At 35.4% G+C, this 72,089-nt stretch overlaps 4 protein-coding genes and 1 pseudogene across 4 annotated transcripts in view; 2 read left to right on the top strand and 3 right to left on the bottom strand.

Annotated features, from left to right (window-relative positions):
* LOC131642610 (ABC transporter B family member 6) overlaps window positions 1–3,154 on the top strand; it is a 9,015-nt gene extending 5,861 nt beyond the window's left edge. The window contains exons 9-11 of the mRNA XM_058912837.1: window positions 1–286; window positions 693–934; window positions 1,239–3,154. The exon at window positions 1–286 is cut by the window's left edge and continues 502 nt beyond it. Of these exons, the coding sequence (XP_058768820.1) occupies window positions 1–286; window positions 693–934; window positions 1,239–2,468 (1,758 nt within the window). The 3' untranslated portion in view covers window positions 2,469–3,154. The remainder of the gene's footprint in view (window positions 287–692; window positions 935–1,238) is intronic.
* A 176-nt stretch (window positions 3,155–3,330) lies between these two features.
* LOC131642611 (photosynthetic NDH subunit of lumenal location 1, chloroplastic-like) lies at window positions 3,331–4,708 on the bottom strand. Its single transcript, XM_058912838.1, has 6 exons — window positions 4,374–4,708; window positions 4,230–4,303; window positions 4,035–4,157; window positions 3,877–3,948; window positions 3,672–3,768; window positions 3,331–3,591 (listed from the first exon to the last, which is right to left on the bottom strand). Exons 1-6 carry the CDS (start codon window positions 4,606–4,608, stop codon window positions 3,488–3,490), a joined length of 705 nt encoding a protein of 234 aa, XP_058768821.1. The 5' UTR covers window positions 4,609–4,708; the 3' UTR covers window positions 3,331–3,487.
* A 16,352-nt stretch (window positions 4,709–21,060) lies between these two features.
* Window positions 21,061–21,161, top strand: LOC131642618 (small nucleolar RNA R71; annotated as a pseudogene).
* Window positions 21,162–54,355: 33,194 nt separating this feature from the next.
* On the bottom strand, window positions 54,356–55,620 carry LOC131642617 (uncharacterized). Its single transcript, XM_058912845.1, has 3 exons — window positions 55,343–55,620; window positions 54,970–55,054; window positions 54,356–54,613 (listed from the first exon to the last, which is right to left on the bottom strand). The coding sequence occupies exons 1-3, from the start codon at window positions 55,409–55,411 to the stop codon at window positions 54,426–54,428; spliced, it is 342 nt and encodes a 113-aa protein (XP_058768828.1). The 5' UTR covers window positions 55,412–55,620; the 3' UTR covers window positions 54,356–54,425.
* Window positions 55,621–59,196: 3,576 nt separating this feature from the next.
* On the bottom strand, window positions 59,197–61,461 carry LOC131642612 (F-box protein At2g39490-like). Its single transcript, XM_058912839.1, has 3 exons — window positions 60,527–61,461; window positions 60,241–60,399; window positions 59,197–60,138 (listed from the first exon to the last, which is right to left on the bottom strand). Exons 1-3 carry the CDS (start codon window positions 61,328–61,330, stop codon window positions 59,968–59,970), a joined length of 1,134 nt encoding a protein of 377 aa, XP_058768822.1. The 5' UTR covers window positions 61,331–61,461; the 3' UTR covers window positions 59,197–59,967.
* Between the last annotated feature and the right edge of the window lie 10,628 nt (window positions 61,462–72,089).

Raw genomic sequence — 72,089 nt, 5'->3', positions numbered from 1 at the left:
CTGGCAGAACTTAGTTTTGCTGAGTGGCTTTATGCTGTGTTAGGAAGCATAGGTGCTGCAATTTTTGGTGCATTCAATCCCCTTCTTGCTTATGTTATTGGTCTAGTGGTGACAACCTACTACAGAATTGATGGAACTCATCACTTACGAGGCGAGATTGACAAGTGGTGCTTGATCATTGCCTGCATGGGTATTGTAACAGTTGTTGCCAACTTTTTACAGCATTTCTACTTTGGTATAATGGGGGAGAAAATGACCGAAAGAGTCAGGAGAATGATGTTCTCAGGTGCGCATGTTTAGAATATCCAGTAACCACCCTTATATATTAAATTTGAATTTTGATTCTCATGAAGTCAGTCACAATCTCATTTCTCTTGAGGTCATGAGTCAATTTAATATTCCGACACATATTGGACTTTCCATGAATCAAATCAAATTGGTTCTTAGAGGTTTTGATTGATTTATTTGATTAACATTTTTGGGGAACATTGAATATAATGGGGTCGTTGTAAATAAGTTTTAAAATATTCTAAAATAACTGTTATCAGTAAAGTTAAAATGTTACTATATATTTTAATTTGATTTGTTATATTTGGCAAAATTGTCTAACATTGCACAAGATACCTGTTAGTCTTTTTTAGAGCAATTTGCACTTGTGAGTCTTACCTAAATCTGTTTAAATAACATTGCAGCCATGCTACGTAATGAAATTGGATGGTACGATGAAGAGGAAAACAGTGCCGACAATTTATCCATGCGTTTGGCCAATGATGCTACTTTTGTGAGAGCTGCTTTCAGTAACCGGCTTTCCATATTTATACAGGACATTGCGGCAATTATTGTTGCTTTTCTCATTGGTGTTTTGCTGCACTGGAGAATAGCTCTCGTGGCTTTGGCAACACTTCCGGTTCTCTGCGTTTCTGCTATTGCCCAGGTATGCATCTGCTCTTTTGGTTTTGCCATCTATTATTCTCTAATGTTTGGTTTGAACTTTTATTTCTCTTTTTACATCAGCTCAGTTTGTGGAAATTATGCAAGTTATCTTGAAATTCGTTGTCATTTATGGAAATTCTCATTTATGTTGATTTGTGTTCGTTGTTTACTTTCAATTACTAAAAACTATTGGACACGTTGTTACTAAATATGTGTGCATGACTTAACAATGCCAGCTCAACGTACTAAACTTGTTAATTTGCTTTTATCATTTGCATCTGAGGCAGTTTCTTTGAAAATTGCAGAAATTGTGGCTTGCTGGTTTTTCAAGGGGCATACAGGAAATGCACCGAAAAGCATCTTTGGTTCTTGAAGATGCAGTTAGAAATATTTACACGGTTGTTGCCTTTTGTGCTGGTAATAAGGTAATGGAGCTCTACAGGCTGCAGTTAAATAAAATATTTAAGCAGAGCTTTCTCCATGGATTGGCTATTGGTTTTGCATTTGGCTTTTCACAGTTTCTACTTTTTGCTTGTAATGCCCTTCTACTCTGGTACACTGCAATATGTATAAAAAAAAGTTATGTAGATGCACCTACTGCCCTCAAGGAATACATTGTTTTTTCATTTGCTACATTTGCACTTGTGGAGCCTTTTGGATTGGCTCCATACATACTCAAGCGACGAAAATCTCTCATTTCAGTGTTTGAAATTATAGATCGGGTGCCTAAAATTGACCCTGATGAAAGCTCAGCCTTGAAGCCACCCAATGTATATGGAAGCATTGAGTTGAAAAATGTTGATTTTTGTTATCCTACTCGGCCAGAAGTGCTGGTGTTAAGCAATTTCAGTCTCAAAGTCAGTGGGGGTCAAACAATTGCTGTTGTGGGAGTTTCAGGGTCAGGAAAGAGCACTATAATATCATTGTTGGAGAGATATTATGATCCAGTTGCTGGCCAAGTTTTATTGGATGGGAGGGATTTGAAATCATATAATCTGAAATGGCTTAGGAGCCACCTTGGTTTGGTTCAGCAGGAACCTGTTATCTTCTCAACAACCATACGGGAAAACATCATATACGCCAGACATAATGCTAGTGAAGCTGAAATAAAAGAGGCCGCTAGAATAGCAAATGCTCATCATTTCATTAGTAGTTTGCCTCATGGTTATGACACCCATGTTGGAATGAGAGGTGTTGACTTAACTCCAGGACAGAAACAGAGAATTGCAATTGCTAGGGTAGTGTTGAAAAATGCTCCGATATTGTTGTTGGATGAAGCTAGCTCATCAATTGAATCAGAATCAAGCCGAGTAGTGCAAGAGGCTCTAGACACTCTAATAATGGGAAACAAGACCACTATTTTAATAGCTCACAGGGCTGCCATGATGAGGCATGTGGACAATATAGTTGTACTTAATGGAGGACGGATAGTGGAAGAGGGGACTCAGGATTCATTGATGGCTAAGAATGGTCTGTATGTCCGATTAATGCAACCTCATTTTGGTAAGGGTTTGCGTCAGCATCGGCTTCTTTAGAGTTGGAATATATGATGTGAGTAGTTGCAACCAATATTGGTTCATGAGAATTGTTGCATGCCCTGCTTGAGTTGAATCACTGATGATTGCTGTGCTTGCTGAAAATTTTAAATGTCCGGTGGAGATTTGTGTATGGCAAGAAAGGGAATGATGAAGCTTGGGCTAGCACTTCACATTGATAGGCATAGAAAGAGGATACTGTAGCAGGAAAGTGTAGATTTAGTGTTTGGTTTGAGGATTTTGGCTGTGGATGCTGAATTCTTTTGGAGACAAGCAGTTTAGACTTTAGACTAACACCATTGTCCCCATGGTATATTATTGATTTATTGTCCAATGACAGGAAGACGGTATCGACACAAGTTCTGCTGTTGTGACTCAGTTTTACTGGACTTCCTTTTCACTCAAAGTCTCTCAAGTGTGGATAATGAAATCATGAACCTATTCTTTAATGTATTTTTTGTTTGTATTTGTGAAAATTGTTGAAAATACAGTTCAAGAGTTGTAACCTCTGTACATAATTAGCTTTAGTTTATAGGCATTCCATCCAAAGCTGAAGTTGCAAGAGTCACAAGTTTTTTTGTTGTTGGTGGAGATGGGGCTTTTGTAATTGATGCAAATTTCCACGTGTATTTTGCCGAAAACAGACACTTATATTGTTTTTTTAAATTTCAATTTTGTTTTCAACTTGTCTACTTATATTAACATATTAAAGTAAGCTGAGAATCACACTGCATTATTATCCTTGACATCTATTATACAAAGCATTAATGATCTGCTTCACCTTGACATCTATTTTGTATCAGATATTAAAGTTTCTTTGGTGAGTGTTTAGCTCACGACATTCTACTTCAATTCTCTGGGATTTCTCAAGTTTATTATATACATATGCAATGTATTACCAACTGGAAGAAATTTTGTATTTGTAGACAGATGATATCATTCCCTTGCAAAAATTTACATACATTTCAATCTTGATATATAGCCAAATTGGCACATGTCTCGCATGGTTCTGTAACATATCAAATGTCTATGAGCCTAAAGGAGTCTGCCACCACTTTAAGCTGATTGCGTACTTTTTTCCATCGCCTTTCATTGGCTCCAACAACCAATGTGTAGGACCTTCCTGTATCGAGTGAATGTTATAAGTTTGCATTAGAACATTTACATGGATATATCTAACATTTGAGATGGTAGATTACTTACCATTTCCTATGGCAAGTACTGTAAAGCAGGCACTACCATAATTTCGGGACGCAAGTTCAAATTCAACTGTATAGTAATGTTTTCCATCTATAGTCCGCTGCATTCACACAGAATTCAGAAATGGGTGTCAATTTGCATCGGCCATCTAAGAAATTCTTTCGGAAAAAAAAAAACAAATCGTAGAAGAAATGAAGTAAGAAGAAACCTCCTCCATGTCATATATTGTTGGTATTTGGTTTGGTGCAGTATATCTATGTTTCACCAAATCAGTTACAACCTACTTAAAAAACAAAATGGTTATAATCAAGTATTAACTATAAGTTAAACTCAATTACATAAGGACATAATCTACATCATAATCACCTCTTCCATTGGACCCAAATCTCTGATATCTTTCTTCTCAGTTGGTATAAATCTCACCCTTACATTTTGTAACTGTAGATATCTATCTTTGAATGCAGAATCATGAGCCCTGAAGTCAAATTCCTAGAAAGAAAAGATCACTCAGACAAACTTGTAGAAAATTATACTAATTGTTGAGATCAATATGATTCTTACTTTCCAATCCGAAGGATAAACGTAAGAATATCCGTCTGAATAGTCGACAAAAGCTCTATATCTGTCCGGTATTTCTACAAAAATAAGACTAATTGTCACTCCTCTAAGTATCACATATATGAACAAAGAAGTGAGAATAAATACCATCAGCAAAGAGTAATTTTGTTGGCTGCAAATTTGCTGCTAATGCTCCTATGCCCAACAGTAGAGGTCTTCTCAGGCTCTTACTTTCTGAACTTGAAGATGTTTCCATTGCACAAGAGACATTGTTGGAAGATGAAATTGGAGTATTCCGAAGCAAACGATTTGAATGTGGCAAGTTTAGCTTATGGGATAAAGAGGGTGAAGTCCATGTTAAAGAGCAGGAAGAAAGTACCATATTGAAGAGTGGTTTAGAGGTTGAGTGTTGAGATGGAATGAAATGTTGGATAGATAGTAAGTAGAATTCAGACCATGCGATATATTTAGAAGCTTGTGGCCATGTGACAATAAAACATGTTTTTCTTTTTTCTTCTCATTTTCTTATGTTATTTGATATTGGATTGATTAATATCATATTATCCGTTGTGTTAGAGAATTTGACATGTCATTATAGTCACCGAAAATTTTTAGATAGACTCAGACATAAGAAATTATTTTGCAAACAACCAATCATAAAATTTTAATTAATTAAAAAATAAATTCAATATTTTTTCTCTCCTTCATAATGACAACTACATCATGAATCCAATTAAAAAAAATTAAAATTTAAATAAATTAAAAATTTCCTCTTTTCTTATTGGATGCGCCTAAAACTATGGATTTAAGGCCGTCTCCATACAAGAATTTCTCTAGTCCGACACCCCCACACTTTTTAAGTTTTCAATTATGACCAAAGTGCTCTTTTCAGGATTTATCCCACACAAAAGTTACACTTTGAGAAAAAAATCAGAATTAATAAAAAACAAAAATTTGATAGGCTATTTAAAAAACTCGGTAGAATTTTATTGATCCAGAAGCAAAAACTTATGTTTTTATTGAACTTTTTAAAAAGCAGTATACATTTTTACCAAGGATTTATTTTTAAAAATCTAGTAGGTGCCACAGTCTGACCGAACATTTATAAAAATCTAAATATCAAAATCTTAGTAAAATCCAATAGTTCAATTCAATATGCTCTTCTTATATGCGCATGAGGTGGAGGGTTCTTTTACAAATGTCTTCACCATTAATTTTATATGTTTTACTTGCCTATTTTATTTAAACTTTTGAATTTTTAATCTAGTTATGTTATATACGACTGATTCATTCATTATATGTCATGTTATGTTATGTTTATGTTATAATATTGTGACGTTATTAGTGTCAAAAACATAGTAAAAAAAATCCAAAGAAAAATAGAATAAAACACTTTACTGACTACCAAAATTTTTAAATATCCGATAAACACCTTGAACATATAGAATATTTTAATATATCCATAACCCAATTGAGAGGCTTACATATTTTTCTAAAAATCGCTACAACTCTACACGCACGCGGTCACACACAATTTTTAAAAGTGGGTTAGAAAGGTATATAAACAATGGGCTTATACCAAAATTTTCTAATAACACAGTAAAAACCCATAATTTAGGTATCGACATTTAAAAAAACTCTTGTGGAACTTCAAGGACTTTTAGAAAATTTTGATATTTTAGAAAAATATTCAATGTAAACTCAAATGCATCAGTATAAACATTGACTATTTGTAAAAAAAAACCCAGCTAAACAAACACTAAGTTTTTGAAAGGGGGGGGGGGGGGGGGGGGGGGGGAATTGTGCCTAGTAAAATTCTCATTGTGCTTTATATAGTTTAGAGAAATTGGGCCTGACTCAATTTAGTATTGAGGCTTGCATTTTTTTCGGGAATTGCTTCTCCCACCCTAAGTGGTGGAGAAGCACCATATGAAAATCTGATAAATGCCCATATGAATCCGGAAGTGCATTTATGGACGCACCATTTTCACACCAAAACATGTTTTAGGTGAGACACATCCCGTTTTTTTCTAAAATTTAGTCCGAAAATGTATCTCTAGACACACCCCATAAATGATTATTTAATAACTTAGTGACAAATTCAGAAGTTTTCACTTTCAGATCTGTTAAGCGGGAATTTGAAAAAAAAAGCCACCTTTACATGTCAGTGACAAATCCGAAAATGCATTTTCGGATTTATCAAGCAAGAAATTTAATAAGAACACCACCTTGCATGTTCTTCTTCTTCATGATCAAAGTTTCGCTTTCACTAGTCTTTTAGGGTATGGGATCAGAGGCTTGTAAGGAGGAGGGGGTACATATTGTTCGTCCTTATCTTTTTCAACCACCTTCTTAGCCTTTGATGTTTGCTCATTATATTTTGAAATTGTTATTGGTTCCTTCTCAACGTCTTGTTCTACATCTTGTTCTACGTACTTTGCTTAGTCTCTCATATCAACAGAGCCCTCTAACTTTGCTCCGCTTCGCAACGTTATAGCGTTAACATGTCCCTTTGGATTCAATTGCGGTTGGCTTGGAAATATTATGGCGGGAGCAATAACAACTACTTGTTGTTGGGCCACTAAAGGGATCCGTGTCTCTAGCGTCTTCTTCTGGGTGACCATAACATCTACTTTATTAGCCAACTGCTTAATCATCTCATTAGTATGGATGTTCTGATTCATGAACTCCTTGTTTTGCTGACTTTGAGATATGATGGAGTTCTCCATCATTAGTTCCAATTTCTATTTTTTTAGGAGCAGCAGCAGGAGCTCTTTTCTTTTCCCTCGGAAACTGGGGGAGTAACAAGTGTACAATTGGGTGGAAATAGGGCATTATTTTTTTGTAGGAGAAATTATGGTGATTATCCATCTAGGTTCTAAGTATTGGAATACGAGTTTCCTTGCGCATAATTGGCCTGGTCAGGGGTTGGTTCAGCTAATAGTTTACACTCAGTAGTGATGTGTCCCAAGACTCCACAGATCTCACAAGCGTGAGTCATGGCAGCTACGGTAGCTGGAGGAGCGATGCTTAGGTTGTCGATTTTCTGGGTAAGAGTAGCGACCTCGGCGTTCATGTGATTGAAGCTGCTAACTTTATACATCCCTTCTTTTGGTTGCATTTTCTCAACAGGAATGCGTTCACTCTCCCATTAGTAGTGGTTTTGAGCCATATTTTCGATGAGTGCATATGCATCATTGAAGGGTTTATTCACCAAGGCCCCACCTACAACAACATTAACAGCCATCCTTGTGTTATAAAGAAGATCGTTGTAAAATGTATGGATTATTTCCACTTCTCTAACCCGTGGTGAGGGCAGGACTCATCATCTCCTTGTATCTCTCTGTAATACGTCGGGAGAACTGACTTTTAAAATGTTACGGATAGCAAGAGTCGCCACCGACTTTTATTTTATCCAATTGGAAAGGCAAAAAGAACAGGAAAGACCTTTGAAAGATTTTGAGTTCGGGGGGGGGGGGGGGGTAGGTTATACAAAGGGAAGGTGTAAGCACCCTTTGTATCCATGGTTATCTATGGGCTCTTAATTGCTTAGCTCACTTTGTTTGTTTGAAAGAAAGTGTCGTGTGTGTTTAGAAAAATATTTTTGAATAAGGACTTTAACTTGTAAATAAGTGTAGCCTTTTGGAAATTATTTTGAAAAGAGGTGTGAAAAGTAATTTGAATTGAATGTTTGAGCAAGCATTTAAGAGCACCTACCCTAAGAGTGGATCTTTCTTGTTCTTTGAGTCTTTCATTTAAAGGGGCTATCCATACCAATTGTTAGGCAGGTAGTCCTTTCATTGGATGTGAAGGGTCATCGAGGGTCATCATTTTCCATAAGTCTATCCATACCATAAGAAAGGCAGGAAGTCTTTAGGAAAGGATGTGAATAGTTATTTGTAGGCAACCAGTAAGGACACCTTAGCATTCGAAGGGACAATCATCATTTAATCAAAGGCAACATCGAGGGACGAGATCATTTTATCATAGGCAACTCGAGGGGACTATGATCTTTATTTCGAAGGGACTATGATGATTTGAATTGAAGGCAGCATTCGCTAAGGTATCCCTACGCTCGAGGGACTTAACTATTATAATCGAAGGCAGCGAAGAGGAGTTACCCTAAAGGTGGGTGTGTGCAACAATCACGTGGGTTAGATTCAGATATTTATCTTTGATTTAGATGAACTAGATTCAATTAATTGTTTTATCACTCCCTATTTTACTAATCACGCAATTAATAGCAGTTATAATATGCGAAAATTAAAATGCGGAAAGTAAAGTCCTACGCTATTACAAGGCTTCGGGATTAGGGGGATACATAGCTAAAAACCCGGGGAAAAGCGGAAAAGTAAAGGCAGAAATATAAACCCTAATTACTATTACAAGAAAACTTTTTGCGACCTATACATATTTTCTAGAATTGAAATGGCAGAAAATAAATAAATAAATAAAATTTAAAAAAAAGTTAAAGGCATGCGACAATCACAGAATAGGAGGTGAGAAGAGAAGATCACAAAGAAATTCAATGTTTAAAGACAAAAGTGGTAAACCTAAACCTTAAAGGTTAACTTAGTGGCTAAAAACCTAAGGGTAAAAAAACCCTAGCTTACAGTTAATGGGCAACACCTACCTAAAGGTTTTCTATAGTTATCTATGATTTTTGAAGTTTAAAGGCTAATCCTACAACTAAATTAATTATTGGTTAGAAACCTAATTAATTAAGGGAAACGCTAATCCTGATTAAATCAAAAGTGAACCCTAATCTTTTAACCTAATTTACCTAATTAATTAAACTAATTACCCTATTTAATTAAATTATTTTAATTTTAACCTAAAAATAATTACTAAATTAATTAAACTAATTATCCTAATTATTCTAAAAACTAAATTCTAATCAAAGTTAATTTTCTAAATATTTAACCTAAAACAAATTAATTTAAATAAATTGACTAACCTAAAAAATAAAAATTTAGTTTAATTAAAAAATAAGTTTTGTTAAAAAAAAAGGGTTAAGTTTTTTTTTTTAAAAAATAATTTAATTAAAAAAGCTTTTAGTTAAAAGGAATAAAAGAAAAGAAAATAAAAATCAAATAAAAGAATAAAAAACCTAGCGCAATTATCCGGTGTGGCGAGGCTCTGAATGTCCACGGTGAGCCTGCTCTCATACCCCAAAATTTACCAGATATAATCCACATCTTCTAATTTATTAAGGGTGTTAAAAATTAAGAGCCATAGGGTTTAATATATCTATTATTAAACTCGACCTCTTATAAAATTCCCTTATAAATCGGTTGAAATAAAATAGGGGTTTGAATAGCAAGTATTTTTGGGATCCAAATAATGGGCCCAATTATTACAAAAAAAATTCTATCATCTTTGGGATGTTATTTGTGTTTCACTAACACTTTGTTTTTTGATTACTATTATTAATTTTATTATTAGTTAGTATTAATATTTTTTAATTTTACTAACTAATTATTGTTGATTTTTAGGATTATCATTAGTTTTCATTATTATTAACTATTATTATTATTAGTAATTAGTATTAGTTATTATTAGGATTATTGTTATTAAATATTATTATTACTAACTATTATTATTAGAATTGGTTTTAGGATTATTAGGTTTAATTTTAGTAGGCCCATTAGGTGTAAGAAAAAAAACCTAAATTGACTAATAAAAGAGGTTTTGTAAAAAAAAAAAACAGAAAGGAGGCTGCAGGCAGGGAGGGGGGAGCCGGAAAAAAAAAGGGACAGCAACAATAAAACTTTTTTTTCCTTTCGTGGACGTTAACAAAAAGATGGGGCTGCCTCCAAGAACCGTAAAAATAACAAGAAAAAAATCAAATTTCGAGTTCGAGCCTACACCCTCCCTAAATCGAATTTAGATACATGTTTATGTTTATAGTCTTCTTTAGAATCTCCCTATACTGTTTAATTTAAGTTTTGATGCAGAAATTGCAATTCACTATTGTTGTGTTTTTTTAGAGTTGTGTTTTAGGATCTATAGTTATAAGTAAAATTGGCACAAACCGATGGTACTAGTGGATTCGGAAGGAAATTTGCGGTTGATATATGTTCTTGTAATTTATTTATTGGCTGTGCTTGTGTGGATTCGGATTTACATGGAAAACAATATTAGTGTTCGCTAACAGTGGAGACGGGGAAGAAGATGCGCTCAGGTTTGTTAATTCAAATGGTCGTTTTTTTGTATATTATATTTCGTCAATATATAATTAGGATTAGAAATTTTTTCGAAATATATAAATTTTTCCTTAAATTAGGATTAGAAATATATAATTAAATTAGGATTAGGATTATAATAATTATTTTTCCGATTGTATTCCCGATTATTCGACTATTTCGAGTAATTTGATTTAATTAATTTTAATTACTTTAAAGCAATAAAAACCCTAGAAAGGTTATATGCATTAGGGTTTGTCCGATCCCATTGCCCATTTGGCGAAACATTAACCTTCGATTAATTCTCTCCTCGACCCGACTAAAGCTATTAGTCGCATTAGACGAGAGATAAAAGAATAAAAATATCAAATCTAAAATACATTCAATTTGCTGCCCGCGACGATCGAATCTATCGATCAGAGTAACCAGCAATGCCCCTTTAATCCGTTAACTATAATGATCAAACCTATTGATCATCGCAACTAACGGTGACATATTAAATCAGGGTTGTACGCCCAAATCTTAAAATACACTAAACCACGACACTACAGATTTTCATCTCTTCAATACTGCGATGTTCAAACTACGATAAGGTAATTCAAAATACCTTGGGAACATTTGCATTTCAAAACTACGATAGGCCATTTAAAAAGCCTCCAAACACCTCCATAATCAATTCTAAGGCGTACAACCCTGTGCCCGAACTACGTTGACTCTGATTCTCCCTAAGGAGATACGTAGGCACTTGGATAACCGAGGCGAGTCCCCTCCCTCAAAACCTCAACTTAGTTCAAATCTCAATTTTCACCCTATTCATTTCCTTAGCTATTAACCTCTATAATTTTAGCCATAAACCTTTATTTTAATATCAAACCTTAGGAAAGGGTTGAGGGTGTCTAACACCTTCCCTCGACCTGAATATAGTATCTTACCCCGATCTCTAAACTGCGTAGGGTTTCCTATTCGCCCTTCAGAATAGGTGGCGACTCTAAAAGTCTATTTTTAGGGCAGGTTGCTACAGCTGGCGACTCTACTGGGGATAACTTAATAGTGAATACTATGCTCCTATAGGTTTTGGCAGGGTTTAGGTTTGGCGCATTTTAGGGTTTGGCAAACTTGCCATTTTTAGGGTTTGGGGGAGGTTCACCTTTATAATAAATATTTTATTTATTTGTTTTGTTTTTTGTCATTGGATTTTTTTATTGAATGTTTTATTTAAAATATTTGATTATATATTATATGCATTGCTGGTTTTTTTTTATGTTGTGTTAAACCCTAAGTGTGGGAGTTAACTTTGAGATCAGGGGGGAATTGAATCGCCTACGAGTCTCATTGATAACTCCACTCGGAGTGGGTTGAGTATTCGGAAATGTCCAAAACGAGGCTTGACTTTGTTGAGGGCAGGACTGGATACTTGGCTGATCTCTCCGAGAACCTACCCCAAAAATTCGAACCTCATGGATAAAATGAGTTGTTCTAAAATCCGAAGAGACAAAAAGTCTCGGAGGCTACGAACAACCCCATGAGACCTTCTAAAACCCCCTATAAAAAGGTAGGCTCCCTAGAGCCGCTACGTCGAACCTATGAACCTATGACTTTTATGCTTCTGTGCTCTTTATATGTTTGCAATTTATATACTTCAAATATCTATGCGTTTCAATTTTGCAGGTATCCTTATGTGTTCCCTAGCTTGTAGGGGCTCTAATTTCTAAGACCACGTCTTTCCCACGAAGGACATCATCATATATGCACTCCCTAGCCCGTAGGGATTTCCCTTTTATACCTTTGTATTTTTACAACAACGTGTCCTTCCCCTGAAGGACATCCTCATTAACGCACGTCGATTGGCTTCACGATGGCCATGAGAGCTGGTAACTGTCTAGAACGGTCAACCCGTGTTTATTCCCGCGCACCCTCTAACTTGTAGGGTTCAGATTTCCATTTATGCGTCTTCAATCCCTAGCCTGTAGGGATTTCACTTCGTCTTATATCGTCCTTAGATAGGCTGCGTTCCACATAGAGAACCTTCCAACGAGGGACAACTTCGTAAGTACACGTCGAACGACCTCTCGATGGTCATGAGACTTGGTGACTGTCTTGAACGGTCATCAGCTGTTACTTTCCGCGTACCTCTTAATCTGAGGGATTCCCATTGGCGTATTATAATCTCAAGCTCGCACGTATGTCACTAGGTTCTAATGTCATCCCTAAATCCACATAGGCTATCCTCAGGATTATTTATCCCGCGCGCTTGCGTTACATATAAGGAGTCATCTTACGCAAAAAAGAAAGGAGTCTTGCATTCGCATTTTCATGCATTCATACATTTACATTTCTATCTTCGCCCGCATCTATACTTACCATGCTAGCCGGTTTCCTACAAACTCGCAAAGAGATCACAAACTATGGAGAAAGGAGAATAAAAGATCTTGGTCTTGCTAAGAAAAAAAGAGGATGTCTTTCACCATGCCTTCCGCATGTCCACGCCTTTTTGCAACAAGATTATACAAAGGTTATCATCGAGCAAGGATCAGTTCAACAAAGAAGTTCCCTCATAGATACACTCAAGAGGTATCTAGTCATTAAGGGGTTCATCTTAGAACACATCAAATCCACAAGGACACTCTACGATAACCTGGGGGCAAGGATTAATCCAACTAGGGCAATACCCTGAACAAAAATGCGTGACTACGATGGAGGGAATGCGACATATGCTAACTCCATACCAAGGGGCAAAAAGGCCATAGGTTTTTCTATCAATCTACAAACTTTGAAGGCTGCAAATGGTGTGGTGCCATCCTTAGAAAAAAAGGCAAAAGAAGTTCAGTCAAAGGAAACTCATGAAGTTCCGATACGACGAAAACCCACCGCTTACAATTATTTCCGACAGGTTTGACGTGCCCAAGGAGAATTCGAGATTACCCTTTTGCTTCTACAAGTCTAGGAACCAAGGAGTAAAGCAAGGTCAACGAACTCACAAAGGAGATTGCCCTTAGGATTAATAGGTTTATCTTTCTAGTTGTAATTCCTACGATCACAAAATGCTATTTGATGTAAAACGTTGTACCTTTTGAATAGTAATTCAATAAAATAATCATGCATGTTTTGAAATCAATTCTTTCGCTCCGCTTTTGCATTACTACGACTTTCCATTTGAAATTATCTTTCAAATTATCACTCCCAATCATTAACAAACTTGAGGGAGAATGACGAATACAAATAACTAAGTCCAGCTAAATATATGCTTTCAAGGTAAGACCGAACCAACGATGTACAGGCATTGTTTCAAATCCCTAAACAGTGGAGGTATAAGGATGTTAATCCCTCGTCACCCCCTCGAGCCAAGAGTTGGAGTTTGCTTCTACTTTTCAAATAAACCTTGATTTTAACCAGGGGTAGGGTAGATTTCAATTAATTCAATGGTGTATTTTGGTTGTCAAGAGAATCAATCAATCCAAGCAAGGATTCAAGCAAGGATTCAAGCAAAGGTTCAAGCATATATTCTTCCTCGCATTCATCCAAGATTGAGGAAGCAATGAAGGTAACATTCACAACATCTTCTTCCTTAACATATCATCCAAGATCGAGGATGTATCAAAATCGAAGCTTACAAATCAGAGTCAACATGGCAGTCACAATATTCAATACCCAAGGATCAATATTTCCAAAGGAGTATTCAAAAAAAGAAGAAGAAAGCGCCCGCTAAGTCAAAACGGAAAATTCCATGAAAACAAAACCAAATGACTTAGGCAAAATTTAGGGCATCCCGATGGATCAAATTCTAAGAAATTGGTTCATGCAAAAATAAGGGATAAAAACAAAGCAAAAGCAAAATACAAAGTACAATCTTGTGACTGCTAAATCATCGAAGCTTCTCATAAACGCTTGGATCACTACAACGTCTTCATTAATGCTTGAATCTCTACTAAGGCTTCTGCTGAACATCGGAACTGAAACGATTCTCTTACAAACAAAGCACATCCATTAGATTAGGCGAATTTTTAGGATTTGGAGAACATCAAGGAGAAAGGGGTGGGATAAATAAAACTTTGAGCCTTATATCCATTGTTTCTTAAAACATGAACCAGGCCAAGTTACAACATTCAAAAGTCCTAATTGAGGCAAGGTTAACCATGAAAGCATATTAAAGCAGGATTTTGTTATACTGACTCCTAAAGTTTGTTAAAACTATTTCTAACCACTACGCTTCTTCAAGCGTTCATTTCTAATCATCCAGTCCTAATTCATTACGGACTTCGATTTCAAAGCTTGCATACGCATCGCATTGGAGTTACTTCTCAAAGGGTACAACGTCATCTACGAATATACACTTAGCATCGAGGAGATATTGAAATTGGTTAATCAAAGGCGATCACTTCTAATAAAGACTCTAGAATGGGGGAACCACATCTAGGGGGTTCTCCTAAACAGGGGCAAAATTTCAAGGATCACAGGGGCATGCAATCAAACTTCCTATTAACTAGGGGCATTCATCCTAAGGTTCAATCGATTTGGGCCACATCTCGAAGCAATCAGGGGTATGTCAAACATGGGAAGAATTCAAATTCAAAAGGATAGAACACTGTGGATAACCCTCCATATCCCGGAGATAAAGGGCATACCCTTCAATCTAAACGTCTAAGCATATGACAAGGTTATTTCCTGGGGCACTTCCCTCATAAGCATCTTTTTTCACGAAAATATTGGGGCAATGGATACCAAATCCATAAGACGCACAACAAAAGGAAAAGGCGTCTTCATGATTTACAACCTCGTATCAATCTTTCTCCTAAGTTCAAAAAATAGGTATTGGGAAGTCGCGCCAGCATCACACCCCACCTCATCTAACAACCTTACAACATCAATGAACTATACACGCTTTTGGTTATCAATAACCTATGATTGGAGCGTCATGCAAATATACATAGGTCATGCATTACATACATTGGTTGATACATCACACTGCACCTTTTTAGGTTGTCTTCTTTAAGACATCTTTTCCAAGAACCTTTCTAGGTAGACTTTTCTAAGATATTCATTGTCATTCCAAGAACCTTTTCAGGTGGTCTTTTTAAGACATCTCTCAGCCTTTCCAAGTGGTCTTCTCTAGAAAAATTGTCACTCTTTTCTACGAACCTTTTCAGGTAGTCTTCTTTAAGACAGTCATTGTCATTTCCAAGAACCTTTTTAGGTAGTCTTTTTTAAGACATTCTTTTCTACGAACCTTTCTAGGTGGTCTTTTCTAAGACATTCATCATCGATTCCATAAACCTTTTCAGGTAGTCTTATAGAAGACATTGCTTCGTTCCACTCATTATATCAATCGAAATATGCATGAGCATGAGCATTATCCCACATCCAATTCAAAACTCTGGTACTAAAGCATATCGTCCACCTGCTTCCGGTAACCTTACCGATGCTAGTAACCTTACTGAGATATCTTTCAAATCATCTGATTGATGCTTTCCGGTAACCTTACCGATGACTAGAAACCTTACGGAGATATTCACCCTAATCACCTGATTGATGTATTCCGGTAACCTTACCGATGATAGCAACCTTGCTGTTCATTTCACTCATAATACAGACATACGCATTAGCATATGCATATCATCTAGGGCATTCACATACTACATATCACAGAGGTCTAATTTTCATTAGCAATCCAAATCATTTCAAAGTCCAGTTCTTGTCCTGGCAAGCCATTTAAACGTCCAGTTCCCGTCCTGGAAAATCATTTCAAAGTGCAGTTCTTGCCCTAAAAAGTCACATCAAAACCCAGTTCCTGCCTGGCAAACAATCAAAATCCAATTCTCGTTTGGTAGTCAGTTCCTGTCTGACTGGTACATGAAAATCCAATTCTCGTTTGGTAGTTAGTGCCCGTCTGACTGTTACATCAAAATCCAATTCTCGTTTGGTAGTCAGTTCCCGTCTAACTGGTACATGAAAATCCAATTCTCGTTTGGTAGTTAGTGCTCGTCTGACTGTTACATCAAAATCCAATTCTCGTTTGGTAGTCAGTTCCCGTCTGACTGGTACATGAAAATCCAATTCTCGTTTGGTAGTCAGTTCCCGTCTGACTGTTACATTAAATCCAATTCTCATTTGGTAGTCAGTTCCTGTCTGACTGGTACATGAAAATCCAATTCTCGTTTGGTAGTCAGTTCCCGTCTGACAGTTACATTAAATCCAATTCTCGTTTTGTAATCAGTTCTCGTCTGGTAATGTTCCAATTCCCGTTTGGAAGCTATCATTTAGTCCCAAGCTTCATGTCAAATTTTGGGGTCTTCCGGTATTTAATAACCCTTCGATCAAAGAATAATTAAATAGGGGCAGCTGTCATACCCCAAAATTTACCAGATATAATCCACATCTTCTAATTTATTAAGGGTGTTAAAAATTAAGAGCCATAGGGTTTAATATATCTATTATTAAACTCGACCTCTTATAAAATTCCCTTATAAATCGGTTGAAATAAAATAGGGGTTTGAATAGCAAGTATTTTTGGGATCCAAATAATGGGCCCAATTATTACAAAAAAAATTCTATCATCTTTGGGATGTTATTTGTGTTTCACTAACACTTTGTTTTTTGATTACTATTATTAATTTTATTATTAGTTAGTATTAATATTTTTTAATTTTACTAACTAATTATTGTTGATTTTTAGGATTATCATTAGTTTTCATTATTATTAACTATTATTGTTATTAGTAATTAGTATTAGTTATTATTAGGATTATTGTTATTAAATATTATTATTACTAACTATTATTATTAGAATTGGTTTTAGGATTATTAGGTTTAATTTTAGTAGGCCCATTAGGTGTAAGAAAAAAAACCTAAATTGACTAATAAAAGAGGTTTTGTAAAAAAAAAACAGAGAGGAGGCTGCAGGCAGGGAGGGGGGAGCCGGAAAAAAAAAGGGACAGCAACAATAAAACTTTTTTTCCTTTCGTGGACGTTAACAAAAAGATGGGGCTGCCTCCAAGAACCGTAAAAATAACAAGAAAAAATCAAATTTCGAGTTCGAGCCTACACCCTCCCTAAATCGAATTTAGATACATGTTGATGTTTATAATCTTGTTTAGAATCTCCCTATACTGTTTAATTTAAGTTTTGATGCAGAAATTGCAATTCACCATTGTTGTGTTTTTTTAGAGTTGTGTTTTAGGATCTATAGTTATAAGTAAAATTGGCACAAACCGATGGTACTAGTGGATTCGGAAGGAAATTTGCGGTTGATATATGTTCTTGTAATTTATTTATTGGATGTGCTTGTGTGGATTCGAATTTACATGGAAAACAATATTACTGTTCGCTAACAGTGGAGACGGGGAAGAAGATGCGCTCAGGTTTGTTAATTCAAATGGTCGTTTTTTTTATATTATATTTCGTCAATGCTGTAAAATCAGCGAATAGCGAATGCTTAAGTGGAGAAGCCATGCGTCATAAGGTCTTGGTATGTTAGGGAGGGGATTCGATCCTCACTCCCTACATTATTTTGTGGAATTTCTTTGGTTCTTCCTATTGGCAGATCCTGCGCGACGATCCTCCACACCCATATCATGCATCCTCAGATCTGGGCCATTGGACAGCCAGCAAACAAGATCTAACGTCCTAGGAGCGTAGGTGCACCATGGGTATTCAAAGATCAGTCACACAGGATTGCATCCCAGGTTTCTTTTACTTTTTTAACATTATTTACATATTGTTTATATAATTGTTTAATTATAAATATGTTTATATATATATATATAAATTTTTTTTCTTAAATTAGGATTAGAAATATATAATTAAATTAGGATTAGGATTATAATAATTATTTTTCCGATTGTATTCCCGATTATTCGACTATTTCGAGTAATTTGATTTAATTAATTTTAATTACTTTAAAGCAATAAAAACCCTAGAAAGGTTATATGCATTAGGGTTTGCCCGATCCCATTGCCCATTTGGCGAAACATTAACCTTCGATTAATTCTCTCCTCGACCCGACTAAAGCTATTAGTCGCATTAGACGAGAGATAAAAGAATAAAAATATCAAATCTAAAATACATTCAATTTGCTGCCCGCGACGATCGAATCTATCGATCAGAGTAACCAGCAATGCCCCTTTAATCCGTTAACTATAATGATCAAACCTATTGATCATCGCAACTAACGGTGACATATTAAATCAGGGTTGTACGCCCAAATCTTAAAATACACTAAACCACGACACTACAGATTTTCATCTCTTCAATACTGCGATGTTCAAACTACGATAAGGTAATTCAAAATACCTTGGGAACATTTGCATTTCAAAACTACGATAGGCCATTTAAAAAGCCTCCAAACACCTCCATAATCAATTCTAAGGCGTACAACCCTGTGCCCGAACTACGTTGACTCTGATTCTCCCTAAGGAGATACGTAGGCACTTGGATAACCGAGGCGAGTCCCCTCCCTCAAAACCTCAACTTAGTTCAAATCTCAATTTTCACCCTATTCATTTCCTTAGCTATTAACCTCTATAATTTTAGCAATAAACCTTTATTTTAATATCAAACCTTAGGAAAGGGTTGAGGGTGCCTAACACCTTCCCTCGACCTGAATATAGTATCTTACCCCGATCTCTAAACTGCGTAGGGTTTCCTATTCGCCCTTCAGAATAGGTGGCGACTCTAAAAGTCTATTTTTAGGGCAGGTTGCTACACCTGCGCATCCTGAAACGTTGGATCTGAAGCTGGAGAGATCTTAGGGCTGGAACGTGGAGGGAGCATCATGCGCGCGTGGGTGAGAGCACACCAGATCCGTCTAGACCTTCAAGCGAGGACGCACACTTTTTTTGTTTGAATCTGGCCAATCAGGTGACGCCACACATCGTCTTCTTCCCTGCAACCGTAGCTAAAGCCTTTACCCACAGTCAAAGCGTGGCCATAGCTTTTACCTACGAATTCCTTCTGTAGACAGAATACCTGCATATGTAAAAACACTACACGCACACTATAAATTTCAATTAAGATCACAGGATAATTCGTCTTGATCCCCTGAACGTGAATATGTCCTTAATTTTGCCTAATTTTGTCTATTTCGCAAAGCCCCAATCTTGAAGCTATGAACCCTATCAATGGTGAATGCTTCGTTTGGCACCTAAGCTTCAATCAAACCATCCAGATAGTATCGAAAACTCAAGACAAACATAATTACATGGTTAAATTCAATTAAATATGCATGAAAGTTTGAAATCGAAATCAAAACAAAAGAGTGTGAACCGTGATTATGTTTTTACGTTTATGGATGTGGGAATGACTTGTGAATGTCTAGAATGAATCAGAGAAGATTGAGGAACGTATTGGAACACTTTGTTTGGCCTGAATCGATCTAAAACTTTGACTCCTAATTGCTTGAATGGCAAATATTTTTTGAGCTTCTTTAGGGTTCTTGGAGGCTGCAATTCGTGTCCTCTGCATCTGAATAAGTTACCTACTTATAATAGAATATATTAGGGCAACAAAATTGTACTGAATCTTTTTGAATCATGAAATTGCAAGTTGATTGAAACTTGATTTTCAATTTTCCAAAATTGGCTCAATCTTCCTCCATCTCTTTCCAATCTCTTAATTACGAGATCTCCCTCAAATATATGATATTGGATGATTGATTTTGATTGGAAACCAAAACCAAATCAAATTTTCATATTTTTCTTCAATTATTTGATCAAATTGATTTTTAATGAATAAAAAAATTCACATAAAATCCAATAATCCCAAATAATTCGTGGCATTCAGATTGGATCTCTTGGGTCACTTTAGGAACAAGATTGGGTCATAAAAAGTTGGGCCTCTTTGCAAGAAAATTCATTTTGAACCTCATTTGCTTCACATTTTTTTACCAAAAATTTACCAACTTTGACAAAGCACATCTCGCTCAATTTTTAGGGTATGGAAGTGTTCTAGGACTTTTTGGAAAGCTCAATATGTCAACTACAAGCCACCTTGGAACCTTATTTGCATTTGGAGATTTTATCTTGTTGATGTTGGCTTTGACAAAAACTGCTTTTGGTTGACTTTCAAAAAGGAACTGTAATGTTTTGGATCATATCTCCCAAATGAAGCATTTTTGGCCTTGGATTTAGAGAGGAAAAGTTGTAGATAATTAAATTTACTTCAAAATAGGCTTTGGTTGGGAAATTTATGATGTTCCATGTGAAAGTTATGGCTGGTCAACGTTCAGTTGACTTTTAGGTCCAAAACCCTAATTTAGAAACTTTGAGTTTTGTTGATTTCTGCATTTTTCTTGATGAATCATGATTAACCCTTGATCAAATGATGAATGTTACTTCAAAATGTTGATGTTGACCAAAAATCAGGAGTTTTGACTCTATGTTGACCTTAGTTGACTTTCAGGTCAAACTAGTCGACTGTTGACTATTTGAGCCATTGACTGACTAATATTGTGAATCAGAGCTTGCAACTTGGAATGAGGATACTTTGAAGCATATGAGAGGCCATGAAATCCACTTGAGGCATCAGAACTTGATTTTACTTGGAGAGAGACAAAACCCTAATTCAGAGGTATTTGTTTAGGAGAAGATATGCATGCTTCCTTCTTGTGTAGCTCTGAGCAATTGGAGATCTTTGAGTGTAAGGAGACTGTTTGTTTTAAAATATGGTGGGCAAATTTTGGGTTATGACACTCTCCCATGCTTCAAAGAACGTCTCACCATTCGTCTACCTAAAGCAGGTAATTTGGTTACTTAACTGTGCCATTTTTCTAGGCGAGAAGTACATTGCAAGGAACACTTTCTTTAATTTATTCCATGTAGTTAAGGAATTTGACAGTAGGGACTATAGCCACGCTCATGCTCTGTCCCATAGAGAGAAAGGAAATAAACACAGTTTAACAGCCTCAGAGTCGACACCGTTTCTTTTCAGCATATCGATGAACTGCACAAAGATGAATAAGTGCAGGTTTGGATCCTTTGTTGGGTTACAGGAGAACTGATTCTACTGCACTATCTGCAGCAGAGAGGGTTTTAACTCGAAGTTGCAAGCCTGGATTGCAGGATTAACAATACTTGAGCGGGGTTCATCCTCAGAGGGATGGCGAAATCCTTGAGTGGGGAGTTATCATTTTCCGCCATTTCAAGTTGAATTCCATGAAGTTGGCGTCTAACACGTAGATAGCACTCAATTGTTGATTCGTTGGACTAGAATTGCGGTGCTATGAGTTCTTTGTATACAACGGATACGAGAGAAAAACTAATTGAAATAGGAAGAATGCTTTTGTCTATACGCTTTAATAACATAACTACAATATTGATGAAATTGGTCCGCGACAACGGTGCTAAATATTTGATAGGCCGCAATTGCACGACTTTATCGGTTATAGTATAAAAGATTACCGAAATTGAAAATCTATTAATACAGTGTTTATCTAAGGCTACACTTATAGTTTGATTTGCGCGAAATTGAAAATACGAGTTTAATTCAAATTTTAATAACGGGAAACCGAAACATGGATTCTATCTTATAAATTTCAGCTTATTTTTATAATGAGAAAAAAAATTTTGCAGAAAAAACTGAGTTAAAGGTACCGTCTGCTTTCGCGTGTCCGATACCAGATTTCTAATTCGTAATCGCCCGCTGTCGCGTGATTCAAGTTATTAATTTGAAATCCCTTTAAGAAAATAATAATTTCTTATTTAATTATAAGCGTTTCCACTTTTTAAAATAAAAAATCTGAATGTTCTTTAGTAAGATCCCGTTTCGCTCTTTCGAGTCGAAATTGGTATCTTAGTATTTCCACTTTCGTGATAAATTTCATCTTTAAAAACATAGTTTTTCAGAACTAGAAAAACATTTTTATTACAAGTATTTAGCATGCAATTTATTTCAGTATCGTCGATATAACAATCCTCATGTTCTAGACTTAACAGATCTACTCAAACATTTCAAAAGCTGCAAATAAAAGGCATAAAATCATGGCATCCATCATAAAAATATAGCAAGTAAATTGAACATGGAAATTTCATAAAAGTATAAACTTGAATAAAAACCAATCGTTAGTTGTTCCAATGGTGATTGACGCTGGACTAGGTAGGGAGGGCCACGGTTTGATCCCCTCGTAACTGCGATCGTGACGAGGCTGGAACCATTTGATGCCATAATTGACCCTCAAATCATATTAGTCAGTACAATGGACTAGATAATGGTGGTGAAGTCAAATAGTAAAAACTTGAATAAAATAGATGCTCCGAAGGGAGACTCTTGATCCAGTACGACATTGACTTGAAGTAAAGGTGCACCTAATGAAAATAAAGCATCAACAAAGTAGAGAAATACAACAGCAACAAAATAGAAAAATGCTTCAAGTGAGATATTAATAATTTTACAAGTGAATTCTATAGCTATTACAAAGCTTGGAGGCCAAATTCTGAGTTCAAAGGACTTGTTTATAGGCTAAAATTTTATTGAAACTATTGTAAATCGACAAAGTGAATGGGAGAAAGTAGGGGAAAGTGGGGAAGTAACTGCACTTTTTGGTGAAATTATTCTGGTTCAATACGTCATGACGGGTGTCAGCTAGGCTGACGGCCTGTCTGTCACGACTCATTCAAATAGGGGTGTTCATTAGTTCGGGCAAAACCGAACCAAACCAAAATCCGAACCAAATCATAGTGTTTGGGTTGGACATTTTTCTAGTTCGGGCAAGAACCGAACCAAACCAATGAAATCCAATGACAATCGGTTCGGGTATCGGGTTTTCAATTTTCTACCTGCAAACCCAACACAAACCAACCATAATTAATTATCATGAAAATTATTACCAAGCATTCAATTTCAAGAAGAAAAAAGTGAAACGTCGTATGTGAACAAGTTATACTATTTTAATTTGTTATTAGAAAATTGTTGTGTAATGTGGTAACTGAGTATAGAGCTATGAAACACATTCAATATGATACTAACTCATTGTGACTAGTTATAGATTCAAAAATCTTTACATTCGATATTTTTCTTGTTAGATGTTTTTGAATCTATTAGGAAAAAATTGTTACTCTAATATTTACAATTGAACACTATTAATACTATTTTTTATATTATTTTAAAAAATTAATTTCCGTAAATAAATTATTTTTTAAAATATTTTTGCATTTTTTATCTACCCAATCAATCCAACCCAAATCAACCCGTTGTTTCTCGGTTTGGTTCGGTTCAGTTTGGGCTTTATCACAAAAAATTACAAATCCAATCCAAACCAATCCATTTAATTTTAATCGGTTTGAATATCAGATTCTATCAAAATCGAACCATACCGGCCCGCGAACACCCCTATATTCAAAGGGGCTCTAGATCGTGGGGCTATGACGGGCGTCAGCTAGGATGACGTCTGTCGTCGTGGTACTTTGATTTGCGCTCCTAGTTTTGTTAACTCTTGACGGACGATATGGACACCTTGGGCTTTGACGGTGTCATGACTTAGCTGTCAGAGCTTGGTGTATTTTTTCCGTTTTCACCATTTTCCCCGTTTTTTCACGCATAAGTCATAAAGCGCAAAGTGTTGAATTTACTGTAAAACAAATGCGAATCGAGCTAATTAAATAATGTATTTTACATGTTATCCAGATGTCCGTACGAGAGTACTTGTTCAACCCCTGTATCTAATTCTAACTTTTAAACACAATACTTTGTGTATTTTAAATATTTGATGAATATTCAGTTTATATAAAACAAAGAAGTTGATGTTCAAACAATAGTATCAGTGTCACTAAAAAAAAAAAAAGAGTAAAGTATGAACAAATATTTTGGCTTTCATTCTTTTACAATGAAATAATTCTAACTATTTCATACTATATTGTTGAATACAGAATGATTTGTCGAATCTTTTTAATATATATATTATTTTTATATTGATTTATTTTAAGTAATAAATTCTATTTTTTTCTTTTCAATATAAGAAATAGATGTAATTATTTATTCTTCTCTTCGATAAATTCATTAATATACCTTTTAAACCTCTAGTTGGGTAACTTGTGGTAATGATAAGTGTCTTCTTCATCTTTTCAATAAATTCATTAAGCTTCCTCTTTAGTTTAGTAACTTCTTGTCGCTAGAATTATCTCTTAAATTCATTAAACTTCTACTTTAGTTTTGTAACCTCTTAGTTTTTGGAAGCAACTTTCTCTTAACTTTTACTTTTAAAAAGTAATGGTTATTTTTAAAAATAGTAATGGATGATTAATGTCTTTCTAGTTTGCTACATTAATATTAAATTAAAATTGTTTAAAAAAATTATACATATTTTATAAAATTAATGCCTTTCAACTTTTTTATGGATAATTACAAAAGCACATTTATTTGATTTAATATAAGGTCTATTTATTTTCATTTTATTCAATTTACACACATAATTTTATAATGAAAAGTCAAATTTATAATTTAATTTAAATAATTAACTTGAAGAATGGAAGAACGTTCTAAAGTAATTAAAATTTAATTTATTACAATTTGTTCTAGATATAAATATTAAATAGATAAATTTAAAATATATTATATTTTACATTAGTTTTTGTTGTCTTTTTCTATCTATTAAAAAATTGTTTGCAACTTTTTAATTATGAGATATTTATAAATTTTTAGAGTCTTAGTATGTTATATTTAATTCTTTATTTCTATTTTATATTTTTTTAATTAATATATCAAAAAATAAAAGAATTTGTAGCATAGAAATTCAGACGGCAATATACAACACTTCCAACAACTAAAAAAACAAAATTATATTAGCATGGAAATTACATTTAGAAAGTATGAGAAAAACATAGTATAGAAAGATTAAATAATTCACAAAAAATATTAATTTTTTTTCTTCTTTCGCACCGGTTCCGACCTACATAGTAGATCGATTAATCCAGCTCGTGCTACGGAGGCACATACACTGACCAAATGTTGTTTCTGCCAGAAATTGAACTCGGTATTCCCCGAATATCGTCCTTTGCAGAGACTCGTTTGCCACTCGAGTCCAAACACTTGGTTAAAAAAAAATACTATTAATATTTCTTTTAGTAAAAATATATATTTTTTAGTTTTCTTTTAAGAATTTACTTGAAATATATTGATAGTATAAATTTTTTTATACTGTCAATGAATTATAACAGTTAAATTTTTATAGATATTTGACTTTTTCTTTAATTACATATAAAATATTATTTTTAAATAGTTGTGATGTGCTAACCGTGTAAAATATTTTATACATTGCATAACTATTATTCTCTTCCTCTTTTAAATATTTTAGAACTATTATAAAAAAGTTTTTCTGATTTTGAGAAATGAGATGATTTAAAGGAGACTAAGATATTGATATTGTTTTTATTCTCATGGTTACCAATCTATCATATCTCTAAATTTATAGAATATGAAGTTTCCTTTTGATAGAAAACCCGATTTCCATATTATTGTTAGCAAGAAAACTATTATGAAGTTTGATGATACTTAAGAAGAAAATGACAACAACAAATAACATATGAAGTTAGGTTATACATAAGAAGAAAATGACGACAACTATAAGTGAAGTTAGGTTATACATAAGAAACGAATGACAACAAAGAACAATATGGATGCATGAGGTGGCATTTGGTTTGAGTCTTTAAAAAAAAAATCCATCTGTTAAGTTTCAATCACATTATTTCAAAAATCACACATATATAGGGACCCTTGACAACATATTAAACAGTAACTCCATTTCGTTTTACAATACACATATATAGGAATGAATTTTGGCCATGAGATGGAACTATAAAACATCAACCTTACAATATAGTTATGTATGTGTGCATATGTATGTACTAGTAATGAGAATCCGTGCAACACATAATAATACATAATAATGAATGAGAATTTCTTTATTTATCTCCCTATCTTCTTGGTGACCTCCAGCGAAATTCCGTAATTGTTCCGTTATTTCGAAAATGCATTTCCGAAGTTGAAAAAAGACTGATTTCGAAAATGCATTTCCGAAATCAATTTTTTTTTACGTAAAAAAAATATTTCAGAAATACATTTCCGAAATCAACATTTCGGAAATGAACTTCCGAAATACTGCGCGTTCTGGTGTTTAAACAAAACAGCCCCCACCAATTCCATTTTAACCTAAAACTCAAATATTTTCAAAAATCTTCCCATTTGTGGTTGCTAATACACGAACTTGCTTTAAAGTTGCTCTACAACCTTCAAAGACTACTCAAAGGCTACATTCAAAGCTTCAAAATTGTAAGTTCTCACAAACTTAAATTGTAGCATTGATATTCAAATTAGGGTTGTTAGAAATTAGGATAATGATATAGGGTTAAGTTACTATTACTCACTTAGGTTGTTTAGATAGGAAAAATCTGATTTTGAAGCATTTAGAGGAAGAAATGGGTTTTCTGCAAAAATGGAGTCGCATGTGTTTTCGAAAGTACATTTCCGAAAACACCTCCCTGATCAGTTTCGAAAATGCACTTCCGAAGTTGACCCAGAAAGTTTTTTTTTTATTTTCTTGATTGTTTCGCTTTCTAACCTGTTCGCTTATGGATTTCAATTGTTTCAGGAATATGGCAGACAACCCAGCACGTATCAGACAGGGGAGAGAGACACAGACAGCGTCGGCTAGACACGAGCAGGTGGCGCAGCTTGCATCAACGCGGGGACGGGGTGGAGTACGAGCACCCGTACAGACAGATGAGCCTGGTTCCTCGTCTAGATCGAGGAGTCGGCTGGCTCGGGTATCTTCTTCCCGCCAGGAGGAGGTACGGGAGGAGGAGGAGGTGAGATACCAGGAGGCGGAGGAGGAAATACCTGATGCTGATCCTCCACACGGGGAGGAGGAGGAGGGATACCCAGGAGGGCTTAGGGTCACGCCCGTGCTGATTTCCTACCATGAGCACGTCGCCCGACGTGTCTGGGAGGGAGAGGTATTTTTTATAATTTATCCGACTTTATTATTTAACCGTTTTTTATTTAGCTTTTTATTCCATATTTTCTTAACGGTGTAATTAACAATGTTTTTTGTTTTTGTTTTTGTTTTTGCTGTAACAGGAAAGGCTGACTTTAAAAATGGTGAACCACGCGCGGAAGATTTTTGGTCTCTTTAAACCATAGGCGCAATGGTTTAATGATGCGGTGACTGCTTCCGGGCTAGGTGGGTTGTGCATGACCGGCTATACCACCATCAGCCACGACATGCAGGGGGCTTTTGTGGAGCGGTGGCATAGGGAGACGTCTTCTTTCCACTTACTGGTTGGGGAGATGACGATCACCTTGCACGATGTGCATTGTCTTCTCCACTTGCCGATTAGGGGGATGCCGCTGAACCATTCTCGGATCCAGAGGGTCGATGCGATCGAGTGGATGGTGATCTATCTGGGTATGGACCCAGATATGGATGATTTTGAGTGTCGGACGACAAATGGGCCTCATATCCGGTTCTCCACATTGAGCGATCAGTATGAGCACCGCTTGGTGGCGGCGGCCGATTCCAAGCGGGTAACGACCTATTTATGGAGTATCACCGTGCCTGCGCTCTCCGGTGCTGGTTCATGTTTTTGTTAGGCATTGCACTCTTTGTGGACAAGAGTGCAAGATACGTCGACGTGACCTACCTCCGCTACTTCATGGACGTGACCATTCACCAGTGGAACTGGGGGTCAGCTATTCTGGTATACCTATACCAGAAGCTGAATGAAGCCTCCAACTGGAGGACCAGGAAGATGACCGGATCCGCCACACTCCGGACGGTACGTTTCATTTTAATTGTTTCACATTTATTTATGGTTCATATTTATTTTTAATACATTATCGTGTTTGTGTTTCAGGGCTGGATCATCTCTTACTTCCCCCGCATCCACGACTTCGCCATTGATCCTGCGTACGAGGACGCCATGCCCAGGGCCGCCCGATACGTTCTCCAAAGGGGGAACAATGAAGTGGGACCATATCGTGGGTACCTCGACCACACAGCTCACGATGACATTCGTTGGAGGCCATTCAGTGACTACACTGCTGTTGTCCCCTTTGACCGCATCGCGTTATATTCTGACTGGTTGGCATGCGGGACCAACACCATGGTGAGGTATCTCCCTGAGCGGTGCATGTGGAAATTTGGACATGTGCAGATGATACCGATGTCACCGTTTGAGGCTGCTCCCGACACAATTACCCGAGTGGAGTTCACTGCCATATTTGCGGACTGAGAGCGTCATGTGGTCCCGGAGGAGTATCGTGGCATGCAGGTTGTAACACCCCACTTTCCCATGTTATAAAAATACGGTAAAATAATAAAAATTTATCAGAGTTCACAAACACAAGTGGAATGTCACATCATTTCAAACCAAGCAGAATATGAAGTCTCAATTACTTCATCTATTCATTTCTCATTAATCAATAAAAACAGCGGAAATATTATTTTATTTAAAAATAATCATGGCACATTTGCCAACTTATTCCAAAACTCCACATAAAATCGTTGTCCTCAAATATTTGAATAAAAAACAGATACGTAACAAAATTCAATTAAAAATAACAAATAAAATAATCCCCAAAAACATCCCATGTTACGTATCAGAGCGACTCGAACTAACAACACGGAAGACTTCCATAAAGCTATCCTGGACTTCCATTGCTATTCTTGAGTACCTGCCCATTTCCCATGGTAGGGGAAATATCAGCAGAAAGGGTGAGTACTCACATACCATTATAAAAGATATAGGAACAAATATAATAACATAATTCACAGGTCGAGGTTCATGTTCACATAACATCACACTGCATATACAAACTTCATTTATTCAAACATTCGTCACAGTATAAATTAACGCATCGTTCACAATATCATAAACAAGTCATCACAGATCCATTCATTTATGCAACTCCACAATGCACATATCACGACACACATGTCCCTTCCAATCACAACTCAACAAACATATAATAATAATAATGACAATGCAATGTGACTCAATGACTTGACACAATGCATGTGGTACCAAAACGTCGGAACTCTCGACCCCTTTTTCATGGTCTAGTGTGACCCCTATTTCATGATCACACCCACGACCCCTGTTTCATGGTCAAGTACGATCCCTATTTCATGACCGCACCAATTCATGGTTCATTCAATCGAACCCGATTCCTAAAAGAATCCGGATAATTCACATACACTCCACTGAGCAACGAATTATCTCCACCACAACTCCACAATTGAGTCCGGACCTACTAGGCATCCACCATAGATTTTCACCTAGCAGTCTCAATGCTATGTTATGCAATGCACAATCAACACAATATGCATAGTCACAAATAACAACATGCATATCACACGATCCTCTTGATCACACATAAGCCACACACTAACCGTAATTCACAAAGAATTACCACAACACAATATGCACATTCATAATAGATAATATGCATATCACACGATCCTCCTGTCATACCCCAAATTTGTCCTACTCCTTTATTTCTAACTGGCCTAGGCTTCTCATTTCATACGCATCATCTTTTCACTAGGGCATTAACGTAACATGCATCATTAATCAATAAAATTGGCAAGGGATCGAGGTCGCAGATAGAGTTGAGGTTTCACATGGTTCGAAGTTCATATCTCGTGCAGGTTTGTTCTTATTGAGGTTCTCAACTGATCATGGAGTGAGGCCCGTTTCGTTGTGCTTGTGTCAACTAGTGGATTTTCAGGGTTGTGCCTATGATTATCTTATTGTCAAGATTTCATCTGGTTCATTCTCCAATTCAAAGTTTGGTTCGCCTGATTATGTGACATACAAGCTATTCGTCTAAGGATCCATTAAAAGAGTGTGGATTCATTCATTTGGAGTTTGTACTAGGTCATTTTCAATGATGGAGACATTTGATGTAACTTTGACTACTGGTCAAAGTCAACTATGGAAGGTTGACTTTTTACCAAAATTCATAATGGGTCATTTTGGGACTTTGTCTTATGATGTTGGGTGCTGCACAGTGAAGAGATTTAGAAACTTGAAGAATAGCACATGGAGAAAAGATTTGAAATTCAAAAGTGATATTGGAGGAAAAGACAATTCAAATATTATTTGGAAAACTATTACAAGTTACATCCATGATCCAGTTTTATTACAAATTCACTTCCAAGCAAGGAGATATGTTACAAAAATAAAATTACAAGAAAATCAACAGTTGACTTTTGACTCCAAACTTTGACTGCCAACCCTTCCACTCGATATGCCAATCTAATCCACTTCGTCACCAAGAAACCTACAAAATAAATGTCCATATCAGTATATATTCACCAAACAAAAATCAAGTTATACATACATATAACCAAATCCTCAAAGCTTCAATTCAAGTCCCTGTATACACTCACCAAAGGAAAGCCATACATGATATATGAGCATACATTCAGTTTTGATACTAACAGCCCTTCATACAGTATACATACCAGCTCTGTACTTCAAAACAAGTGACATAACCTCTAACCCTTCTGGTCTGCAGTGATCCCTAACCAAACAGGCCCTGCATTGTGCATACATGAACCCATATCATTCAAAATAATTAACAATTCAAAACAGTCCCACACTAAACCAAACCAAAATCCAGCCATCACCCAATTCAATACACCATTCAGGTCTAGTCCACACCTTAACCTTTGAATACCTAACTCAAACCATATCAGTAGCAGTTGTTTTACTTAAACATTTGTTGCACCTAAACGTTCACAAAAAGGACTGATTACAAACTGAGATTAACATAACTGTCAGTTTGAATTCACCTTCAAAATTCCATGAAACCAATCCCTGCAAACATATGAACAGCCTCAGATTCATGCCATTTCAAAGCAAAAGCTGTCAATCATCAATGATACAAGCCCTGAAACTAACATTCCAGTCACTAATTTTCAATATCATAAAAAAACTTTCAGCAGAAATCTACAACAAAAACAGTCCCCTAACAATCATTCAAACATAAACCACATATTCAATCCATAAACAGGGGATTCATTCATAACTCAATAATTCTAACCATGTCAACTGCTACAACATAACACAACCAGACAAGAGACTCACCAATTCCCAAATTGAGCTGACGGTTCTGCATCAGGATACGCACCGGATCAGCACAGCACATGAAGCGACCCGAGCTGCACACCTGCATCATACGGTACCGAGACAGTCCAGCCTTTCAAATTCCTACATACACACATGTGTACCAAAACAAGCCCCTCACCACTGTCTTTCAAATTCTAGTGTTCTCCACGCTTGGAGCAACTTCACCATGATCACAACAGGATAAATCTACTCAGTATCATAACAAAATTCAACTCAGCAGCATTCAGGATGTAGAAGACAGATGCAACATGACCTCCATTTGTGCCATAAACCTGCTGCTGCCAAACGTCAACTAAAAATCAGAAAAAGGGGATTCGCAACAGTCCAATACACGCATTCATCATCCAAAAAAAATAATAAATAAACAAAACGGCCCTGCATATGAAAGACTAGTTCAGCCATACATACAATCAATTTCGGACTCGGACTTATCAGTGTGTTCAAGCTCTGCCTACAGCCAGCCTTGTGAAAGCATTACAAGCACCTGCATTTTGAAACCGTGTCAGTTCAGAAGATAAGTATCGGTTCAGGAAAGTTACCATACAATTCACATCAGCCCATACACAAATAATAAGCCACACTCATACCAAGTTCAAAACAAATTCCAACTGAGCATCACAACTAACATCCATAGCCAACAGAATCATGACCACCATAACTAATTTCCAAACCTTCTAACCGTTTCCTAACTACCATATAACTAACCTCAGCTCTAACCACCTATAACAAACTTTCATAACCGAAAAAAACAGAACTTAACCGATTTGTAACTAACCTTTTTCAGATCTCAATCTCACCATCAATTTCATAACCAATTCATTCAATCTAATGGCTCACATCTCTTCTCTCTAACTGAATTCAGATCCTTCTCCTCTATATAACTCACTCTTCACCTATTTCATCTTCTCTCTCCGCCATTCACCACTACCATCCATCTTCACTCTCTCCCCAATTCACTCAGTAACAATCTTCTTCCACCAATTCAGACTCTCTGAATCATCTCCTTCATCTTCTTCACACTCCATTCATCTTCATCATCCTTCTCTCCACCATTCTTGTTCACACTCAATCTCCACACACACCATACGAACTCTGCAACTTCATCCCTCACCTCAGCTCACTCACCCTCAGCACTCTCTCAAACGCACCAAGGACTCATCACACACAAGACTCAGAGAAGACAAAAATTGGAAACAGAAGAAGAAGAGCAAGAATTTTGAGAAGAAGAAGAAGAAGAGGCAGTTAGAAGAAAGGGAGAACAAACCTGTAACAGATCCTCTTCTCTGACTCTGAAATTTTCAATTTGTTCATCGCAATTCTCCAAGAAACTCAAAAAAGGATGGCCGATTCATCGTCTTTAGCCTCTGAACTGTAATCACGATTCTTCAACAACTTCAATCGCAGCAATTTTCATCGCAACTTCGAGTCTCAACATCTTCACTCAACCTATCGCGATAGCGTTCATCTTCCTCACAAGCGCAACAAACAATCTCGACCTTCACCGGACTTTAGAACTCGACGCGTGATTGCTACCGGAATTTGTTGAAGATACTCGGCGCTTCTTGCTCACTGTTCATCATTGAAGGCACATCGGACCGATGAGATCGAAAGAGGAAGTTAACGGAGGAGAGCGAACACAGAGGGAGTGATGAACAACCGAGAGAGGTGAAATCGAGAGAACAAGAGAATGCAGATGAAGGAAGATTGAGATGGCGACGGCGCTACGTGGTTGATCGACGGAGGAGATGTCCGCCGCCGTTCGTTGCGAAAGTGAGGAGAATGAGTCGAGGGAAAGGAAGAAGGTCATCTGAAAGGTCACATTACAAACCCTAATCCCATTACATTTTTCATTTTATTTTTTTTCTTCTCTTTCTATTTACTGAATGTGAGTTAATCTGGGTGTTAATATGATAGTAAACTTGATTAATAGATTTAAGATGTGGACTGATTGTTGTTAATGGGGTTTAATTAGGTTAATGTGAATAAATCTGATACTTAGAATTAAATCGAATAAAACTGTGCATGCTGATCCATTCATTTAGGCTTTGGTCACGAAATTGCCATGATCCACCCCCTTTGTTTTGAGGCCCAATCACCACCATTTTCTTTTCCTGCTGAAGTAAAGTTGAGTACAAAGAAGCTCTTTGGGCCATAGCGCAGATTGCTGTAGCTTGCCCCTGAGGCCCATCGCCACACACGTTTTTGACATGCTGTATGTAACAAAAAACTTCCTAGGCCTCAGTCCATTGGGCCTGCACAATTGCTTAGCATACTCCCTGATTTCATTCTTGACCCCCTGATCACATATTTCTCTTGTTAGAATTTCGATATTGACATAGTTTTTTTTTATTGAATTTCTTTTGATAAAAACTAAAATCATAGTTTTCTAGATAGGTTTAGATCATTTTTAGGACTTAATTTTGATCCCTCTAATTGGTAATTTTTGACACATAAAAAACTTTCATAAAAAACATAAAAAATATTAGTTTTTTAGGCTAATCATTTTAATTTCTTTTGTTCAAATTAGAATTCAATTCCTCTCATAAAAAATCAATAAAAAATAATAGTACTTTTAATTCACTTTTGTGCTATATTTTTACTTGTTCTTTTTCATGCTATTTTCAATATTCTACTTAGCGCTTTATTTTTCATGCTTCTTTTAAATCCTAACCTTAGGTAGAAGCCATGACAACATTAGGTAGAAATTCTCTTTTTTCATTCTTTTTCTTTTACAACATAAAACATCTAACAAATATTCAAATAAAACCCCATTTAAAACATACAAAGAAAATACTTAAAACATTAATAAAAAAGTGAAAATCATTAAAAAGGGAATGGAAGCTTGGATCTCCCTTGCTTTAGGGAATCATCCGAGTGCCTGGATTTCCCTTGCTTTAGGGTTCCATTCGGGCGTAAGTTCCCAAATTCTAAAAAAACACAAACCATAGAGTAACTCGAGTTTCCCTTGCTTTAGGGATTTCCTCGAAACGCTCAAACTCTCTTCTATCTCTCGCCCTTGTGGAATTCTTAAGAACATGTTGAATCCATTCCATAATTAGGCGTATAAGTCTCCAAAGGTCGAGCATCATGGAGTGCGACTTTAACCTCTGTTCACCTAAAAAACACAAAAACATAGAAAATCTTGAGCCAAACTACGGTCGCTCTGATTCCTTGTAAGGGATACGTAGGCATTGGGTCGCGGGGCCTAAGCGAGCACACTTGTAAATAATTCCTTCTTTTCCCCGTATTTCTTTTGCATTCATTCGCATATAGACATAGACATAGTACACACCCTTTAGATAGAAACAAACATAGGTGGATACCATCGAGTACGATGGGCGTGAGGGGTGCTAATACCTTCCCCTTGCGTAACCGACTCCCGTACCTTGATTCTCTGGTCGCAAGACCCTGTTCCTTCCTTTGCTAGGTTTTCTGATATTCCTTTCCCTTATGGGATAAATATATTGGTGGCGACTCTGTTCATTTTTCGCGAGCGTGCGACAGCTGGCGACTCTGCTGGGGATGTTGCTAGACCTATTGCGGGTCCATTCTTAGCGAGTCGATCCTAGCCTGCGTTTGTTTGTTTATTTACTGGGTGTATACTTGTTTTATGTCTATACCTTGTATATATGTTTGCATGCTTATTCTTTGCCTGCATATCATGTTTATTTCTGTTTGCACATCATGCATATGGATTATATTTTGTGTTCCCTGGGGTCTTCTGTTCTGTTTTGCAGGTGGGGGGTTTGTATGAGGTAAAAGGCCCACTACCCAGGCCAGTGACACATAGGATTAGCGTGGATGCTCATGTTGACTCCCGTGGCCCTTGCTACGATCGAGTTCAACATGGGGTACCACAACTAGGCGAGGTTCTTTCATGGAACACTGTGTCTGGCACGCTTGTTGCCTCAAACACTTTGTACCCCATGGGAACTATAGACCCTAGTGACCATTAGGGACCACTTGTCCGTGTCTAGAATTCATACCCGTGAGATTGGGGTGGGACAGGAAACCTTGGTTCCTACATACCATTGGTTCTTCATATTTGAGGTCGGACCTTTATTTGGTCCGTTCTCATGGTGCTTGATATTCTGGTATTCAAAAAGGCGTCGAACCTTTGATCCTGTGACACTTGGCCTGTACAGAAGCTTCACATCAGTTATTCAGAGGATTGTGTGGTGGTTACTCAGATCATACGGACCTTGATCCCATGCTTGCATTGCATAACATCATTATTTTATCCACTTCATTTGTGAGGAATTCTAAAGTCTATTTCCAAAAAAGAAGAAGAAAAAAGAAAAAAGGAAATAGAAAAGCAAAAAAAGAAAACAAAAGATATTCTATAAAAAAAAAAGCTTTGGTTTCAAAAAAGGATAAAAGAAAGAATGTGTGAAAAGACTTTAGGATTCCTCGGAAATGAAACATTGCATTCATATCATCATACATTTCATGGTTCCGCATCAGAAGCTAATTGGGGTCCCTTTCAATCCAGATTTCTGCTTCATCAACGCCTTTGGCTTCCCTACATCCGTAGCATACAAGGATTAATCAGAAGAGAATCATGGACCATCTCGAACAGAATCAGGCTGAGCTTCGTAAGGACTTGGATACTATGGGGGAAAGGATGACCCAACTCTTTGAGACTCTCCATGTTGTTGTTCAAGGGCAAGAAGAGCTAAGACAAAGTGTTGCTAAATTGGCTAATAGTACTCCGACTACTGTTGCTAATGGAGGATCAAAACCTGTGCCCGTGGAAGTTCCAAATAAGGAGGATTCACATCATGAGAACGATTCAGAACTCGAAGCTTTCAAGTTCCCAATTGAGGAAAATGAGAGGAAATTTCATCTCTTGGAAGAAAGATTGAAGGCTTTAGAAGGTCGAGGCCCCTCTGGTTTAAATGCTATTGATTTGTGCCTAGTGCCTGATATCAAAATTCCTACTAAGTTCAAAGTTCCCAGTTTTGAGAAATACAAGGGTATCACTTGTCCGATGAGTCACATTAAGGCATTCTGCAACAAGATGGCTCCGTATGCGGAAAATGATAAGCTTCTAATGCATTTCTTTCAAGATAGCCTCAGTGGAGCATCCCTTGAATGGTATACACGACTTGAACGAACCCACATCCGCACATGGGATGAACTAGCAGAGGCTTTTCTCAAGCATTACAAGTATAATAGTGACATGGCTCCTACTAGACTACAACTCCAAAGTTTAACTCAGAAGGTTGGTGAGTCTTTTAAAGAGTATGCACAAAGATGGAGAGAATTAGCTTCCAGAGTTCAACCTCCTCTTTTGGAACGAGAGCTTGTAGACATGTTCATGAATACTTTGAAAGATCCATATCTCAATATGATGGTTGGATGTGCTTCCTCCGAATTCTCAAGTTTGGTTGTCGTAGGGGAACGAATTGAAAACGCCTTAAAGATGGGTAAAATCCAAGATATGGACAATGCTTCTGAATTCACAGAAGAAGAGAAAAGTGAAATAAATGCAGTTTCTGAGATCGCAGAAGAGGAGATCCCTGCTTATCCTCAGGTTCAGGTTCCTAACTATCAGATGGTACTAGTTTCTCCTGGCCAATATATTCCACAAGCCTTTGCCACCACTATCAATCAACAACCCCAGATGGTCCAACAACAATCAGTTCAGTATCTGCCACAAAAGCAATGTGCTCCACATCAACAAGGTCATCCGAATCAACGCCAACCTAGAAGTAATTTGGAACGAAGAAATGCTCCGTTGGACCAGATTCCTATGACATATAGCAAACTTCTTCCATATCTAGTTCAAAGCTCATTGGTGGTCCCCAAATCTCTCAAGCCTCCACCACAGCCGTTCCCACCTGGGTATGACCCTAATGTGCAATGTGGATATCACGCTGGATCAGCAGGGCACTCAACTGAGGACTGCAACGCTTTCAAAGCCAAAGTACAACAGTTGATTGATGGGAGGCATATAACCCTTCAGGAAGGAAACATGTGGGTGAATGGAATTCCTTTGCTCGAATGAGTGCCTAGATTTCAGAAAGTCTCCAGAATCAACAAATTCTTTCCTCACAACATATAGCTTTTCTAAGTTTAACGGTCATGCAAGGTTCCTCCATGTTTGATGGTGATTACCACTCTAGCAACTATGCTTGGGGCTCCCGCACGAGGGATAAGCAAGACGTACTCTTATCTTGAGCATTGCATTACTCGCATTGCTCGAATCCCTAAAGTAAAGTAAAACAAAATGATTACAACTCTTGGGTGACTTTGATGAAGTTTTTCTTTTGAGGTAATCTGAAGTGTTTGAAAAGAACCGCAAAAAGTATTCAAGATCAACAAGTCCAGACAGAGTCAAGCCTCCTCTACTATGGCAATCATCAATTCATTTCTGCATTTTCATTTGTAATTTTCCTTGTTTTGTTAAATGTTTCTTCCGTGTAAAACTTGTTTGTTTTTAATAAAAATAAAAATGCACTGCATATGCTAGTTTCGAATCAATCCATTCGTGTTCACTCATATATTTCTGTCTATCGATATCAAACTCTTGATTAAGAAAAAAACATCAAAAGGAGAATGATGAAAATATAATAAATGCAAAATCTTTAATTTGTGTGCTTTTGAATAAAACCCCGCTGAGGATGTACAGACATTGCTTTTAATCCCCAAACACTGGAGATATAAGGGAGATAGACCTTCGTTAACCCCTTTGAGCCTTGAAGTAGGAGTTTCTTTTCTATACAAAAGAAAAAACCCTCACATTTAACCCAGGGGCAGGGTAGCATTCAATTAATCTGATCGAGCATTCAGAGTTCATCAGGAGTGTGCATCCAAAGATACAACAATGGTTATCTTTCAAAAGGTTGAGGAAAGTCAATGCCACAATGGTAACCCCTCATCAATCAAAGACTCAGGAAGTCACTCATTTCCAATAAATTCAGAGATTCAGGATCACACGACTTGTTCAACAATAACAAAAAGAAAAGATTGAAAAAAAAAAGAGCCCGCTAAGTCAACGACTTGAAAACAAGTGACTTAGGCAAAAAAATTGGGGCATCCCGCTGGACTCCAAAATAGAATTCAAAAAGAACTTGTCAAGGCAAAAGTTAGGGAAACAAAAAAAGGGAAATGCAAAAGCAGAAGCGAAAAACGAGGATTACAACATAAAGATCCTCATCAAAGGAACGAAGTTGTGTGATCAGACACCAAAAAAGAAAGTGAGTGACTGCCATGTCCAAGAAGACTTCATTGGTTCCTCAATCATCTCAAACTCCTCTTGAAGGATGAGCGCTCGTATCAGGTTAAGTTGAACTTAGGACTGGAGAACATCACGAAGAATGGGTGGGTTAGGATAGACTTTGAGCCTTAAATCCTTTGTTTTCTAAAAACCGTGAACCAGGCCACGTTACAACCCTTAAAAGACCTAATTGAAGCAGGGTTTATTTCAAAAGCAAGTTGTGTAAAACTGACTCCTAGATGTTTGCTTACCATTTATGTTGATATCGATATGACAAATAATTCAAACACTGAATGTCACAACTTTGTTTTAATAACTTTGATTTCGAAGCTAGCATAAGCATTGCATTAAGATTAGCATCTTCAAAACAAATATATTTTACTTGTGAATAAATACTTGACATCAAGGAAGATCAAACAATGAACAACTGCAGAAAAAGTTGATCGATTCCATGAGCCATTCACTTCAAAAGCTGATTACTCCAAGGGGCAAGTTGTGTGAAGATTCTGTCAACTGAGGCATCCATTCAAGCTTCCATCAATCTGGGGCAATCAAGTCGAGGAATCTCTCTTGGGTTCAACCAATCTGGGGCAGTTACGTCAAGATTCGACAAATCTCTCCAAAGATCCTATGAGGCAAATTCCTTCGTAGTTCACAAAGCTTGGGGCACAACCTTCTGAATTTTATTGCCTTCTCCCTGATCATAGGAGTTTATTTCTCCTGGAACTTTGGCCTCTCCACATGAGTTTATTTCTCATGGGAGTTGTTCCACTCCCCTAACCTGGTCTCCTTGTTTGAATCTCTCATCCTCAACATGGTGAATCGAGGGAATCTCCTCGAACTCACCATCCCCAAGCAGTTCAAGGTGTAGGGAAAGTCAAATGAAGTCACTTCCTCCCCAACAGAATGATCATGCTTCTCTATCACACCGACGCCTTTATTTGGCACTTTGCATATAGAATCCATTGCATCTTCAAAAGCGTAGCATTTCCATTAAGGTGGATCATTACGCCATACAAAAATTCAAACATACATCAATGCATAAGCCAGTTTGTGTGTGCCCAAAAGGTACGAAGTAACATATATATCCCCAGAAGAAGTGTCATCTTCCCTCTCCAGTGTGGATCAGACACAATGTCTTTCTTCATCAGAATCGTTGTCTCCGAGGTTATTTCCCGTATGCTGCGCGCAGATTAGAGTGCGAATGAGGGTGGGCATTCAACCCATCTCATTTTTCAATCATTTGAATAACCATACTTGGTGTGTGGCAATTCGAACGATTGCCACTCTTGAAGAGTTACACCCCGCCTGTGGCCTGAGGGATTAATGTAACTCTTATGCTTCGCCAGCATCAATATCTTCGTGATTATGTCTTTTGATCGAGTCTAGTCGTCACTAGTCTCCGTGGCCCCTTCCCTCGTACGGAAAACTTTTGGATCTAACCCCCGTGTTGTGAATCCTTTACCTTCCAACATTCAAACAATTCCAAAGCCCAGTTCTCGCCCTGGCAAATCAAGTCAAAGCCCGGGTTCCCGTCCTGGCAAACCTTTCAAAATCCAGTTCCCGTCCTGGTAATCATCTTTCTAAATCCAGTTCCCGTCCTGGTAATCATTTTCAAGGTCCAGTTCCCGTCCTGGTAATCATTCTTCAAAGTCCAATTCTCGCCTTGGCAAACTTTTTTCAAAGCCCAATTCTCGCCTTGGCAAACTTTTTTCAAAGTCCAATTCTCGCCTTGGCAAACTTTTTTCAAAGTCCAATTCTCGCCTTGGCAAACTTTTTTCAAAGTCCAATTCTCGCCTTGGCAAACTTTTTTCAAAGCCCAATTCTCGCCTTGGCAAACTTTTTTCAAAGTCCAATTCTCGCATTGGCAAACTTTTTTCAAAGTCCAATTCTCGCATTGGCAAACTTTTTTCAAAGCCCAATTCTCGACTTGGCAAACCTTTTTCAAAGTCCAGTCCTCGCCCTGGCAAATCATTTCCATCATTTTCAGTCCTCGTCTGATATCTTATGGTGAAGTCAGTTCTCGCCTGACAATCACCATTCATCCATAATTTCTTACTATAAAACCAATTCCCAATCCCCAGCAAGTCATTATTCTCTTTCCCCATTCAACCAAAGCATCCATAAATCATTCCACCAGAAAAAACAAAAATTCTCTCTCCCCAGCAGATATCAAAACAAAACAAAACAAAAATAAAGATAACACTTACACCATCTTCTCTTCAGGACAAATTTCTGGTACTTTGATATTTAATCTTCTTCTACCTCGAATGTTCGAAAGGCTGACGCCAATCTCACCTTCAGGTTCAAGACGATTAAATAGGAGCAGCTGTCATACCCCAAATTTGTCCTACTCCTTTATTTCTAACTGGCCTAGGCTTCTCATTTCATACGCATCATCTTTTCACTAGGGCATTAACGTAACATGCATCATTAATCAATAAAATTGGCAAGGGATCGAGGTCGCAGATAGAGTTGAGGTTTCACATGGTTCGAAGTTCATATCTCGTGCAGGTTTGTTCTTATTGAGGTTCTCAACTGATCATGGAGTGAGGTCCGTTTCGTTGTGCTTGTGTCAACTAGTGGATTTTCAGGGTTGTGCCTATGATTATCTTATTGTCAAGATTTCATCTGGTTCATTCTCCAATTCAAAGTTTGGTTCGCCTGATTATGTGACATACAAGCTATTCGTCTAAGGCTCCATTAAAAGAGTGTGGATTCATTCATTTGGAGTTTGTACTAGGTCATTTTCAATGATGGAGACATTTGATGTAACTTTGACTACTGGTCAAAGTCAACTATGGAAGGTTGACTTTTTACCAAAATTCATAATTGGTCATTTTGGGACTTTGTCTTATGATGTTGGGTGCTGCACAGTGAAGAGATTTAGAAACTTGAAGAATAGCACATGGAGAAAAGATTTGAAATTCAAAAGTGATATTGGAGGAAAAGACAATTCAAATATTATTTGGAAAACTATTACAAGTTACATCCATGATCCAGTTTTATTACAAATTCACTTCCAAGCAAGGAGATATGTTACAAAAATAAAATTACAAGAAAATCAACAGTTGACTTTTGACTCCAAACTTTGACTGCCAACCCTTCCACTCGATATGCCAATCTAATCCACTTCGTCACCAAGAAACCTACAAAATAAATGTCCATATCAGTCTATATTCACCAAACAAAAATCAAGTTATACATACATATAACCAAATCCTCAAAGCTTCAATTCAAGTCCCTGTATACACTCACCAAAGGAAAGCCATACATGATATATGAGCATACATTCAGTTTTGATACTAACAGCCCTTCATACAGTATACATACCAGCTCTGTACTTCAAAACAAGTGACATAACCTCTAACCCTTCTGGTCTGCAGTGATCCCTAACCAAACAGGCCCTGCATTGTGCATACATGAACCCATATCATTCAAAATAATTAACAATTCAAAACAGTCCCACACTAAACCAAACCAAAATCCAGCCATCACCCAATTCAATACACCATTCAGGTCTAGTCCACACCTTAACCTTTGAATACCTAACTCAAACCATATCAGTAGCAGTTGTTTTACTTAAACATTTGTTGCACCTAAACGTTCACAAAAAGGACTGATTACAAACTGAGATTAACATAACTGTCAGTTTGAATTCACCTTCAAAATTCCATGAAACCAATCCCTGCAAACATATGAACAGCCTCAGATTCATGCCATTTCAAAGCAAAAGCTGTCAATCATCAATGATACAAGCCCTGAAACTAACATTCCAGTCACTAATTTTCAATATCATAAAAAAACTTTCAGCAGAAATCTACAACAAAAACAGTCCCCTAACAATCATTCAAACATAAACCACATATTCAATCCATAAACAGGGGATTCATTCATAACTCAATAATTCTAACCATGTCAACTGCTACAACATAACACAACCAGACAAGAGACTCACCAATTCCCAAATTGAGCTGACGGTTCTGCATCAGGATACGCACCGGATCAGCACAGCACATGAAGCGACCCGAGCTGCACACCTGCATCATACGGTACCGAGACAGTCCAGCCTTTCAAATTCCTACATACACACATGTGTACCAAAACAAGCCCCTCACCACTGTCTTTCAAATTCTAGTGTTCTCCACGCTTGGAGCAACTTCACCATGATCACAACAGGATAAATCTACTCAGTATCATAACAAAATTCAACTCAGCAGCATTCAGGATGTAGAAGACAGATGCAACATGACCTCCATTTGTGCCATAAACCTGCTGCTGCCAAACGTCAACTAAAAATCAGAAAAAGGGGATTCGCAACAGTCCAATACACGCATTCATCATCCAAAAAAAATAATAAATAAACAAAACGGCCCTGCATATGAAAGACTAGTTCAGCCATACATACAATCAATTTCGGACTCGGACTTATCAGTGTGTTCAAGCTCTGCCTACAGCCAGCCTTGTGAAAGCATTACAAGCACCTGCATTTTGAAACCGTGTCAGTTCAGAAGATAAGTATCGGTTCAGGAAAGTTACCATACAATTCACATCAGCCCATACACAAATAATAAGCCACACTCATACCAAGTTCAAAACAAATTCCAACTGAGCATCACAACTAACATCCATAGCCAACAGAATCATGACCACCATAACTAATTTCCAAACCTTCTAACCGTTTCCTAACTACCATATAACTAACCTCAGCTCTAACCACCTATAACAAACTTTCATAACCGAAAAAAACAGAACTTAACCGATTTGTAACTAACCTTTTTCAGATCTCAATCTCACCATCAATTTCATAACCAATTCATTCAATCTAATGGCTCACATCTCTTCTCTCTAACTGAATTCAGATCCTTCTCCTCTATATAACTCACTCTTCACCTATTTCATCTTCTCTCTCCGCCATTCACCACTACCATCCATCTTCACTCTCTCCCCAATTCACTCAGTAACAATCTTCTTCCACCAATTCAGACTCTCTGAATCATCTCCTTCATCTTCTTCACACTCCATTCATCTTCATCATCCTTCTCTCCACCATTCTTGTTCACACTCAATCTCCACACACACCACACGAACTCTGCAACTTCATCCCTCACCTCAGCTCACTCACCCTCAGCACTCTCTCAAACGCACCAAGGACTCATCACACACAAGACTCAGAGAAGACAAAAATTGGAAACAGAAGAAGAAGAGCAAGAATTTTGAGAAGAAGAAGAAGAAGAGGCAGTTAGAAGAAAGGGAGAACAAACCTGTAACAGATCCTCTTCTCTGACTCTGAAATTTTCAATTTGTTCATCGCAATTCTCCAAGAAACTCAAAAAAGGATGGCCGATTCATCGTCTTTAGCCTCTGAACTGTAATCACGATTCTTCAACAACTTCAATCGCAGCAATTTTCATCGCAACTTCGAGTCTCAACATCTTCACTCAACCTATCGCGATAGCGTTCATCTTCCTCACAAGCGCAACAAACAATCTCGACCTTCACCGGACTTTAGAACTCGACGCGTGATTGCTACCGGAATTTGTTGAAGATACTCGGCGCTTCTTGCTCACTGTTCATCATTGAAGGCACATCGGACCGATGAGATCGAAAGAGGAAGTTAACGGAGGAGAGCGAACACAGAGGGAGTGATGAACAACCGAGAGAGGTGAAATCGAGAGAACAAGAGAATGCAGATGAAGGAAGATTGAGATGGCGACGGCGCTACGTGGTTGATCGACGGAGGAGATGTCCGCCGCCGTTCGTTGCGAAAGTGAGGAGAATGAGTCGAGGGAAAGGAAGAAGGTCATCTGAAAGGTCACATTACAAACCCTAATCCCATTACATTTTTCATTTTATTTTTTTTCTTCTCTTTCTATTTACTGAATGTGAGTTAATCTGGGTGTTAATATGATAGTAAACTTGATTAATAGATTTAAGATGTGGACTGATTGTTGTTAATGGGGTTTAATTAGGTTAATGTGAATAAATCTGATACTTAGAATTAAATCGAATAAAACTGTGCATGCTGATCCATTCATTTAGGCTTTGGTCACGAAATTGCCATGATCCACCCCCTTTGTTTTGAGGCCCAATCACCACCATTTTCTTTTCCTGCTGAAGTAAAGTTGAGTACAAAGAAGCTCTTTGGGCCATAGCGCAGATTGCTGTAGCTTGCCCCTGAGGCCCATCGCCACACACGTTTTTGACATGCTGTATGTAACAAAAAACTTCCTAGGCCTCAGTCCATTGGGCCTGCACAATTGCTTAGCATACTCCCTGATTTCATTCTTGACCCCCTGATCACATATTTCTCTTGTTAGAATTTCGATATTGACATAGTTTTTTTTTATTGAATTTCTTTTGATAAAAACTAAAATCATAGTTTTCTAGATAGATTTAGATCATTTTTAGGACTTAATTTTGATCCCTCTAATTGGTAATTTTTGACACATAAAAAACTTTCATAAAAAACATAAAAAATATTAGTTTTTTAGGCTAATCATTTTAATTTCTTTTGTTCAAATTAGAATTCAATTCCTCTCATAAAAAATCAATAAAAAATAATAGTACTTTTAATTCACTTTTGTGCTATATTTTGACTTGTTCTTTTTCATGCTATTTTCAATATTCTACTTAGCGCTTTATTTTTCATGCTTCTTTTAAATCCTAACCTTAGGTAGAAGCCATGACAACATTAGGTAGAAATTCCCTTTTTTCATTCTTTTTCTTTTACAACATAAAACATCTAACAAATATTCAAATAAAACCCCATTTAAAACATACAAAGAAAATACTTAAAACATTAATAAAAAAGTGAAAATCATTAAAAAGGGAATGGAAGCTTGGATCTCCCTTGCTTTAGGGAATCATCCGAGTGCCTGGATTTCCCTTGCTTTAGGGTTCCATTCGGGCGTAAGTTCCCAAATTCTAAAAAAACACAAACCATAGAGTAACTCGAGTTTCCCTTGCTTTAGGGATTTCCTCGAAACGCTCAAACTCTCTTCTATCTCTCGCCCTTGTGGAATTCTTAAGAACATGTTGAATCCATTCCATAATTAGGCGTATAAGTCTCCAAAGGTCGAGCATCATGGAGTGCGACTTTAACCTCTGTTCACCTAAAAAACACAAAAACATAGAAAATCTTGAGCCAAACTACGGTCGCTCTGATTCCTTGTAAGGGATACGTAGGCATTGGGTCGCGGGGCCTAAGCGAGCACACTTGTAAATAATTCCTTCTTTTCCCCGTATTTCTTTTGCATTCATTCGCATATAGACATAGACATAGTACACACCCTTTAGATAGAAACAAACATAGGTGGATACCATCGAGTACGATGGGCGTGAGGGGTGCTAATACCTTCCCCTTGCGTAACCGACTCCCGTACCTTGATTCTCTGGTCGCAAGACCCTGTTCCTTCCTTTGCTAGGTTTTCTGATATTCCTTTCCCTTATGGGATAAATATATTGGTGGCGACTCTGTTCATTTTTCGCGAGCGTGCGACACCTCCTGATCACACGTAAGCCACACACTTACCGTAAATCACAAAGAATTACCACTACACAATATGCACATTCATAATAGATAATATGCATTCAACAACAACATACAACAACTACCAATTCAAATGACTATCATACAGTCACTACATCATACCACAACTGTCCAACACATCACATATACATGTCAAAACCTGCAACAATCACAATCCACAGCTACAACACACATTTGCACAACCAAACTCAACATTTCATAGTTCAACACATCGTAACATATACGGAAACACATATAACGCATCGAATTATTAGAATTCTGGTATTGAAAATAATTTTAACAGAAAGTACACGAAACCAGCTTTCCAATGATTCGAACGACGCGCGAGTCAACACACGGAACAAAAGTTATGATTTTTCAAAGTATTTCAACCAACCCGACACTGACATTTTACATTGACACCTTAAAAGCACATTAGACCTTATTTAAATTTAATTCTAGGACTTGAAACCATTTTTACAAGAAAGTACACTGTATTAGGTTTCTCCAGGTTCGAACGGTGAGTCAAACGGACACCCGAAACTTGAGTTATGAATTTTTGATGTTTTATAAAAATCCAGCATTTTTCCTGCGAACAGCTCTCGGGTTCCCACTCAAATCCCCTCAAAATCTCATCTAAACATCACTATAATACAAATTAAATACATAGCAACCTATATCTATCATGTATCAACAATTATGAACCTTAAAACATGATTTCTAGCACAAAAGTTTTGAATCCAAATCCAAACCCTAACATTTCAATTCTAGCAATTTCAAGAACAAAATCCCTTTTCAAAATTGTTCGTAACTTCATTCCGACTCTGACACGCGAACACGCAACAACAACACATTTACATCATACACTTCATAATCATACAATCTCATAACAACAATTGCAACCAATTATCATTCCAACAACAATCATCATAACAACATAGAATTCATAAATCAAAAATCAACAATCATCAAAATTATCTCATAACGACAAATCCCCAAAACCCCAAATCATATCATTATACCTAAATCCATATCAAGAATAATAGCATGGAAACCCCCTTAGAAAATCATGCGGAGATTGATTCTTGAAATTGCCCTAGTTCTCCCTTGATCTTCCTCTCTAGCTTGTTCTTCTTCCTCTTCTCACTTCTACGATGTTTTTCACTCTTCTACGTAACTCTTCCTTTTCTCAACTTCTAATTCTCTTTTATTCCAATACTAACTCTTAGACCTTTAATACTTAATTCCAACCTTACTCTTCCCTAATTAAATAATTATTTAATAAATCACTAAATATTCATTCTATTATTCTATTAATAATAATAATAATATTAATAATAATATTAATAATAAGCATAAAAATAATAATAATAATAATAATAATCATAATAATAATGATAGTAATTATAATAATAAAAATAAAACTATTATTACTTATATCACATAATTATTACCTACATTTCCAGTCTACCCGTCCCACTATGGGCTCCACACCTACACGCTCAACCGCACACCCTTAACAAGACCAAACAATTAAAATAACATACGACGATTAAATAAATAAAAATGGGGTGTTACACAAGCCACCCAGGACTTGCATTGTGTATAGGGGTACGTCACATGGTTCTATCGAGTGTCACATCCTCTGATGACAGTCGACGCTCCTAGGCCAGCATACGATGAGATCCTAGAGAACCAGCAGGCCGAGGATGACCATGCCATTGATCTCCTGCCGATATGCCAGCGAATAGAGATGCTTGGGCGGGACGCGTTGGAGCGAGGTATCATTGATCAGGGCGGTCCAGAGGCAGTCGCCGTGGTGGAGAGGATGGTCGGTGATGCGGGCCGTGCGGCGGCATATAGGAGGCAGAGGAGGTCCCAGGGAGATAGGGTTAGGCATACACAGTAGGGATTCCGAATTATTTTTCTTGGATTTTATTGTATTCGGGTTGTATTTCGCTTATTATTACTATTTTATTCGGCTTGTATATATTATTCAGATTGTATTTATTATATTAGTAATTTATGTTGATATGTCGTTTGTTTTATTCGGCGTTTTCGTTTAATTAAAAATACGGGACTGTTAAGAAAAACATAAAAAAAAAACAGATTTTCTGCATATTTCGGAAGTGCACTTCCGAAAAACTCTAAAATGTGAAAAAAGTGTTTTCGGAAGTGCATCTCCGAAAACACCTCCATTTGGCTTTTTCGGAAGTGCATTTCTGAAGTCTGGAAAAATCTTTAAAAAAAAAATACTTCGGAGATACATCTCCGAAACAGGGGCAACTTAGAAATTTCGTTGAGGGTCACCCCCATAGGGGGGTCAATAAAGAAATTCTCTAATGAATTTGTGAAAAATAAATTTTGTTTGATATAAATCTAAATCTAAGTGGTTTAAGGAAGGTGATTATATTTTTAGTTTCTTTCACGTTTCATCAAGAGTAGAAATAGAAGGAATGTTATTTTATTTTTAGTTTCTTTATATAATTTCTTTTAGTTTGTCTTTTTTGATTAGTCAAGATTTACGATTTGTATCTTTAACCGCTTAATTGCTCTTTGACTAATCCTTTGTTGGATTCTTATCATGATGAAGTCTTTTTAGTATTTTACTTTGTAGCTGTCATCATCAAAAGAAAACCTATTACCTACAAAATAAGGTTCCACAGTGGAAAACATCATACATATAACCACCCTTTACCTTACCATTTTTGTCAATAGTAAATAAACCAATATTTGATATAAATGATAAATTAGTCAAATCTGCTAATAAAATTCACTTATTAAAAGAGAAAAAAGGAAATGCACTGACAGTGTAAAATATTTTTACACTGTCAACCAATGAGAGACATGTATCACAATAAAACACACTTTTATTTTTAAAATACTGATATGACATGACACATGTGAGAATTTTAATTGGTTGTATGTGTAAAATAGTTTTACACTGATAGTGCACTACCTTTAAACTCTTATTATAATAGGTTTTAATAATTTTTCACTTATATCAATTTTTTATATTATTACATTTGTTTCTAAACATAAGATTATTTAAATACATTAAAAAATTAAAAATATTGATTATAATATTGAATTTATTGACAATTAGTATAATTTTATAAAATATATTTTAAGAAGAAAAATAGTTAATATTTTTATAAGTTTTTTTTTTATAAATTATAAAAAGAAATAAAAAAATTAAAAATATTAGTGATAAAATAATATTTTGTTTAGTTGAGTAATTGGAGAGAGATAATAGTTATGTGAGTTCTAGCGGTAGAATGAATAGACTATGTGATGATTGATCTCTGTGGGCTATAACAATAAAGCTATCAAAAGAGTGAAAAAAAGATTTGTTCACTTTGTATCACAATACCATTACATACATAATATTAACTACAAAGCATCTTTCAATACAACCTTTCTTAATCTATACATTTTTTTTTAAAGTAATGGGATGGCAGTGGCCTTCCTCGGTCACTCCCTGGCTCCGCCACTGAGGTTAAGCGATTCAGTTATAATAGGGTTGTTGAGTTAGCTCTTCTTACTAGTTTTAGGATATGAGAGACATATCTAATGATCTCTCATCTCTAGTATGTAGATGAGACCCTTATCTTAGAAGGTCCATCTCTTGACAACCTTTGAACTAAAAGCCTATTATTAGGGATTTTGATCTTGCTTCTAGCTTTTGGGTAATTTTTTTAAGAGTAGTATGATATGGGTCAATGTGGATTTTTTTTTTTTGTTTTTGGATTCTGCTGGTGATTTTCTTCATTGTAGAATTGAGGGCCTCCCTTTTAAATATCCCGGGTTCAATTGGGAGTATTCCAAGTTGAGAAGCTACTTTAGACCCCTTGTTAATCTATTGTCTAGGAGGATGAATTCATTGAAGCACGTGTATGTTAGCTTTAAGGAGGAGTGGTTTTGCTTAGTTTTATGCTTAATGTTATTTATATTTTCTTCCTGTATTTTTTGTGGGGAGATGTTAAGGGTGATTCGAAAATCTCTTGGTTTAGTTGGGTAAATGTGTGTAAGCCTAAGAGTAAAGGAGGCTTTAGGGGTTAGAGATCTTTGTCTATTTAACTTAACTCTTTTGGCCAAGTGGATGTGGCATAATATATCAAGTTCCTTTGGTCTTTGAAGTGATGTCCTAGTTACCCGTTATGGTGATGTTATAATAATTTTATTAAGAGGCAGTAGAGACAAACTTGGGATTCCAAAATTTATCCTCTTGGTGGAAAGTTGTTTCCCTTCTTGACTCTAAACAAGAAGACCATTCTGACTAGTTTATGAATGGTATCGATAGGAAGGCCGAATAATGGTTATATATATGCCTTTTTAGTTTAACCCTTTGATTGGGAGTAATACCCCTTAAATATATGTTTTATGGGCTCTTTACAACCACTGATTATCCTAAGGGGAGTGTGGGAGAGGTAGGGATGTGGATAAATGAAACCCTCATTTGAAACTTAAGATGTAAGAGGTATTTTTTTTGTGCATCAAGAACCTCTCGTATTGAATCCCTCTTAGTCATTCGAGGATATATTTTTTCCTTGGAAAGAGATGAATGGACATTATTTTAAATATTTTATTGATTTTATTTTGGAAAAGAAACAAATGTCATTTTTTTAAGGATTAAGATTCAATTTATCCTTTTTCATATATATCTTCAATCTCTCAATAGATTTAATAATTTTTTATGTGTGACAGTAACACATTGCTTACTTTAATCTTTTTCATTATTTTTAAATCGTACGTAACATAAGTAACTACAAATTTTATTATGCATGTCAATTTTAATTCATTATTTTAAAGAATATATAAATAAATTTTCTTAGTATAAATTTAATATTAAATTAAACAAAAATTATAAAAAATATTTTTTAGACATATGCAAATATTTTTATTAAAATAAATAAATATCACACCTTAAATGATTAATTCCTAAAAATTAACAAAATCATAAAATCTCTATATAACAACAAAAAAATCTGAAAAATTGAAAAATAAAAAAAAACATAATATCAAACTGGAATCAATGAGTTTGAAAATATACATTTATTTCAAACTCGAATCTATGAGTTTTACATATAATAGATACTAGTATGTAAACCCGTGCGAGACACGGGACAAAAGGGAAAAGGAGCACTCAGGATTCTAAAATGTTTGATTATTATTTTATTATTATTTTTAAATAATTTAATTAATTTAATTAGCTTAAAAAACAAAGACCAAATCAAAAGACACATTTGTTATTTTATTAAATTCTAACAATTTCCTATTTTTATAGTTAATCGGTGTATGTATGTGGTAATCATATTAATCAGCCTAAGTAATTGGTGTATGCATATTACTTGTGTGTTTTTGTGATGTGAGTTACATTTTGGAAAAATAAAATATGAAAAGCAAACAAAATATTGGAAGACATGCAAAATATGTCTATTCACTAATCATAATTGTCTCATGTTTTTTTCATAAATTAATAAAATAAATCATACTTAATTGACTGATTTAATTTCACCATTTATAAATATATGGTATTGTTTTTTTTTTCTTCTTTATATTAAAATACAATATAAAATATTAATTTTTCTTTAGTTTATAACTTAATTTTTCTAGTAAAATAGCACACTTTAAGAGAAATGCTGCCGCATCATTTTAATCCATTAATATTATTTAAAAAAAGGAAATTATTGAAAGTGTTATTTCATACCAAAAAAAACTGAGATGTTACACATTATTATTTTCCATTTTTACTTTCTATTGCTTATAAATACCTCCTGTTGACATTTTTAAAAGATGTTCTATTTATTTATTTATTTGAGATATGATATTTATTTATTTATTTTGTGTGATGTCTATCTATTTATTTATTTTTGTGAAATATGATTTATTTATTTTTTAAAATTTATGTTATTTGTTTTATTTTTCGACACTTTCAATAGAATTTTATAACTTATTTTTATATTATTTTTATTTGTAAATAATAAACAATTTTTTTTAATATTAAAAAATTTAATTTGAATGAAAGTCCAATAGAAGATTTTTTTTAGAGAATAATTATTCAAAAGAAATTGTGAATCATTTTGACCATAATATTTTATTGTAAATTTATTATGAATTTAATATTTTTTATTTTATTTCTAGTAAAACACTTGCATATTGAAATGATTTATAATATTTGAACCTCGTGATGTCATTTATTTTCAATGAATGAATAGATTAATTTGAGTGATTAAATAATAAAGTATATTTAATTATTATTATTACTTTTCAAATGAATAAAAGGGTGATTAAAGATCGTTTATAACTTCTTATCCAGTGCCCCTTAGCTTAGCACCACCTTTTTAAAAATTATACTCTATTTTATTTGATTTACATATGTCTAAAATTAAAATAAAATATATTGTAAATATTAAATAATTTATTTTAGTTTTTTATAAATAAGATAATTAATTTTAATAGAGATAAAATATGCACTTTCTTATCTTTTAATAATTATCTATAATATTTTCACATATTTTTTTAAAAAATGCATTTTTTTTTTTTGCAATTTTCAAATATTTACCAATAATATAGTTATTTTATAATCAAAAATATAATTATTTATTAAAAGTATATTTATTAAAGATGAATTCTAAAAACTATGTCAATACTGTTAAAAAAATTTTAGTTATTTTTTAAGATGATTTTTTTCCCTTGTCATTATTTAATATTTAACTTTTTTTCAAAAAATTTCCCTTATGATTATCTAATATTTATTTTTAAATATATAATATTTATAAATAATTAAAAATATAAAATTATTTAAATAACTCAATGCATTGGATCACAATATAATTAATATTAAAAAAAATAACACAACAACAATTCACAAATTTATTAGCTTTATTAGTTTTGGAGGTCTGTTTCTCATTGCAGGGATTGATTCATATGTCAAGATAAAATTATTTGGTTAAACAATAATTCAATTACTTTAATATGGAGATGGATTCACGTCTTGGTAAGGATATTTGTTCAAAGAGACTTGGATTGTCACATTTTCAAGAACAATGGAAATAAAATTGTAGACTTGGATTGTCACACATTCAAGAACAGTGGAAATAAAATTGAAACATTAGTCTTCATGATGATCACTTATGATGACTTATGAGTTAAGGCCTCTTGAGGTACACATTTGTGACAGTTCACCAATAATGATAAAATGGGTAGATATATAAAATAGGTAGGAACTTGCAAAGGATGAAAATATGATTCATATATTATAAAATTTCGCTTAACTCATACTACACTTTTGTACAAAAGAAGAAACTACAAAGTTATTATCACCTTAAGTATATCGTTCAATACACTCTTTCAATTTTTATAAACTCACAGGTTTTGATACATTAGCAAAACATTCTTCTGCATTCTCTCACAAAGAGTCATCTTCATGCACACAAAGGTTTTGATAGAAATGAGTCCATACCATTAGCAAAACATTCTTCTGCACTCTCTGACATAGCATTTTCCGTTATTTGCATTCACACAAACTAGTAGTAATTTAGTTTCCAAAACCATTCATAATTCATAATAAGAATGAACTGTTTTAGATAATAAGTTGGTACGTAGCTGCTCACTAAACAGAATGACATTTCTATTTGACATACTAACATGGATTTACTGCACTATAGAAATAAAGAATGAACTTCTTTTTGTTAAAGATGCAATTACTCAATCCAAATATTCAAACATTAACAAAAACGATAACCATGCACAAATATCCTGCAAATCTTCTTACTTTAATTTCAAAATTAATGACTGTGAAGAAGCAATACTTCTAAAAATAACTTGTAGCTTATATAAAAATTGCTCGACTTTATTTTATCTTTTGTTATAGAAATAGCATATATAAAACTCTTATGTAAAAACAGACCAACAAAGCTACACATTTGAAGAAAATTGTAATTGTAACCAAACACAAATCTCTTTCAAATCGGTCTGCTTTAATTTCAAACATATCAGCAAATATACATATTTGAAAACAATCAAATCGAGAAGAAGCGATATATTCATCAATACCGATAGTAATACCTAATTTGATATTCCTAAAATTTCTAACATGTGCAGCCTGAACAAATAACAGGAAAGCTTTTTTTCTCTTGCCAATTAGTGTCTATTCTCACCTTCTGCTCTTATGCATAAAGTGAAACCATGAGCAGCAAATAAGTGATGAATGAGAGTCAAAACCACTAACAAAGAAGTTTTACTGCATCCGCTCACATATTCGCTAGGTCCCAATCCAGCAGATAGTGATGATATTGATCCAGTCGAACTTTCCATCGATTGCCGCCAAACTGCATCACCGTAAAAATGGGGTTCCGGTTAAATCTTCACAGTCAACAATCTCCATACACTAAGATCCAAACCTTAAAGTTCCATTATATTAACACTTAAAATTCCATCTTAATTCACAACATGTACCAGCTCAAGTTTTGTTGTCAAATAATGGACTATATTTTACCGATTTTGCAATGAAAAAAATTTATAAGCCAATAAAAATCAATCAATACAATTCAGGACACTCAAATGTGACATTGTGATTTTGTTGAAACTCCAAATTGTAACAAAGTAAAAAAATTATTAAGGCAAAACACTATTTAGTGAAAAAATTATTAAGGCAAAACAAAGCTTTGTAGATCAAAATGTGTACCATATCTCCTCTCCACATCCATGAGTGAGGTGAGTTCGGTTCTACCAACTGTCCACTCTTCTACTGAAGCACATAAATTTCCAACCTAATCAAAGTATCATAGCAAGTTTAATCAAATTGATGGGTTCAATATATACTTAAAATTACCTAAAAAAAAGAACAAAGAAACATCCAATAACACAGTTATAGATAAAGAACTTCACCATTCAAAACACCAAACTAACAAATGATTTGCAGTCACAGATATTCTTCAAAAATCTCATTCTTAAATTTGCATAACAGAAACGGTAAATTTAAAAATCTCATTCTTAAATTTGCATAACAGAAACGGTAAATTTGCATAACAGATATTCTTCAAAAATCTCATTCTTACGGTGATGTAGTGATTGAGATAGACATCTTTGCGGGAAATGAGGGAAAGAGGGGCAAGGAAGACGATCATGGAGGAAATGGGGGAAAAGTTCGACCTAATGTTAAATGGAGAGAGAGATGGGTTGTGTTTACCTAATGCCGGATATTAAATTATTCCGGCAGTATCTCCGACCGGTGAGGCAACATGCCGTCGACTTGCATTCAAAAGTTGTGTTGGCTTCGTGGTTGAGGTATAAAAGGAGAGAGGATGAGAATTGAAGGGTTTGCATTGAGAAAAGAAACTGGATGTGAATTGGAAAAAGATGTTGAAGGCGAACCGTTTCGTTTATTTTTGCAGCGTAAAACATTTCCCATGTAAAGAGAAACAAAATTGAATGTGAATTGGCACAACATTAAATATAATAAATTTAAACAATTTGAAAATAATAATTAAAATATTAATTAATTATAATATTAATAATAATAGAAACATTTCTATAAATAGGAAATATAAATATAGTAAGCGCTCTATTTTTTTGACAAATGGCAAAATTGCCAAAATACTCATCTAGCTTTATTCTATTGTATGATAATAGATGCCTTCCAAAATATTAATTTTTGAGTGTTGTTCAAAAGTGATATTTTTTAGGACACCGGGTAAAATGGGCATTTTTTGTGTATCACAACATGACTAACCATTATCAACTTTCAAAAATCAAAGATTTTTTTAGTCAAATATCGTGATTGCATATACTTTGATGGCTGCCACCCACATGTGGTAATATTCTGTCTTCGTATGATTTTCAAACATGCTCCACTTTCAAGATTATGTCATTAAAAGAAGTTAATTAACAATATTTTGAACTCTTTTTCCAACATTGTTACAATTCAAAATTTACTTGCTTCATTATCCTCTTTGATTTTGCACATTGTTACATTGCATTTTTTTCCTTTAATGTGTTACCAATGGGGTTCCAAAACCCCAAACTTATTGTTAAAAGGTAAATTAGAGTATTTATCTAAACATGGTAAAGCTGAGGAAAAATAAATTATTTGGAACTCTCAGGTGCTCTCTTTCACTTTTAAAAAACAAAAGTATTGTATTTTTAGGTATTTTTTGCATCTACAAATTATTTGGAAAACAGTCATTTTTCCTACATCATTTTGCATATATATTTTTCCCGCTTTCATAGTTCTTACTAGAACTTATTGTCTTAAGATGAACAGTAACGCTTTTAGGTCATGCCAAGTAGTTTCAAACTATATAAAGTGAATCTTAAGAAATCCATAGTTAATTTTTTGTATTTAGCTTGGTTGAATTGAGTAGATGAGAAAAATGGGAATTTCAAAGAAAACCTACTTAATGTCTTCATAAGGGGTATTGAGGAAAAACCTCATTCAAACCGAAGATAAATTTACTTGTAGTTTGATTTGTTTTTGCATGATTGATAAAAAAATTGGTCTGGTGCGACCCAATTTGACGGCGTTTAATTTGGATCAATTTTTTGATATTTGAATTATAAACTGTATTTTTATTAATATTATATAGCACTAGAAAATATTGCCTATGTTAGCTTTGATATGCATATTCGTTCCCAAGATAGGATAAAAGGAGAGGGTGGTGTTAGACACTTGACATCCAACGTAAAACTTTGGCTAATCTCAATGAGATGGATCAATTATGAGATATTTGAATACTAGGTCGTTGTTTGTATGCAACACGCTGCATGGCTTGAGTACAGTGTCAAAGGAGCAAAGGTAGCTGCATTGCCTCCTAGACATAGTGAAAAATAGGGGTATACATTGGGTTGGACCGAGTTTAGCCTAACCCGTTACCACCCGTTCAGACTTTAATGAGTTGGGTTCGTCGTCCAACCCGCAGTTTCATTATCAAAATCGACCCGTTCATATATGAGTTGGATTGGGTTGGGTTTCAAATTAATATATATATATATATATATATATATATATATATATATATATATATATATATATTCAATTAAAAATATTGTAACACAATTTAATACATTTATACTTATTTCTAACACACAAAATGGATGAAGCACATCATATAATATCTAATAATATTCATCAACATGACATAACACTGAATAATAGTATAAAATTCCACAAGACACATTATTTTTATAAAATATGTAAGTTGGAAATGAAACAAAAGAAAATAAGAAACAATATTTAGTTTTAGAATTACGTAAACTCATTGATCTAGTAGTATTATTGGTGGAGAATAAAACTTTTTTAGAAAAATTATGGTTAGTACTGAGATAATACTTTTATATTTCTATTTAAAATAATAATAATAAATAAGAAATCACTAATGTCACATCAATGAGTTTGGTTAACGGGTCTGTGGGTTGTAAAACTCAAATCTGATACCTGAACCAAAATTATATGGGTTGTTGCGGGTTGGGTTGAATATATCAGTAAATAAACGGGTTCAGGTAATTTATGGGTTGGTTTGGTTTGGAGTAGCGGGTTCGTGGGTCGACCCTCACCCATGAACACCCCCAGTGAAAAATAAGCAAGGGTTCCCACATTTTTCTTGAACGGATGTGGATAAAGAATTTAGTTAATGATATTAGGACTCTTTTTGGATCATGAAATATATGCATGCTAACTAGAAAGTATATGGAAATAGTGGACATTATAGTTAGGAGGAAGATAAATTTTATGCGCCTATATAAGAAACTAAGTGGATAGGTGAAAAGGCAAAAGAGTTATACAACTCATGATTTAATCTTTGGAACACTGAAAAATTTAGATCTATAAATGAGGTGGGCATTATTGTAGACAAGGACTGGAAGGAGGATATTATGGATGTGAAAAGAGTAGAATATTGCAGCATAGTCTTGAAATTTATGGTGGAACAATACACCTTTAATGTTATTAGTGCTTACGCACCTCAGGTTGGGTTACCAGAACACCTTAACATAAAATTTAGGGGGAATTTAGAAGACTTACTTTAGGATGTAAATCAAGGAGCGAAATTTTCTAAAAGAGAATATAAATTGACATGTAGGGAGAATAGAAAGAGGTTTTGAGAGTGTGCATGGGGCTAACAGTCTTAGGGAGCTAAATGCACAGGGTAAATCCATCTTGGAGTTTTTGTTGGTTTTTTTATCTTACTTTAGTTAATATTAGTTTAGGAAAAGAGATGATCATCTTATTACATATACGAGTTGGGTGACATGTTTTAAGGTAGATTTATTTCTTATTAGGAAGTTAGATAGAAAGATTTGCTTAGAGTGTAAAGTTTTATTGGGAGAGAGATTGACTACCCAACATAGAGTATTGGTTATGACTGTAAGAATACAAAGGTGAACAAAGATAAGAAGTCACATTGGTGCGCCACATATCAAGTTGTGTAATTTGAACGATATAAAAAAGAAAGTTTTCAACACAAGCTCTTGGTGGGAGGGTTTGGACAACCATAAGAAAGTGTAAATGATATGTGGAATAAAATGGCCCAAAATTTTGGACAAAAACAATAAATGCAATCATGCATAATATAAATGCAATTTGAGATAGATATTTAACATCACAACATGAATTCGCAAACATTGTAAACCATCAGAAAAAATTACCCCGAACTAAACTAAACTACAAATGAAATGTCATGAAATGATATGCATGGTGGGATGAGAAACTCCTAGAAAATCTAATGGTTGAAAGAGAAACTCAAACCATTAGTAGCTACGATACGACTTTCTTGACTGAAGTCGCCAAATAAGTCAACGTGTCTTCAAGAGTTTTCACTTCCTCTTGACGAATCTCCATTTCACGGGCTTTAGTAGCTAGCTTATCTTCCCGAGCACTTTTTTGTTTTCTACAAGCAGGGCCGGCCCAAGGGCCAGACCACTAAGGCTAGGACTTTAGGCCTCAAAAGTTTGGGCTTAAAGAAGGCCTCAAATTTTTTTATTTAGTTATAAAAATATATAAAGACACCATATATAATTGTAGATGAATTGGTAAAATTTAGGCCTCATTTATTTTTGTTCTTGAGTTCAACTCTTAGCAATCATAAAATTATTATTCAAAAATATATTTTAAAGGCCTCATTTTAAAATTTGCTTTAGACTTGTAAACATGTAAGGCCGGCCCTGTCTGCAAGTTATTGTACTTTTGTTAAAGCCTCTTTGGAAGAAAAATCTTGTAATACATTTCTCTGCATCTCAGGTTATAAGTTTCAAGCTTATTACTATTATTGTTATGAACATTCTTGAGTTGTATGTTGTTTATTATATGTTATTCATATACTAATGTTTAAGTAAACTTTTTTTTTTTTTTTACAGCAACAAAGTTAACTCATGCAAGATAGATCTAGGCCTCTAAAAGTAGATTTATTGTTATTCCTTCTAATTTAATTATGATAGAATTTGAAGGTGCAATATGTTTAAGAGTCCTTCAAATTTAACACATATTTTTTAGCACTATCTTTTATTAGTTAAAATCCATATAATCAAATCAAATTTATAACCCACAAAAAAGAGTTAGATAGTGTGCTAGCCTCTTCAAAAGATTATAAGACATACTTTTCCCTTTGAATACTTCAAAATCACATCATTATATCATTCATTCTTTAAAGAATCACTATATAAACATTACATCCAAACAGCTCCCACCTGATCATGCTTCTATTTTTGGAGGCTGAATCAATTGTTTTGCCATTGAAATTTCATCCATTGGATTTGTGAATCCCATAAACTTTACCAATTTTAGTTGCTCCAAATCTATATATTTAATTTCTTCCATTAAGCCTGAATTGGACCTTGGAGCTGAATAGCTTTTTGAATCAATCTGCATCCAATTAAGTGATAGAAATGTCAAAAAAATAAAAATAAATCAATAATGTTAAACCAAAACAAAAACATAAATTATTATTAAGTATATGAATCCTACCATTACAAAAAGTCTCTCCAAAGCAGGGCATAATTTCAAGAAGGAAACTAAGGCACTGATGCTGTTTTTATTTTCATGGTTTTCAATCCACCATAGCTCTTTTAATCTATAAAATATAAAATTTCCACTTAAAGGAGAAATTGATGGCCATATTAGTACCTGCATCAAACACAAGATTGACACTCACACGTTAATACCGATAATTAAACAAAAAATATATATAAGTACATATGTCGGTGTCGTGTCTGTGCTAGATATACCATGAGGAAAGTTATAGGGAGCATACCTCAAAAGTCCATTGACATAAAGTAAGAATTTCAGAATTCTTTATAGTTAATAGTGTTTCATCAAAATCTTTAGCCTTCAAGTCACTGCAGCTTAGACCTTGTCTGAAGTCAAGGTTGGCATGACTTAAGTTGAAATGAGATTCGGGCCAAATTCGAGGAAGAGGTCCGCGGTATTGAAAAGATTTAAGTTTAGAAGTTCTAAGATGAAGAGACTTCAACTGCAAGCAATCTAAGATAGTTAACTTATGAAGCTTGGTTTCTGACTCAATGAACAAAGATTGCAATCCACAACAATCAGTGATCATCAAGGTCTCAAGATGCTCCAAATTCGAAACTATGGAAGAAGCTACCTCACTTGTCAAATAGCTTATTGATTTCAAAGTGAGACTTTTGACTAAGAAAGTTGAAGAAGGAACAAGATTATAGGTGAAGTGTTGTTTATTGAGATTGAACTCTAGTTCATATTCTCTTTCAAGTTTTTGGTTCCCGAAAGAGAAATCAAGAAGAAGCTTACTATTAGTCGCAATAGTTGCAAAGAGTGTATTCTCATCACCATAATGAAATTGGAGCTTGCGTGGTCGCTTTAATGGATCAAACTCGTCAAAATCGGTTAGGAAATGAGCAACAGCAGTAGTAATATCTTGAATGGTTCCATGTTTAACAAGAATTTGGTTCCATAAGTTTCTCCACCTAGTAGATATGAGAGAGGTTTGAAGTGAATACTCATTTGGTAGAAAAGATATTATGCAGCCAAGAATTTCATCTGGCAAATTGGTAAAAACATCTTCTACAATTTCTTTCATTGAATTAGGATCTATTAAGAGAGAAAAAGATATGATATGAAGATTGAAAAATGTTGTTGGTATACTTTGTATAATGGATAATAATATTTATACACATATTTCACATGGTTTGAATTCAATTCTATAGAATGGATTATTATGACCCAACTCTATTTAATTTTATTTTCTATGATATTTGATGAGACTGAGAATATGTTTGAACAAGATATTAAATTAGAATCGACAGGGTAGAAGGACTTTAAACTTGACAAATTCGCCATATTAGACTAATCATATACTATTCTGTAAACAAACAAAAAATATAGTTTTTATAATTAATAATGAAAATATCTATCAGATAAAAAAAATTGGAAAATTCTTTGGAAAAATTGTCAAGAAAGCAGAAGTTTCAACCGGCCAAGAACTCTTAATGTTATCCTAAAGTGACGTAATTTATAATACAAAGTTTGGGATAAACCTATTATCAAGTTTTTTATTTTTTTTATTTTTATATTTACCTATCAATTACAGTATATATCTGGCATATGCTAATTCATACTTACAAAGGAAAAGTGTTTCACAAGTAAATTAATAGTTAAAAAATCCTTAATTATATCAAGATTGTTGAAGGAGATAATTGACTTCAAGCATTAGTGGCCCTATTGGAATTCATTTCTTATTGAGAGCATTTATATTCATGTTAATCTTACCATGTTTCAATTTTGGAACCATCAGACTTTTCATGTTTCAATTTTCGCCCCATCGTCCTCACGAACGTGTCTTTTAAGTTCTTGAAGTTGTTCCAGTGAGGGGTGAAGAGAACCCTCCCCGACATGGCGCCCAAAGTCACCCAGTCCGCTCCAGATGTCATCTTAATTTAAAATAAATTTTCTCTATTTTCTTGAATTGTTGCTAATTCATACAACCATAAAATCAATTGAAGATAGAATTTACACGGCAAACTTTATTACTCTGATTTACTGATATTTATTTTTTAATACAAACATAAATTATTTCTTTAAAAAAAAATATATACATAGAGATTTTATTAAGAGGTGATATATCAACATGCTAAACCTAAAAAAAAATATAAAATTTATAAATATTATATTAAATTAAATTATTCAAAAATATTTTAAATTTAATAATTTATTATCTATATAAATATAATAACTCAACTTAAAATAATAATAAAAAACATTAATTTTTAAATATATTAATATACATAAAATTAAATGATACATCTTCAAATATATAATAGACTTTTATAAAAAAAAGAATAAGAAAAATTTACAAAATCATAGTATATATAATATTTTATTATAAAATATTTATAAAATCCAAAAGCTAAAATATTAATAAAATATTTACGTTTTTTTTTTTAAAATAAGATGATGATATATATATTAAAAAGAAACAGAACAAAGCAGGGAACCAGTTAGCCCCAAATTACGCAAACTTAAAGAAAGGTATATCTAACCTATTCTTTACAAAATCATTCCTAATCCCCAACGGGATGGAATCTAAAATAATGGTAGAACCTATGCCGAGCGCTAAGTTAGCCAAAAAATCGGCACAGGAGTTACCTTCCCTATAGATGTGAGAGATAAATACATTCGTAAAGTTAGCATGCTGTAAGCAAAAAGACCAACGGGTCCTAAAAATAAAAGGAGCAAGTCTGTGGTTGGAGAAAGCTTTGACTACCAGGGAGGAATCGGTTTCAACCCAAAGCTTTTGCCAACCCCTGTGTATGGCTATTTCCATGGCTCGAACAACCGCACCAAATTCCGCATGAACCGAAGAATTGCAGCGAATATTTTCCGCGAAAGCAAGGATGAAGTCTCCTCTATAATTGCGAAATAAACCAGCACCGCCAGCATTAGAAGAATCATGTAAGAAGGCCCCGTCGCAGTTGCACTTAATCCATCCAACCGACGGAGGAGTCCACAACACTTCAATTATGGAAGGAGCTTTAGGAGGGATAATGTTGACTTTAAATTCTTTGATTAGAGTGAAATCCAGCATGTTGATATTGGAAGCTTTTTTCGAAGAGTTACCGGATAACTGGACTTGTTTCAAGATCCAATCAGTGGCATGATGAGAGTTGGGTTTAATGTTGTTGTGTCTAGCCGCATTACGGGACTGCCAAATAATGCTCAGCAGATTCACTACTGCTGCAGTATGAATGAGGGCAACCTGAGGAGATTTGTTTAGAGTGCTTATCTTCAGCCAGTCAGTGATGGAAGGAGGCGGAACAGTGATGTGGAATTTTCTCATCAACCAATTCCAAAGATACTTGGAGAAAGCGCAGCCAAAAAGAAGATGGGATAAAGAATCTGTGTGGTTACGGCAGAGCGGGCACATAGAGGTAATCGAAAAACCACGTTCAATGAAGAAATCGTCTGTGGGAATTTTGCCATGAATCATGCGCCAGACTAGTATGGACCGGCTCGGAGGGATGTTGCTATGCCATATCACCTTACACCAAGGGGCAGCCTGTTAAGTGCCAAATTGTAGTTATTTTGTGTATGTAAATAGTGGCACTTATCAATGCTTTTTGTTAATACCGTTTGAATAATTCCCCGTTTTTGTGTAAATACGTATACTTTGTGAATAGATGTATTTTCATACACTTTTATACCGTTTGATAGTTTTGTTGTATTTTTGTAGGTATTCTTGCGTTTTTGGAGCCTTGAGGAATAAAGTGTCGAAGACACGGCTGCGAGAGCAAAGAGGAAATAATTCTGCTGTTCTGGTGCAGGGCGCTTCGCGCGCTGTAGGGCGTGTCGCGCCCTCTTTGAGTTTGAAGAACAAAAGCTGGCAGAAGTTAGGGCGCGTCGCGCCGGATTAGTGCGCGTCGCGCGCTAGGGCGGTTTGGTAAATTTATACAGGGCGCGTCGCACTGAAGTAGGGCGCGTCGCGCCCACTGCGAAACTCTGTTTTGTATAAATAGTTAATAACAAATTTTTTAGTTTTTTTTATCACCTCTTCTTGACAAGTTGAGCTCTGATTCTTTTTTGGTAGTTTAGAGGCTTAGGAAACACCATTGGGTGCGACGTCATGTGGATTGATCATGGATCTGACTCGATTTCATTGTACCGGTGAGATCTTTCCGGTTCATCTTCTCTCTTCCCTTTGTTTCATTCCAATGGTGGGTGTTGTATGTATGTTTCTACTCTTATTGTATGTATATTTGTGGATCTTGGGATCGTTTATATATTCGCTTTACAAATCATCATTGTTGTTGTTCTTGATCTTTTTGCTTAAATGCTCTGGATTTGTGTTGTTGCAGACATGGACACCATAGATCTTGATTAGGAATGATAACTGTTAGTTTCTGGGTTGCAGACATGGATTTAGGACTAACAATCGTAGTGGGTATCGAGTCTAATGCCTCTGTGTTGTTTGTGTCGGTGGAGAAATCGCTGATGTGAATAGTACGGTTGAGCTTTCGTCGGTGTTGCAGACATGGGCACCGATGTGGCATCTCGAGTGATGCCCGGTGATTTTGATGCGTATTGTGAGTGTCGAGCGGTAAGATCTTCAGATTTAAGTATTAGACAGGTAGAACGAAATGCAATTCCATAACTCTTTCTCTTAGACTATTGAGATCGTTTATCTGCTTTTATTTACTTTTCCGCACCCAAATCATGAAACTTAGAACGCGAGATAGTCGAACGGCAGTTCTTCTCACCAATCTCTGTGGACACGATAATTCCCGGATGAATACTTCCAAATCTTTCGTTGCTTGCCGCTCTACCGCTCCAACAAAATGGCGCCGTTGCCGGGGATTTGTTGAGATTAATCGCATTGCGATGGTTTTATGTTTTAAGTTTCGTATAGTTTTGATTAAGTGTTTGGGCAGGTCATTTTCTTTAGGTTGCGTTTGAGGCGAAAGCATTGGCGTACCGCGAGGAAGTTTCTTACCATTCGCGAAACAATAAAGGCGTCGAGCTAACGACGTTAAACGAGCGCTTGTTGGGAGGCACCCCAACGGTTTTATTTTTTCTGTTTTTCTGTAATTGAGTTGTGTAGGTGTTAAGTGGTGGCTCACTGAAAAATCTATCTTTTTAGACTGGTCTGGTTTTTCTGGTGTAGCGCGCGTCGCGCGCTCATGGGTGCGTCGCGCGCTGGGCAGCTTTTGGCCAGTGACCTCTTTTTAACGGGTCACTCGTGTGGACCGTCCTTTCGGGCCATACCCCTCCCGTGGGTGGGATACGTGAACTGACTCTTTTTTGTCGATCGGACGCTTTCGCGTCTCTTTTGAAAAAAAGTTTACAGAGTCGCCACCGACCTTTTATTTTATCCAATGAAGGAAAGGTTTATAAAAGAAACAGAAAAAAGACCTTTGAGAGATTCTGGGTAAGGGGGTAGGTTATACAAAGGGAAGGTGTTAGCACCCTTTGTATCCATGGTTATCCATGGGCTCTTTAGTTTGCTTAGCTCATTTGCTTTACTTTTCAATTGATTCGGAATGCTTTACCTGTGTTTTTGAAATACCTTTGCAAATAGAATTTGTAATGATCCTTGTGCGGATATATACAAATGCTTGTTTATCCTTCGAAAGATGTTTTGAAAAGATCGTTAATTCTGTAATGATCCGTGTTTGGATGTATACAAAATATTGTCTTTTGGAAAATTCGTTTTAAAAAAACAACAGTGTATGAGAATTTTGTTTGTTTTGATTTTGAGCAAGCAAACTAGGAGGTCTACCCTGAGTTAGGAGGTCTTTATCCTTGTTCCCTTTAAAAATCTATCCATTCGTCGGATATAAACAAAAGGTTCGATTTTGTACTCGAAACAGTAGAAATGTAACTTTGATTTTGAAAAGAGTGAAAAGGGGTTACCCTAGGAGGTGCAAATGTGATTGTGATTGAATTCAGGTATTTATCTTTGAAGTTAGTGATCTGACGGTTCAGTTTTATCTTTGACATACACGCAGTTTATATGGGTGCTGGAAATTAAAATGCGGAAATGTAAAGTGCAGAAAGTAAATCTACGCTATTACATCGATTGTGCGGGAAATGTAAACTAGCCTATTTACATGAATTTGACATCCTATACATTTATCTAGGAATTTAAATTGTAATAAATAAAAGGCATGTTTTTGTATTTTTGTGATTTATTTTAAATATAATTAATGCATTATTAATTAATTTAAAAGAAAGAAAAGATGGAAATATGATTAAACCTAGCAAATAAGCTTAAAAATATGTACAAAATGTTTGTTAATTGATTTTAGAACAAAACTAATTTTTTTGGAATTTTTGAAATTTGTTTTTGGGTTTTTTAAGTTAATTAAGACATAATTATATAAATAATTACACAAATAATTAAAGCTTAAAGAGAAAATTATCCTAAATATGTACAAAATTAGTTTATGATATATAAACAATATTTAACACAAAGAACAATTTTTTTTATGATTTTTTTGATTGGTTAGAATAATTAAAAAGTAAATATATAAATATAAACTAATTAATTATGTAAAATATTGGAATTATGAAGAAAAATAAAATATTTTTATTTCAGAAAATAATATATATTTTTAGAAGTCTAAAATATTTTTTGTGGGATTTTTTGGATTTTTTAAGTATTTTTAATTAATTTTGCAAAGAAAATAAAATAAAAATAGAAAATGAAAAAAGATACTGATCCTGTGTGGTGAGGAGCTGAGGCTCCACGGTGTGCATGCATGTCAGATGCGTTGGATTGGAATATTGAATGAGATCAAGGGCTCAGATTGCAAGACACATGATGTAATGATGGGATTGCATGTATTGAATTGGTGGGGAGACCAAAGTCAGACTGGCCCCACCTCTTTCTTGCGTGGACAACGACCGGTTGACTGACGAACCACGCTGGGACGCGTGGTCGTCTTCAACCTCCAGACCTCACGTTTTTATATACAAATAGCGGGGGTTTTAAACCTCCCCTATTTTTACGATAAAATGCAACTTTTGAATAGCTTCATCAACCTGCAAAGATAAGCATTAGTAGCAAAAGAAGGCAACCCAGATCCACTAAACATGATGTCCTGAGTTCATTGGTGGTGTCAGTTTCTTTGTTTGGGGCCTGTAGCCATGGGTTCGAAGAGTTTAAAGTATGAACACTCATATGCACTTGTTAATGGCATGAGGTGATTCTCACGTGGTAACTCTCATGTTAAAGCCCAGATCACTCCTATAGGACCTTATGAACATATTAGGATGGTTAGTTTACATGGAAATTGATTGCATATAAGAAAACGAAAGTCAAGTGCATATGTACATGAAGAACACTATGCTCACTATACGACTCTCATGGGACTATGTTAGGAGTTCAATCTTACTCTATATGATTTGAGAAGATGATTGGAAAGCTTTGTTTGTATTAATATTGCTTGGAATATAGAATTTGAAAATTACAAAGTGTATGTATTTTTTGGAGAATTTTATGATAATGATAGCTATGCTCTTGCCCTCAATTCGTGTCTCTCCTTGTTGCTGAAGTAGAATAGCTTATTTATAAGCCAAAGGCTGCTTGGAAGTGAAGCAAGAAGCTTTGATTGCTCTTGTTGAAAATTTGATTTTTAAAATATTAAAAATCTTTGAATTGTTGACCAAGTCTTCTTCTATTCAATGCACTTGTCTTGGGCATCAATTTTCTGCAGAAAAATGAAGACTTTGGAGGTGTGTCATACTTGGAGATCAAGCCATCAATTATCCATGCAATTTCCTTTAATTTTAATCTTAAAATAAGATAAAATTATGTCAAAAATGGATAATATAGATGTGGGCTTTGTCTTGGTCGTGGGAGGCCCATAGTAACATGGCAAAGATGTTTGGACCATAAAAACTTGGCATCTTTTGGAAAAAAAACATTTTTGAGCAATGTTGATTTCATGCATTTTCCCAAAATTTAGCCAACTTCAACAAGGTGTGAATCCTTCAATTTTTGTCATATGAAGGAGATCTTGCACTTTTTGGAAACCTCAAAGAGTCCTCTAACCAATGTCTTTGGTCTCATATCAAAATGATTTTTGGTTCTCCTTGTGTGTCCTTTTGAAAAAAGTGTCTTTTTGTTGACTTTGAAAATGACCTGTAATGTCTTTGGCCATATTTTTCAAATGGTGAATGCTATGACCATGGGATCAATTGCATTTGAAAGATAATTGAATTTCCTTCAAAATGAGCTTTGGTTGACATTTTTTGGATGAAGGATGAGAGAGTTATGATCAGTCAAAGTTGAGTTGACTTTTCAGGCAAAAACCCTAATTTTGAATCTTAGGGTTTTGTTGATTTTTGATCTTTCCTTGATGAATTGTGATCATCCAATGATCAAATGTTGAATCCTTTGACAAAATATGGACTTTGGCAAAAATTTCATTTTTGACTGTCAGTTGACTTTTTTGGTCAAACGGGTCGTCTGTTGACTGTTTGAGCTGCTGACGGTGCGTCTGAGTGAATTGAAGTTTGAAAATTTGTATGATGGTACTTTGAGATGTATGGATGTATATGAAATCCATTTGAGCTCTCGAAACTTGTTGCTCCTGTTAAAACAAGAAAAACCCTGATTAGGGACTGTCTGTATAGGAGGCAGTTAAGCGTACCTGATTTTTGTGCAGTGCTGAGTTTCTGCTAATCGCGTGATATTCAGAAGACTTCTAACACAAAAATCTTGGAAATTTGAATTTGTGAATGATTGATTTGATTGATTGTACAAATCACTGAGAATTGTACTGTCTGCAGTCTGGCTGTCAACTGACTGTTCGTGTACTGAAGCAGCAGTTAAAGTGAAAAATTAACTGTCAAAGTTAATTTTCTTTTTTTTTGTTGTTATTTTTGTTTTTGTTTGGTGTGAAGCATGAAAATTTATTTACATGACTTGTTAGAAAACAGAAACATAATAAATAACTGATATTTACAGTATGTGGGCAAAATTACCGATAATAACCTGAAAATTATTTACTGCACAGAAATAGAAATATTTGACTGGCAGAAAACACAAAAAATATTATCTTAGTAATTAAGCAATATTATGACAAATAGTACAACATTTAATACTGACAGCATAAATATTACATACTATTGAACAGTACGACGAATAGACGGTACGTTTAAGAAAATAAGAAACACGGCAAACTTTAAAAATGACGGTTGATGAACCATGCTATGATCAATAACATGTAGAGGATTGGGAATGCAACTATTGCAGGTCCACACTCCTCAGGACTGTGTAGGCAGAAGAAAGTCATGATCACCGTAGCAATGGTGATGACTGTAAGAAACAGTGTCTCTATCCATTTTGCCATTCTTGCTAGGAAAGAAGAAAGAAAATGGATGATGAAGTAGAAATTTGAAAGAAGATTTAGAATTTGATGTGAGATTTTATGGAAGAATGAGAAGTATTTATAGAATGGAAAGATGATAGAGACGTTGGGGAATGATGTGATTCCGTACAAATGGAAATTTTGAGTGGAAGTGAGATTTGAAAGAAAGTGTATGATATTGTTGGGAAAAGAGAGATGTGTAGAATAAAGTTGAGATTTGAATTGGAAAGAAGAGATTTGAAAAGATTTTGAAAATAATGGAATATAGTACAAAAGTTAGTGGGAAACCAAAAACAATTGTTACCAGTACAGTGTGAGTTTCCTGCTTTTGCGCCTGCAAAAAAGATTTAACCCTGCATGAACTGTGTTAGTACTATTTATCTGTAAAATAAATAAATAGTATTTGTGAAGTAAAGAACAGTATTTGGCGTTTGCGTAAGAATAAATTCCACTGTTAGCCAAGTTACTGTGTAAGAGAAATTCTGAAATTTAAGTACTTCATATGCTAGGATATTTGAAATAAAAATCCATGATTATATGAAACTCTTAATTTTCAGATTGGAGTTTTCTTGAAAAAAGATGTGGGCAAATTTTGGGGTATAACAGTTGCCCCTATTCAATCTTCTTAAACCTGAAGAGATTGTCTGAAATCTGAAGGTAGAAGATGATTGAATAAATAGATGCCCTGAAAATTTGCACTTACCTTGATCAGCAGAGATGTTGGAAGTTGCATTTGAATGTTGTCTGTGAAATGTTGTTGGCAGATTGAAACATTACCTGAGATGGGCTTTCGGATGCCACCTGGACAATGTGTTGATGGTTTGTTCATCAGAATGAATCTGTTGATTATATCTTGATGAAGGATTTGAAAGTTGATCATTGTGGAACCGTTTGAGGTATCACTTTAGATCTGCAATGTTAGATCGTTCTGGAACCGTCTGAGGTTTCGCCTTAGATCTGAAATGCTAGATCGTTCTGGAACCGTCGGAGGTATCGCCTTAGATCTGAAATGCTAGATCGTTCTGGAACCGTCGGAGGTATCGTCTTAGATCTGCAATGCTAGATCGTTCTGGAACCGTCTGAGGTATCGCCTTAGATCTGAAATGCTAGATCGTTCTGGAACCGTCGGAGGTATCGTCTTAGATCTGCAATGCTAGATCGTTCTGGAACCGTCTGAGGTATCGCCTTAGACTAGCAATGTTAGATGATAAATGAGTTGAGAATGAGAGTTCTTTAGAGTGAATCTTTGGTTTGATTGTATCTGAAAGGACTGCTTGTCTGAATAAGATTCAGGATGAACACTGCATGTGAGTGAGAACATCTTTGCTGAAGACATCTGTCTACCTGAAAAATCAAGTTAATAATATGCGATGTCTATGATGCATGTATGATATGAGATCCTCGAGCTAGAGGAGAAATATGCAAGTTATGTTGTGTATGAATATGCGTATGATGCATGATTGTGAATGTGAATATGAGTGTGAATGTGATGCATGGTTTATGCAGCTTAGAGCGTGTCAAGCTCCTGATTGGGAAAATAAATCCCAACTTAGTCGTCAAGAAATGAAGGCATTGTGATTGGGAAAATAAATCCCTGCTAGCCATTTGGAAGTGAAGGCATCGTGGTTGTTGATGATCTTCTGTCTCGCTTGAGTACCCTGGGTTGGGGAAATTCTTTGAGAACCAGGATGTTCTATTGAAGGATCTTTGATTACTGCTCGGGGATGAACAGTAGTTTTGAGAGTTCGGACTGTGACGCCCTTTGGAGTGGGAATGAGGAAGATGCATAATCCTCCGATGCACTATCTGACCAAGTTTGGGTGCGGAGATCACACCTTCTGAAGACAGTAATCTGGAACAACCCTGCTGGGGAATAAGACTTCTTTCGAAAGAAAAATCTTTTTGAGGGATTTGTTGAGGAATGTGTCTCCATTGGGGAAACTTCCTTCTGATGCTGGTTTAGGATAATGTCCAAATAATTGGGACATGTTCGGAATGCTATTCCTGTTTTTCCTGGTAAACATCAATCATATTCAAATGCATATGTTCATTCAAAATATCATTGGGATGCTCGCGTATTCAAAACAGAAAAAATGAAAATGTTAGTTATAAGCTGCATTGATTTTTGAAAAGGTGTCGTGATAGGCGGATTAGTATAGGGAGACAACAATCCTAGAAGTAGGAAATTGTCAGAAAGTTTTGAAAAGTATTTATGAAAAGAAATAGCTATGTGAGAACGATCCAGTCAAGTTTCAATTCTGCTATTGCCAATCTGTCTTCGAGCATCTCATCCCTCACTTGTTGGAAGAAAGTGATTGGACTGATTGGTGTCTTTGAGGTGTTGAACCTTGTCGGTGAGTAGGCAGCTGAGCGGGACATAGTTGTATGCTTTATTCCCTAATTTTTGCCTAGGCTGCCCTTTCAGGTTTTCAGCCTACCGGGATTGTATTTGTTTTGTCTCTAATTTTT

Source organism: Vicia villosa, unplaced genomic scaffold (genome assembly GCF_029867415.1).
Source record: "Vicia villosa cultivar HV-30 ecotype Madison, WI unplaced genomic scaffold, Vvil1.0 ctg.005439F_1_1, whole genome shotgun sequence".
Taxonomy (NCBI): domain Eukaryota; kingdom Viridiplantae; phylum Streptophyta; class Magnoliopsida; order Fabales; family Fabaceae; genus Vicia; species Vicia villosa.
Note: the sequence above shows the minus strand (reverse complement) of the source record. Positions and strands in the feature narration are given on the sequence as shown.

Excerpts from the sequence above, each read along its gene's own strand:
- LOC131642611 (XM_058912838.1), bottom strand. The coding sequence starts at position 4,608 with ATGGTACTTTCTTCCTGCTCTTTAACATGGACTTCACCCTCTTTATCC. Across the intron at positions 4,304-4,373 it reads AAAATTACTCTTTGCTGATG|AAATACCGGACAGATATAGA; the intron begins GTATTTATTCTC and ends TTATTTTTGTAG. Across the intron at positions 3,592-3,671 it reads AGTACTTGCCATAGGAAATG|GAAGGTCCTACACATTGGTT; the intron begins GTAAGTAATCTA and ends CACTCGATACAG.
- LOC131642617 (XM_058912845.1), bottom strand. The coding sequence starts at position 55,411 with ATGATCGTCTTCCTTGCCCCTCTTTCCCTCATTTCCCGCAAAGATGTC. Across the intron at positions 55,055-55,342 it reads ATCTCAATCACTACATCACC|GTTGGAAATTTATGTGCTTC; the intron begins GTAAGAATGAGA and ends TACTTTGATTAG. Across the intron at positions 54,614-54,969 it reads GGATGTGGAGAGGAGATATG|TTTGGCGGCAATCGATGGAA; the intron begins GTACACATTTTG and ends ACGGTGATGCAG.
- LOC131642612 (XM_058912839.1), bottom strand. The coding sequence starts at position 61,330 with ATGAAAGAAATTGTAGAAGATGTTTTTACCAATTTGCCAGATGAAATT. Across the intron at positions 60,400-60,526 it reads TATGTCAATGGACTTTTGAG|GTACTAATATGGCCATCAAT; the intron begins GTATGCTCCCTA and ends TGTTTGATGCAG. Across the intron at positions 60,139-60,240 it reads TGGAGAGACTTTTTGTAATG|ATTGATTCAAAAAGCTATTC; the intron begins GTAGGATTCATA and ends AATTGGATGCAG.